The 72,089-nt window shown below is 36.6% G+C and overlaps 1 protein-coding gene and 1 pseudogene across 1 annotated transcript in view; both read left to right on the forward strand.

Moving 5' to 3' along the window:
- LOC117026123 (non-histone chromosomal protein HMG-14-like) overlaps positions 1-1,178 on the forward strand; it is a 2,498-nt gene extending 1,320 nt beyond the window's left edge. Inside the window, 1 exon segment of the mRNA XM_033112645.1 lies at positions 1,045-1,178. Coding sequence (XP_032968536.1) covers positions 1,045-1,178 — 134 coding nt within the window.
- Positions 1,179-26,107: 24,929 nt separating this feature from the next.
- Positions 26,108-28,150, forward strand: LOC117025561 (WD repeat-containing protein 1-like; annotated as a pseudogene).
- Positions 28,151-72,089: the final 43,939 nt, after the last annotated feature.

A 72,089-nucleotide genomic window follows, 5' to 3' on the forward strand; every position in this document is an offset into this window, starting at 1 on the left:
ATACATGAAAAGATGCTCCATTTCACTAGCTATTAGGGAAATGCTAGTCAAAACCACAATGAGATACCACCTTACACCTGTTAGAATGGCTATTATAAACAAGACATGTAGTAACAAGTGTTGGAAAGGCTGTGAAGAAAAAGAAACCCTCATATACTGCTGGTGGGACTGTAAATTTGTATAGCTACCATAGGAAACAGTATGAACATTCCTCAAAAAATCAAGAATAGAATTACTGTGTGACCCAGCAATCCCTCTTCTTGGTATGTACTCAAAAAATCTGAAAACATTTATCCGTAAAGATATATGCAGCCTTATGTTCATTGCAGCATTATTCGCAGTGCCCAAGACATGGAAACAACAGAAGTGTCCTTCCATAGATGATTGGGTAAAGAAGATGTGGTCCATATATACACTGGAATATTACTCAACCATAAGAAAAGATGAAATACTGCCATTTATGATATGGATGGCTCTTGGGATTATCATGCTAAGTGAAATAAGTCAGACAGAAAAAGCCAAGGACCATGACTTCACTCATATATGGCATATAAAAAAGAAAAGAACAAACAGGACAAACAAACAAACAAAAACTCATAGACACAGATAACAGTTTAGTGGTTATCAGAGGGTAAGGAAGGAGGCGGGATAGTAGAAGAGTGTAAAAGGTGTCAAATATATGGTGATAGAAGGAGAACTGACTCTGGGTGGTGAACACACAATGCAATATACAGATGATGTGTTATAGAAATGTACACCCTAAACCTATATCATTTTACTAACCAATGTTATTTAATACATTTAATATTTAATATTTAATAATTTAATAAAAATTAAAAGGGGGTGGATGGTTAGCTCAGTTGGTTAGAGTGAGATGCTCGTAATACCAGGGTTAACGGCTCGATCCCCACATGGGCCACTGTGAGCTGCACCTACCACAACTAGATGAAACAACTACTTGACTTGGAGCTGATGGGTCCTGGAAAAACACACTTAAAATAAATAGAAGTTAAAAAAAAACTGAGAGGAAATAAAGGGAAAAAGGGACAAATGGAAAACAGGCTAACCAAGTGGCTAACCAAGATACTAAAGATTTACCTGCAGAGAACAGAGCAGCTAAAAATGAGGACAGCCCATTTTCTGATGAAGCAGGAGAGAAAGACACCAGGTCTGATTAATATTATATACCATATCTTATCAGTAGTTCCCATCTCCGTTCTTGTACAACCTAGAAGAACATTTTCATCAACTATTTTCATCAACTATTTTGTAAGTTTTTTAATAGCTTTAGAAACATGTTAAGAAGGAGGAAATTACAACTCACTCCGTTTTTTTTCTTTTTCTTTTTTTTCTTCTTTTTTTAGTGTAAATGCTTTTTTTAAAGAGGTGAAATCATTTGCTGTTTGTTTATTTTTGGTACAACCAGAAAATAGTAGGATTTTGAACATGGACGGCTTTGATTGTCTTGGGTGTCAGCTTAACATTCCATAGATGGGGGTAGTTTTTTTATCCTATAATACAAAGCATACTAAACGGCAATTTGGAGTCAGTCATGCATTTACTATGTCTTGAAAATTTTTAATTACTTCTAGTCCCATGTTTTTGGTAGAATTATTTCCTGAACAAAACCACTTCTAGATCTTGGCTCTCCCTGTAAAAATGTTGTGCACTCTGTAACATCTTTGATCATGGTAATCCAGTTTTCTTACTAATTTTGTTAATGTGTTATGAAAGATTTAAAATTTGAGTAGGTAGTGCATATGACATTACATTGTGAATTAGTGGTACTTTGATGTAATAGCATATCAACATTTGAAAATTTTGGCACTTGATATTCTATTAAAGAAAATTAGCCTCCAAATTTTAAACTGCAAAATCACTGGAATAACTGTTTAGAAAAGAGTCACAGCTACATGAGTTTTTAGGTTTTTGGTACATACATTAAGAATTGTGTGCAAATTGAAATGCCTTTGTATATATCCTCTAAACAACCAATAATATCTTGATTATAAAAGAAAAAAACATTATCTTGTTAATTAAACATAGGATTGTGTTAACTCATTTGGTTAATTTTTCCTAAACATTCTGTAGTCTTTATATTTGAGTAACTATTAGGTAACAGAGCTTGGCAAATGTTTCTATTACTTGATTTGTGTGTGGTGCTATTTTTGGCAAAGAGAAATTATTAAAAATACATTGGTTAATAGGTATCGTATTCAGGAGCTTTTAATGTAGCTTTAGGCAGATCAGACCTGCTTGTGAATGTATCTCTAAACTCTGAAAATAATGACCACGTTCAGTTTTTGGTCTAACAAAAAATATCTGTGCCAGGCAACCCCAAGAAGTTTGCAAATTCCAACTCAGTAGGGGACTGACCTGTTCCTCAGAAAGATCATATTGCTGTCGAAGTCCTATTCCCCCACCAAACACATAACTGAGCTGCAGATAAAAGTTGAGGTGTCACTGTTGGAGGTTGAGGAAGTAAGAATTTATGGAAAAAGGAAAATGGTCTAATAATAATGCCTAATGAGGAAAAACAGTATGGTGATTAAATCAAATGTACTATAGATTTGCCATATATATAGATTTAACATTATTTAGCTGTTTTCTTGCCTTTGTGACCCTAGAAAGATATTCACATTGTTTGTGAATTTATTTATTTACTCACCTGAAATAAGTGTGCAATAGGCATACTCTTCAGTTAAAATAAATTATTTTGAAAACCTCAGGTAGTAATTCCAGTGTGTATAATATATGAAGAATTTAAATTCTTGGGACCTCTCTCTTTCAACTTACAATATGCCCACTAAAGGAATGATAGATTTGCTGGGCAGGGGAGGTGGGGGAGAGAAGACTTTAAGCAAAAATCACTGTCATCTTGGGATATACTTTTCCTGAATGAGTCCTCCCCTCCTATTCTCCCTCTCATATTTATTGGCTTGTTTGCTTGCTTATTCCTATTTTGGAGGCAATGTTAACAGAGGACTCCCTAGTGAACCTTAACTTCACTGAGGTGCTTGCTAAGATAACGTTTTAGAAGAGAATTCTTGAGGCAAACTTAGAATTAGTAAAGGTGGCTACTCTTTCCTTTCTGTATGTCTAGGGAAGAAGAGAACTAGGTATGTCATAATTATGAAAATTAGGCTCAAGTTTATGAGCAGCTTAAAATTCCAAATAGAGCCAGGATAATATAGAGATAAGGTTTCTGGACATGGAGTCAGAAGACATTGGTGTCAGATGTGGTTGTATCACTTACAGTACATGTGACCTTGTAGAATTCATTTCCCATCTTCAAGGCTCTCAATTTCTTTATACTTACAGTGGGATAATATCTCTTTTTTATACCTCACAGGATCATTATTGAAAACAAATAAAATTATATGTGTAGAAGAATACACACACACACACACACACACACACACACACACACACACCAATATACATTGAAAATCTAACATGGTGGTTTTCATAATGTCTCCATAGAAGTCCAGGAAGCTATGGAGGAGCCTCCAGAGCCAGCCCACGGGCAGATCTGCGCTTCCCCTACTCCAGGACAGCAACTCTACTTTTACCTATTTAATATGCTACTGACACTTAAAATTTCATTTCATTGATTTTAAAGGTTTTACTGCTTAGGACAGAGTTTGAAACATATATACAACAGATATGTGCACACTTTAGTTATAATGTCAATGTGTAATTTATTTAACACTATGTAAGAAACACTGAAAACATCAAAGACAATGGCAAGGATATATTGTGAACTGGGCCAGGTGACCATATTTTAATACCTTTCAAACTTTTTGGTCTGAAGTTTATACTCTTAAAATGTAGTGATGACTGCAAAGAGTTTACCTAGAAAATCCCCCAAAACACAAGAATACGCAAGAATACATTCCATTAGCCACTAGAGTAATGATGTCATCACATGTCATGTAGCCTCTGGAAAGTTCACTGAACACTCATGAGACAATAAAAGTGAAAAAAAAAACCAACAGTCTAAGTATTATATTATTATGAAAATAAGTATGACCTCCTGAGAGCCCTGACAGAGTCATAGGGAAACCCCTCCCTCCAGGGGACCCAAGATCACACTTTGAGAACCACTGACCTATTATTTTGAAGGAAACACTAAGGTACTGAATTATACATTAAGTCAGTCGTGTATTTTCTCCATCTGTGCTTCAGGCTGAAAGTAAATGGCAATGATGAATGAGATTTACTTCGAGATTTCATGAAATGTTTTTAGTAGTATCGTCACTCCTTAAACCTGTGTTTTAAGATCTTTAAAAAAGTTAAAGTGGGCTTCCTTTATTAAAACGTAGCAGCTACTCTTCTCTCCCATGAAGCAAAAATCAACCATCAGCTTCAGTTAAAATGAAATTTGGACCTCTCATTTAAGCCATTGACAAACTGTTTTGATTTGATTACTTTTTTTTTAGGTCTGTATATTCTGAAAAACGAGTCTCTGTCAGTCAATAAAGTGATATTGCAGAAAGGTAGAGGTACAGAGCATCATCACTTGAATGTACACGACTTTCCTTTGAGAGAGTGGCTCCATTTTAAGTCATCCTCGAGCAAAGAATTGTAGTACTCGATTTTGTTAAACAACTAATTATAATTATAATGCTTGCTTAACATTAAATAATACATTTTAATTGCTCATAATTGCCTCCATTGTCTTAATTTTTATGATTGTATGCCATTTATAAGTAAAGACAAAAGCTTGTCACTTTCCCAATGTACTTTCTCTGCTGTACTTGCAGGACATCTGTAGCCTGAATAGTTTTTAGTCCCTCCCAACAGGTCTCCTCTCAGCTGCTCTGTGTTTTTACATCTCTCAAGAGGGGTTAATTCTTTACAGCTGTATCCTGCCTTCTAAGAATCTCACATGTGCAAATTATTAATCTTTCTCTATTGCTACAGTAACTCCCCAGGCTATAAACACCCCCTACCTAAAACTGGCCCTTTTCCAAGAAAAACTTTGGTACTCTTTCCCTGAATATATCATTTGGTCTGCTATGGTTTACGTTGCTATTTAGAACAATTGTTAAGATACAGAAACTTCCAAACAATTATTTAGGAATAGAAATTTAATCTTCAGAGTTAAACCTCTATCCACTGTGATATAATTTGAGTCTAAATTTTACATTCCATTTATTTAAAAAATCATGCTGCTTCCACTTTTCGTGACAATACTTTTCAATATTTTAAAATTTTAGTACTATGCTAATTATATCAAATAGGACTTTTTAATAAAAAAATAGAGTGTAGACTTTCTGTAAGTATAAGTAAATTACATTTTTTCCAATGTAATATGTATGCATTTATAATTGCAATATATGTCATGCATGTTTTGGTGTGTAAACATATTAATGTTCCTTTGTTAGGGAGAAAAGAAACAGAATATTATGGTAAGATAATCTATATATTAATATACAAATATGTTGGCCAATCATAGCCCAGCTTCTCCATTTTAATATAAAATATACTTTATTCTAGATTTTTATATCCTTCAGGACTCATTGTAAGATGGCCACTGCTTGACCATTTCTCTCTGCCTCTATGATCTACATTTTGATTTCTCCTCCGTTCCCTAGCTACTAGTTGAAAACTCTTATGATCTCTAGCCTTCAAAATAAATCATTTATTTTAGAAGTTAGATATGTCATAATAAAGCATTAAGAAATTCCAGGTATTGCATTTCTCAGTGATTACATGCCTCTAGTGGTGTTTCGAGGCACAAGGCAGAGGGACCAGTGATTTTTACCAGCTGACAAGTGCAATAATCCCCCAGAACTGCAAGGCCTGGAGCATCTTATTGCTGTTATGAAACAGAATTTATAAATAAAAATAAGGAAAACAGCCAGAGTCATGCACTTCCTGGGCTGCACTGACATTGATATGACAGCCAATCAGAAATTTCCATTTATGCCAAGACTGCCACACCAATAATTTTAGCAATAAAGCCTACTCTAAGATGTATTAAAATGGTTTGCTTCTAATATGTATTTAAACACAAAGGAAATTTAAAGGTAGATTTATTATAATTCAGACATACAATCATTTTAATATATACAGAAAACCTCCCTGTAGACCAATTAAAAGGAGCTTCCAAACAATGTTGTACTCTTAATTCACATAATATTATAATTTAAGCAAGTTACATCTCAACATTTTTAGATAAGCTGTATAAGAGTAGTAAAAGAGGATTAGGACAATAGTGATATTTGAATTGTATTTTATATTATTTCAACTGCATTTTAACAGGCTTTCTGACTGAGAGGGAATAAGAATGCAGAAACGACAAACTTGTGTAGATTATTTTTTTCATTACATGGATTATTTCAGTTTAAAAATGTCAGTTGCTTGTCATGTTAACTAAGAATGCATTCACTATTGTACATATCTAAAGCTGGAGTTAAACTGAGAATTTTGCAAAGGACAGATACAAAGAAGTGATTTTTCCTTCTCTCTGTATATAAAAATAGAACTTTCAGAAATGTCATGGCTGACACATTTAGCTGCTGGACATTGAAAATCCTCTTTCTGACTCACAACCTGTGACTGGAACTCTGTCAGAGTAATCAAGAGATGTTATACCATAGAGCACAAACAGTAGGCTTTGCTATCTGGCCTTGTTTTTAAAGCGAAAGAGATTTAAATTTGGACCATAACATAAATGTTTCTTATACTCTTTTTTTTTAAAGTACAGAAAAATAATCAATTGTGCAAGGTATTTGTATAGCTAATTATCTAATTTAAGCAGTATTTTATGAGCATGTGGACTGCTGAAACAGTATAACACAGTAAGAGAAAATATGACTAAATAAATATCTATCATGCGCTGGATTATTTTTCTGAGATCGTGTTGCAATTAGTGATGACTGAAAAAGAATACAATGAACCTTTAAAAAACATAACCATACTGCAGAAATTGAAAGGCAATTCTTGGCCAATATTTGTCTCCTTTGACCTCATATGTACTTGGAATGACACTTTTTCCAAAAGAGATCAAGGAAATTATGGCACACATTAATATATTGTTACCCAGTACTCTATACAAATTCAGAAAAGCTGGGTATTCAGGTTTTTATTGTGTCTACAAGTGTTTCCACTTGGGTATACTTTTAAAAAGATTTTGTTATATTGTCAATTTTGTGAAAACAGAATATGACTGAATGGACATTAACATGAACATCCATAAAATGGATGAAATCAGTCTAGATAAATACTTAGTAAGGGTTCACAAAATTCTCCCCGATATTTTAAAATTGCCATAAGGTATGTCTTCTTGACTTTTCCTTATTTTCTAAAATAGCAATATTTAAACTTTTCAAGGTGAATAAAGAACCTTAAGATATTTATGTCCACTGATACAGCTGATTTAAAGAAAAAGTATACCAATTTTCCATAAGTAATTGTTTTAGGATCCAAGTTTTATATATTTATATTTGTTGGAAAGGGCATCTTCAGTAAAACCATAGAACCTAGTCATATTCATTCAAATAAAACAAAGGTTGGTTCATTTTTCCACTTCTATATCTCTTAAGCCTGGTTGAGATAGGCCAAGCTAGGAAGTGAATGTTTAGTGATGTGGAAAGAATTGTGTCTTAAGAATTAAATTCAAATTCTCCCTCTGACAATTACTAGGTGTGTGACCTTGAAAAAATTATTTAATTTGTATCAGCCTAAATTTTCTCATCCTTGTAGTGGGGAAGATACCTAGCAGCTCATAAGTTGTGAGGTTTAACATATCAGGTAATAACATGATGTTAGTATAGTCTCTGGCCTCAGAAAGACACTTTTTAGATTACTCTTTCCTTCCATGATTCCATTATTTCAAAACTTATTTTTTTGTGTGTGTTTCCTTGCCCAAATTGTAAGCATCTCAGTTTTCCTATGTCCACATTTCCCAAGGATCCTCCTATCTTTTGTCTATTAGTCCAAGTTCACCCAAATGAGCAATACCCCATTTTCCAATATTCCTTAAATGTATCTGTCCAGTAGAGCATAACTTCTCTCACCCATTCTTTCTGGTTTTAATCTCTTTTAAGGAGAAGCTTACCATTCTAGGAAATAACAGGTTAATGTATTCTTATAAACTTAATGAATCACAGAATCTTAGAACTTGAAAGGATCTACTAAATTAGAGATCAGAAAATCAAATACCAGCAAGACTAGAAAGGTACAGTAAATGAGTAAAATGAGATGGGTGAGAGCACATATACATGTATAAGACTGAAGAGTAGAACTGAAACCAACCAGCGGGATCTTGCATCTCTAGAGGGCAGTCACTACCCAGCTCAAGCTGAGTGTAGTCATGTGGAAATTTCAGCGCTATATTGGGACAGATTTTTGAGTATTTTAAGAAAAAAAAAATCCAGATTTTTATGTGAAACCTTTTAATTAAAAATTTTGTTGCTGTTGTCTAAATACACTAGTATAAATCAAATACTATATATACTGGCCAGATTCATAGAAGAGATTGCCATCTTAGAAAATCTGTTAGATCTCTGATACTAATAACTTCATATTTAGATGAAGATGTTCAAGTCCAGAGAGCAACATTATTTCCCCAAAGTTAGTTAATGGCTAAATAAAGAGTATGACCCAGGTCTCCAGACCCATGGATTAAGAACGCCACTTTTGGCCACTTTGCTTCCTCATTTCTGTAAACATACGAGTACATATGATGTTTAGGAAACATTATTTTCTTTAGCTCACAGGTGCAATATGTAACAATATTCTTTCCTTACACTAAAGAATCATCTAGTTCTCCAAGTTTCTAAATCTCTTGAGTGAAGTATGTGTATAGAGGATGTGGTCAAGAAACGATTGCCTTAATATTCAGAAACAGTTTGTATAGCTTCTCCAAATACGAGCTTACTTTCTCACCAACTTTTATCACACTCCAGAGTTATTTATAGTTTGGAATTATTTGCTTTGAATTTATCATTATGTTTCTAAATGATATTTTATTACTTTAGGACAATTTAATATTTCATAGCACTCAAATGCAAAATTTAACTCTTTGAGATTAACTTGAAATGCTTCAGATTAGCTTATGTTTATGTATAATTCACTTGGTCAAATTTAGATTTTTAGAAATCAAATATTAATAAGTATAGACATAATCCTTTGGGAAATAGCAGTATGTCATATTTGTGTTACAAAAATGAAAAAAAAACTCCTTTGTTGATTTGTGTGTAAAGGCTTCTATGTTTAGGATATCCCTAGACTCTAAAATCTAAATGCTGATAAACAGTTTGTGAACAAAGTTGAAGCAATTCTGTCACTTTTACCTTACAGTAAATTATAAGTCAAATTTAAAATTCTAGTGGGCAAACTTCCTATATTATTATGCATTGCTTGGTACCACTCCTTAAATCTGAATCCTCTTGAGGCTTCTCATTTGAATATTTGAATTGTAGTGTGGCATACCTACATTTTCAGCACAAAATTCAAACCTACCCTGACCACCTACTAATTGAACAGAACTGTCTGTTCCAATTGTGGGTAATGGGAATTAGGGTGTTTACAAATGCAATCCATTGATTAGGTCACATGGTATCATTTCAGGGCTGTGGAGAATCCCTACATCTTGTTTTGCCCTCCCTTGGAGTGCCTGGTTTTCTCTGTGACCCCAACATGCTTCAAGATTTTAAAATTTGGTTCTAACCAAGGTGGATGCATTTCCTGACCTTGCTGGTAGGAATAGAACAGAAGTCTCTCGAGTGCTGTAGAAATGAATTAATATGCATGTTATTCCATGAAAGGATTGTTATTTCATAGATATGTTTGTTAGGAGTATGGTGCCCATGATGGTTAATTACTAAGGCCATAACCGTTGTTAATACAGAAAGATATTTAGATATGATATTTTAGTTTTATAACTTAAATTACTTCACATAAATTTGTGAATATGTAAGTGTAAATATATAAAGGTTTTAGACCATTCTTAAATTGCCTTTCTCTGATTGATAAGGTAAATCAATCTGATTGATCTGGTATATCAAAAATAAGCTCACAAATCACAAAACTTCCTTAAGACTTTTGGAAATTTAAAAGTTAACATGGGATTAAGGTGATAATTAAAGGAATCAATCATAGCAATTTTACTTAATTTAATGCCACGGACATTTGTTGGATGATTATGAAGAACAGAACACCACACTGTAACAGGTACAAGAAATACCATGACAAATAAAGCATGACCTCTCTCTGAAATTTCCTCCCCTATTGACCTTATTTACCTAGGGTAAGAGCTTAGTTCCTGATGGCATGGGCCAAACCAGGCACTGATAGACATATGAGAGAGAGAACCCAGTCTCAGAATAACTAGTAGGTGGTTATCTAGGCAAAGCAACCAATGCCAGGGTGCAGCTGGGTTTGAATATAAGCTTAGATCTTTAGTTAAAGATCAGGACCAGGACTTAGACATTAACATGTGACATGTTTTTCAGGCAGGGAAACTGGAATAGAGCAACAAGAAAAAGATTGAGTTGCTATATCTGGGACATAAAGTAGAAATCTGAGCCAAAGATAAGTCAAACACGCACTCCCTTGACTTGAAAATTGTTTCCACTTGATCCCCAGCCCACATATGGGTTGAAAGTCTTTTGAGTCAAGATATTTGAACACCTCTCTCTAATCATTGAATGACTTCTAAATTACGCAGCACACATTGGACACCAGACTAAAAATTAGAATAAAAAACGCTGAATAGAGACATCAGCAGACACACACAAAGGGGAAACAGATTCCAACAGATTAATTCCAGAAAAGATACTAAAATAAACAAACAGATAAACAGTGAAAACCAAAAATTAAAAAACAAAAAAAGTTCCAAAACAACAGTCCTCAGGGGAAAAAAAAATCCAAAATTTGCTATAATATATAATCTAAAATACCTACTTTTTAATAAATGTAAATAAATAAATTTGCAGAGAAACAAGAAAGTGTAATGCATACTCAGGGGAAAAAAAAACAAATAAAGCAACAAAAATCAATCAATAGAACATCTTTGAGGGGCGTAGATCTTTAGCAGACAAAGATTTCAAAGCAGCTATTGTAAATATTTCAAATAATTAAAAAGAACCAGGTTTAAAGAACTGAATCACAGTATGATGATAATATTTCATGACATAGAAAATCTTAATAAAGGAATGGAAACTATTAAAAAGAAACAAATGCAAGCTCTAAGAGTTGAAAAGCACAGTAACAAAAGGGAAAAACCCACTCGATGAAATAAATGCAGATATGAGACAAGCAGGTATAAGGTGGCAAAAGAAAGAATTAGTGAACTTGAAGATAAATCAATAGAAAATAGACAGATCAATAAAAACAAGCCAATAAAGAAAATAAAAGAAAACAATTGAAGAAAAATAAAGAGCATCTCAGAGACCTTTGGGACAACATGAAGTGTGACAGTATATGTGTAAAGATAATCCCACAAAGAGAGGAAAGAGATAAAGGGGTAAGAAACACATAAGAATAATGACCAAAATCCTTCTCAAATTTGATGTTAAACAATATACAGATCCAAGAATTTCAATGCAGGGTAAAGACAAATTCATGCCCAGACCCATCAAAGTCAACTATTGAAACTCAACACTAAAGAGCTTGAAAACATATTATAGTGACATCAGAAAAATGGCAGTATGAGTGGTGCTTTTTGATCTCTCCCCTTGAAGTTACAAGTTGAACAGCTATAATTCAACAAAGGATTCCCTACACAACACACAAATACATCTGACAGATATGTTCATTGAAACATCTAAAGAAGGGTGAATTGGGGTGAACAGAGGAGGAGGAAAGGGAGAAGTGCAAGAAGGGGCTGTGGGATGCAGCCTGGAGCTTACTGTGGTCCTAGGAGAGGGGAGAATTGAGACTGTAGGTGCACTCTCTGTGGCCCTGAACAATCTTGCCTGACTGATCAGTATATAATACAATACGGCTGAACCCAGCAATATCTCTCAGAGCAGAGACCTCAGGGTAAAGACTGAATACAGAAGTATGACAACTGTGGTCCAACAGCCCTCACTGCCAGGCAGAAAACAAAGCAATGGAGACTGGCCGCCTCCCTCACCTTCCCAGAGCTCACCTCCCTGCCACTCTCTCAGTTTTAGCAATGAGCCCCAGAAAAAAATGGTAGCACTGTCAGATTAAAGAGCAAAATATCTACAGCCCTGAGAACTGGAGGGACAGTTCCTGAGAAGCAGACATACACTGTAGCGAATTCCAGTGACAAGAGGGAGGAGCAATAAGGGCAAAGCAGTGGTGGTCTGGCAGTCGCCATTACTTAGAGGAGAACAAAGCCACAAACACACCAGCCACCTCTTCCAGCCTACTGCACCTCCACTTTTTTTGGCTGATCCCAATGGGGGACTCCCAGAGCTTTTAAGGCATAGATCTCTGCATCTGGCTGCAGAGGCAGCACTGGGATTTCAGGGGCTCAGAATCTCATCACCCACCACATCCTCCCACAGTGGTGGTGCCCTGAGATCGAAGTGACCTTGTCACAGAGGAGAAGTCCACCTCCTGAAGAAATCTCCTACCGTAAGAAAGGCTGGAACAGGGTAAGAGAAAATAAAATGCTCTAGTGCTACGTACTGTAAAGCAAAAGAAAGACCACGTCATATCACCCTGCTGCAGAATTCACTCCTGTAAATGCCCAGGAAGAGAAATAATCCATTAATTGCCATGAATAACCAAGGTAACAAGGCAGCTCAGAAAGAAAATGAAAAATCTCCAGAAAATAAACTGAGTACATGGAAATATGTGACTTAAATGACAAAGAATTCAAGATTGCCATTCTAAAAAAACTCAAGGAGATGCAAGAACACTCAGGTAGGTAGGCAGTTTAAAGGACTCAGAAATAAAATCAATAAACAAAATGAATTATTTTACCAAAGAGATTGAAAATTTAAAAAAGAACCAAATAAAAATTCTCGAGCTAACGAACTCAGTAAAACAGATGAAGGATGAAATAGTGACTTTAGAAAATAAAGCTGACCAGATGGAGGATAAAGTTAGTGATATCAAGGATAGAAATCTGGAAATAACACAAATGGAAGGAGAGAGAGGCTTGAGAATTAAAAGAAGTGAAGAACTCTACGAGAACTATCTGACTCTATCAGAAAGAGCAATATAAAAATAATGGGTATGCCAGAAGGAGAAGAGTGGGAGAAAGGCACAGAGTGTCTATTAAACAAATAGTCGATGAGAACTTCCTAAATCTATGGAAAGAACTGGATCATTGAATCCAAGCAGGAAACACAACATCTAATTACCTCAATCCTAATAGGCCTTCTCCAAGGCACATTATATTGAAAATGTCAAAAATTAATGACAAAGAATTTTCAAGGCAGCCAGGGAAAAGAGCATGGTGATCTACCAAGGAAAGCCCACTATATTATTATCAAAATTTTCAGCAGAAACACTGCAAGCCAGGAGTGAGTGGAATCAAATAATCAAACTACTGAAACAGAGAAATTACCAGCCAAGAATAAAACATCCTGCAAAATTATCCTTTAATTATAAAGGAGAAATAAAGACCTTTCCAGATATACAAAAACTGAGGGAATTTTCCACTACAAAGCCTACATTACAGCAAATACTAAAGAAGGTTATTCTACCCGAAACAAAACAGACAAAAGGATACAAAACTATGAGTAAGATTGCTAACAGACAGACAGAAGAAGGAAATGGTATCCCACTACAGAGATTAGGGCACTATACACTTAAACATCAGATAAAGGTAAAGAAGATAAAAACATAAAAAAATAAAAAAGACAAGAAGATAATTTGCTACTGAACTCAGAAATGAACTCACAGCATAAATAGAGATAATTTGTGACAATAAAAACATAAAAGGGGAGGGAGTACAGGTCTGGATTTGAAAAGGGGAATGGAGATAAGATTCATTCTGAAGAAAAAGGACTACTATATATATGAAACTTTCTTTTACAAAAACTTAATGGTAACCACTCAAAAAAACAAACAAACAAATAAAAAAAAAATCCAGAACCGAGACATATAACATAAAAGAGAAGAAATAAAGGGGAAAAAATCATAAAATACTACCAAACTAAAATAACAGACAGAAACACAAAGGCAAAGAAACAATGGAGGCACCAAGCTTCCAGAATATAAACATATATAGAAAATCCTCAATAATCACCCTAAATATAAATGGACTGAACTCACCAATAAAAAGACACAGAGTAGCAGATTGGATAAAATACAAAACCCACCATATGCTGCCTCTAAGAGACACATCTCAGCTGCAAGGACAAATATAGACTCAAAGTGAAAGGATGGAAAATGATATTCCAAGTAAATGGCATTCAGAGAAAAGTGGGTATAGTCATACTTATAACTGATAAAACAGACTTCAGGATAAAAAAGGTAACAAGAGACAAAGATGGACATTTCCCAATGATAAAGAAGAAAACACAGCAAGAAGACATAACACTTAACAATATATATGCTCCCAATCAGAGAACACCAAAATATATAAAGCAACTACTAACAGAACTAAAGGGAAAAACTGACAAAAACACAATTATATTAGGGAACCTAAATATGCCATTGACAGCTATGGATAGATCATCCAAACAGAAAATCAATTAAAAAAAAAATCAGCCTTAAATGACGCATTAGATCAAATGGAAATAATGGACATTTACACAGCCTTTCATCCGAGAACACCAGACTATACATTCTTTTCTAGTGCACGTGGAACACTCTCAAGGATAGACCATACGTTGGGATAGTCAACTAGCCACAGCACATTTAAGAAGATTGAAATCATATCAAGCATATTCTCTGACCATAAAGTTTTGAAATTGGAGATCAACTGTAAAAAGAAAGCAGAAAAAAACACAAATACGTGGAGATTAAACAACATCCTACTAAAGAATGACTGGGTCAAAGAAGAAATAAAAGGAAAGATCAAAAGATAGATAGAAACAAATTAGAATGAAAATACATTGTATCAAAATCATTGGGAGTAGTGATGAATGGGAGATGATTTTTGCAAACAACACCTCCAATAAGGGGCTAATATCCAAAATATATAAAGAACCCATACAACTCAACAACAAAAAACACAAACAATTCAATTAAAAAACGGGCAGAGGACCTGAACATGCTCTTCTCCCAAAAAGACAAACAAATGGCCAACAGATATATGAAAAAATGTTCCATTTCACTAGTTATTAAGGAAATGTAAATCAAAATCACAATGAGATAGCACCTCACACCTGGTAGAAAGGCTATTATCAATAAGACAAGTAATAACAAGTGTTGGAGAGGCTGGGGAGACAAAGGAACCCTCATACAACTGCTGGTGGGAATGTACATTTTTACAGCCACTATGGAAAATAGTATGGACATCCTCAAAAAATTAAGAATAGAATGCCCATGCAACCTCGCTTCTAGGTATCTACCCCAAAAATCTGAAAACATGTATTTGTAAAGATATATATTCACTGCAGCATTGTTCACGGTGCCCAAGATATGGAAATAACCAAAGTGTTCTTCTATAGATGATTGGATAAAGAAGATGTGATACATATATACAATGGAATATTACTCAGCCATAACAAAAGATGAAACACTGCCATTTGCGACAACATGGATGGATCTTTGTGGGGAGCGGGCTGTGAGCTGACAAGGGCCTTGCAGCTGCAAGGGCATTCTCATGGGAAGCCTTGCCTCAGCAATCTTCCCAGAAAGTACTAGAGAACACTAATGCAGTCACAGACATACAAACTGGCCAATACACAAAACAAATGTTCAAATAATACCTGCTTGTTCTGCTAATACTTGTTTGTATCGATACCTATTCTAAGACTGTACAAAAACTGTGTGTGAAATAAAGACTGCGCCACTGCTCCACCATCTGTGGATGGTGGACCTCCAGATCCCAGCTTTCCTGTCTCTGTGTCTTTTCTTAATCTCCTCACCCTTCCCCCTCAGGCGGAGCCCTCCTACTCGTGCTGGCCGTGGCAGATCTTGAGATTATCACGTTAAGCAAAATATCAGACAGAAAAAATCGAGAACTATATGACTTCACTCATATGTGGAATATAAAAATGAAAGCAACAAATGAACAAGAAAAACAAAGAAAAGCTCATAGACACAGATAATAGTTTAGTGGTTACCAGAAGGTAAAAGGGGAAGGTAGAAGAGGGAAAAGGAGGTCAAGTATTTGGTGATAGAAGGAGAAACGACTGTGGGTGGTGAACACACAATAGAATATACAGATGATGTATTACACGAATGTACACTTGAAACCTATATAATTTTACTAACCAATGTCACCCCAATAATTTTAATAAAAAGTAAAAAAAAAAACAAAACGCAAAAAGGAAAGTATATTAGAGAACAATAATAAAATTAATGGCTGATTCCTCACCAGAACTACTTGAGGAAAAAATGGTAGCATACTGACATATTCAAAATGTTAAAAAAAAAAAAAAAAAAGATAGAATTTGTTGCCTGTAGACTTACCTTAGAATATTGAAAAAATTTCTTTTGGCAAAAGGAAATTATACAAGACAGTAACTTGAATCCATAGGAAGAAATTGGATGCTGAAAATATATGGGTAAATATAAAAATATATATATAAGTATTTTTTTTTCTCTCTGTGTTTTAGTTTCTCTGAAAGATGTGATTATACAAAGCAATAGTTATAACACCCTACTGTTGGGTTTGGAGCATATGTAGGTGAAATATATATGACAATAATAGAACAAAAGAGGTGGAAGGAATACTTGAACAAATTGCTATATTTTATTGGAATTAAACCAGTTTTAAAATACATAAGATTTAAAAAATACAAAGGACATAAATTTTTGTAAATAAAAAGATTGAGAAAGATATACCATGTGGATAATAATCATAACAAAGGAGTAGCTATAATAATATCAGACAAAATACAATTTAAGAAAAGGAATATTATGAGAAAGCAGAATATTTCATAATAATAAAAGGATCAATATCCGTAATATATAATAATTATAAGTGTGAACACATCTAACAACAGAGACCCAAAATATATTAAGCAAAATCTGACAGATTTAAAAGAGAAATAAAACTATTCAAAAATTATGATTGGAAAACAAATTATGGTTGGAGATTTCAACTTGGTGTTAAATTCTCCAACTGCTCTCAATGAATGATAAAACTATATAGAAAATCAACAAGAATATAAAAGACTTGAATACTTTTATCTCCATAACTAACTGACAATTTTAGAACACTTCATCCAACATAGCCGAATGCATATTTTTTTTCAAATGCACACAGAACTGTTTCCAGGATAGACCACATACTAGGCCACAAAACAAATCTCAGTGTACTTTAAAAGATAATTCCATTCAAAGAATGTTTTCTGACAATAATGGAATTAAAAAAGAAATCAGAAAGAAAAGAATTTTAGACAAATTCTAAATATTTAGAAATTAAGCAACACATTTCTAAATAATCCATGGGTCAAAGAAAAAAAAATCAAAGGAAATTTAGAAAATATTTTGACATTAAGAATGGAAAGAGTATATCACAGTGTGGAATGTAGCTAAAGCAGTACATGGAGGAAAATATATAGTTTTAAATGTCTAAATTGTTAAACAAGAGAGCTCTCAAATCAATAGCCTAAGCTTCCACATTAAGAAATAGGAAAATGAGAATAAATTGCACACAAGACACTAAATTGGATGAAAAGAAAATAATAAAGATCAGAACGGAAATCAACAAAATAAAAGAAAAATAAGAGAAAATTAGGAAATCAAAAGTTGACTGTTTGAAATGGTCAACAAAATTGATAAACATTTAGGTAGAATGACTAAGGAAAAAAAAAACACCCAAATTAGCTCAATCAAGAAAGAACTAAGAGATATAAGAAGTGAAATAAAATAGTAAACTTTTTTATTGTGATTGATTTAATACGGAGAGGTAAACACAGAAGACACATTATGAAGAGTTAAGATTCTATTTTAAGAAACTACATGGATGGCATATTCATCAACTGAGAAAGAGAATATGGGAAGGAGTTAGGAACAATTGAAACATGTTTAATTTAAGGTGTGTGGGGACATCCAAGTGTATAGGTCATGCAAATAGATTCTTCAGTCAAATGCAAAAGAGAGGTCAGGGCTGTAGATTATGTGGTCAGTTCTTCACCAGGGCCTATAGGGTAAAGTCAGACCTAGTCTGTCATTCCAAGTCTGCTCTTAACTGTACATACAACGACAGATACCAGGCTCCGCATCATGTCAACACATTATATTCCACATTCTTGCATCTTTAATCTTTCCTCAGACTAGAACTGCTTTTCCCTTTAAACCCCTAACACAAGTCCTTCATGTTTGAGTTCTACCTTAATTTCTACACATTCATGAATTTTTTCCAGGTGGCTTCATTTAGAATTAAATTCTCCCTCTATCATAGTACTTTGTTTCTTTTTCATATTATTTTTATCAGTTTTACTGAGTTATAATTCATACACGACAAAATTCACTTACTGTAGGTGTACAAATCACTGTTAAGTGTATATATTTTATATCAATACCACACTATCTTGATCACGGTAGCCTTATATTAAAATTTGAAGTTACATAATTATTTTGACTTTTCTAGGTCTTTTGAATTCCTTACAAATAGTTGTATAGAGTCGTGCAACCATCACCACAATCAAGTGTCTGAATATTTTCATTACCCCAAAAAACTTCTTTCATATCCACCTAAAATCAATCCTCAGGCAGCCACCAATTGCTTTCTATCTCTATGTATTTAAATGTTTTAGAAATATTATATAAATAAAATAAATATAATATGTGGCCTTTCGTGTCTGGCTTCTTTCACTTAGTGTAATGCTTTTGCGGCTCATCCATGTTATAGCATGTATCAGTCATTTGTTCATTTTTATTGCCGACAAATATTTCATTGTATAAATATACTATACTGTGTTTATGGATATGCTAGATTTTGTTTATCTATTCACCAGTTGATTGTCATGTGAAGTGTTTCCAGTTTGGGGGTACTATGAATAATGCTATTATAAACAATCATATACCCATATAAATATTTGTGTGGATATATATTTTTTTTTCTTAGATAGATATCTAAGAATGGAATTGCTAGATTGTACAGTAAGTTTATGTTTAAATTTATTAAACTGCTTTCCATTTTACATTACCACCAACAGGGTGGCAATGCAAGGGTTGCCATTTTGCCACACATTCACCAATGCTTGATATTGTCAGGATTTTTTATTATAATCATTCTAGCATGTTTGTAGTATATCACATTGTGGATTTAATTTACATTTCCTTAATGACTGATAATTTTGGGCATCTTATCATAGGCAAAAGAAAAGGAGACTGAAATTTAATTCCAAGGATTAGAGGAGTCTAGAAATAGAATTGGCGGACCTGAAATAGCACATCATTGCAGGTGCTCACTATACACTAGAGAGACACTTGCCAGGAATGCATTATATTACTGGTTTCTGTCCAGAATTAATACAAAGGTCTATATCTGACACTGCCTGATTAAATTTTTCATGAGTACAACTATTTTATAGAGTATTATTGGAAAGAGATGCTGGAGATCTAGCTCTGGTCCTGGTTTTGCCGCTGAAAAACAGTAGTGAGAGTGACCCTTTTAAATATGAATTAGATTATATCATTTCTCTGCTCAAAGCCCTCCAATGGCTTCCCATTTCATTGAGAGAAAAATCCAAATCCTTTCAATGCCTTCAAGGCTCTATGTCTTCTGGTCTCCTCTATCTCTCTGATCATATCTTCCACTTCTCCCCACTCTATCTCCTACTTGTCTCAGAATGAATAATCCACACTGACTTCTGAGCTGTTCCTCAGATATTTCAGGCATACTTTGATCGCAGGGCTTTGTTACACCTGAGTTTTGTTTAAAATTTTTAGTTGTGTGATACCCAATTTTTACCTAGAATTTTAGATGTATGGCCTTTCTTGAAGTATTGAAACAGCTGACAATGATGGATCCACATTTCTAGATGGCAACATCAGCCAAACCTGCCTAGCAACTTCTTCCTTTAAATGGGCATGAGCTTTCCAGTTCACCACAGTTCCAACCAGATTAAATCACTCATTTATTACTGCCTTTGACTCATGAGCATTTGATGTTGGTGCATTAACAGTGCTTCTTAAATTTCAGTGTGCATAAAATCATCAGAAAAACTTGTTAGATTCAAACCCACTTGGCAACTTCAGATATTCTGATTAAGGAGGTAGGGGACCAAAATTTGCATTTCTAACAAGCTCCCAGGTCATGATGATGCTGTGGCCTGAGGACCAAACTTAAAGTGGCATGATACTACAATATTTTCCTCTATAGTAGATTTTTCTTCCCAGAAACATTTAGTTTTAAAATTAATAATCAGGAATTGGTGTTTTAAAATATATACTCATATTGTTAAATTCTGATTATTATGGTACTTTCTTGTACATACATAAATGGTAACAATTAAGCTGCTCAGTCCCCTTATATTTTCAGGCCATGATTTTTTTCTTCTTTATCCCCCGCAAGATGCTTCAGCTGTCTTCTGATTTTACCCTAAGTTACAGTGCTATGCATTGGTCCTCCAGAATAAACTAAACAATCATCAGCATTTCAATAGCAATTTCTATCCAAGTTATTTTGAAAGTGCCATCTGGTACCAAATAATAATAACTTAATAGTAACAGAGAAACCAAGACTTGTGGTTGGGAGGTGATAATCATCATTAAATAGTATTTGTGGAGCACATGAGGCCCATCTATTAGACAAAGCTGGGACTAATGTTAAGTCTCACTACAAACGTGAAGCAGAGCTAGTGACACAACTGAACTTGACCGAAATCATATAGCTATTGGACATCTGATTGCTCTCGCAACAATCCGGTCCTGTTTCCTATTGAAAACTGTCAATCATTTCATTAACAAAATAATGTCTAAGAGTGGATAAAGGTAAAATTATTTCTAATTCTGCACAAATGGAATAGTTTCTTCAATTACAGGTTTTGTACCATTTACAGTGGGCTTGAGCCTCAGCAGGGAAGCCATTGTGGTTACTGCACGTCTCAGAAATCCTCACAGGCAGCTGTGGACATAGAGCAGAGATGGAGGGAAGGTGAGTGTCTTCAGGAGCCATGGACTGCAATGGCAGTAGCTGTTTCCAGGAGTGAGCATGAAAGATCTAAGGTCTACTTCATATCCTAGTGTGCTGCATAGTGTGATCTCTGAGATCTCACCCACAGGTTTCAGGAGACAGAGAACTCACATGGCATTCAGAAACAGTGGCTGCTAACCTGGCCTGCAATCCTAGGAACTCACTAGAGCTCTGTAGTGGGACTGGATACGGCTTAAAATTTAAGACGACTTCTTCTGAGAGGATTTCTCTCCCATCAAATGATGGCAGAGGCATAACTCTATCAAACTCTATGGGGAAAATTCAACATATTGATTCTTGGGGGCTGATATACATTAGGAACTATTATGAACACAGACTAATCACTGACTCTGACTCCACTTATGGTAGTTATGTGAGAGAATCCAGACTTTTGATCCCAGAGGAACTTGAAGCATATATTCTTGGAGTCAAGGGAGTTAGCAGTCTGTTGTCTTGGTGTTCCTTCTCTGGATTGGAGTCTGATGTCTTGTTTTCTGGAATCAGCCAGTCCAAGAATCCATAAATAATCATGTGAGTACCTACTGTGTGCCAGACACTGTTCTAGGCACAGGAGATCCAGTAGTAAAAAAAAAAAAAAAAATCATGCTCCTGCTCTCAAAGAACATACATTCCAATGGGAGAGATGGGGAAGATAGACAATAAACACGCAAATGAATAATTAAGCTAAATTAATTTATTAATTACATGTCTCCAAACAGATAAAATAGGATAAAGTGGTAGGGAGTTACAGAGACGGGGGTGCTTTATTTGGGGTAGTCGGAGAGGGCCTCTTGAAGGAGGACAGGTGCTTCAAGTAGAGAAATAGCATACCAACAGGCACTGAGAGAAAAACACATTTGAACTTCTCAAGAGAGCAAAAAAAGATGGAAAGTGTAGGGAGATCAAATGTGAGAAGGAGGTGGGACCAAGATCATTTAGAATTTCACAGACAGTGTCATACATTTCCATTGTATTGTCTACATAATGAGAAGCCATTGGAGTGGTTTAATCAAGGGAGCAACATAATTTAATTTAGATTTTAGAAAGTGCTGTATAGGGGATGAATTGTAGGGGATAAGGGTGGGTTGGGGGACCCATTAGAACTGTTCCTGTATTTCAGGCTGGTCATGATTTTGGCTTAGAATTTAGTTTTGGGAGCAGAGTCAGAAAGAAGTGGTAGGTGCAATAGAACATATTAATGGATAGGATGATAGGAAAAGAGAGCAATCAAAATTGGCTTCTAGGTTTTTGACCTGAGCAACTGGTGGAGAGTGTTACTTCTCTACTCTCCATTTCTTAAGCTATGGAAGGATTGGAAAAAACTTAATAATTTATTTAGATGGAGGCATAGTATCAAGAGTTCTGTTTTGGTCACATTCTGTTGAGATGCCTAGGGCATGTCCAAGTGGAAATACTGTGAAGGCAGTTAATATATAAAGCCAGAACTCAGGCTGAAGTTGAAGTACAAATTTGAGAGTCATCAACATACAAATGGTAGTTTAAGAGATACATCTGTAATGGCCACTGGATGAAGGAGTCCTGATAAAATGGCTCTTTCAGCCTCAAGGCACCTAAAGCTATGGTTAATGCAGACGGGGCTCAAGATTCAGGAGTTAAGATGAGGGAGGGATGTTAGGAAACAGATTCTCATTAACTCCCGGAAACTTGCAGAATCATTCGTAGGTAGCAGGTCTTTGGACTGCTGGTAGGTGTCTAAATAGGCTGACGTCATGGGCTTCCTTTGATAAGGCAAAGGATGTTGCATGTTTGGATATTCAGAAAGAGCTCAACTTTCTTGTTTATTTCTATTGAAAATGAATGGAGTGGGTGCATAGAAATGATAGATTAACCCTGAAAGAGGTAAATCTCCACTAGTATTTAATTTCTAAACTTCCATGGGCTTTGAGATAAAGATGGTGCAATCATATAATTCTAGGGCTTGATACAATGATAAATACTGGGCACAGGAGACAGAGAGACCTAGGTTCAAATTCCTATTCTCCCATTTACTATCCTAGGAGGTAATTTAGCCAGTTTTCTCATCTGTAAAATGGAGATACTTAATTTGCTTTTGGAAAGATTAAAGATAAGGTATACAGTCAGTACTATCTGGCACCTAGAAGTCTCCCCAAACAGATTTTAATGGTAGCGATTATTTTTAAAAATGAGATGTGGACATTAGAGCTAGAGATCAATTTATGGGAATGGCAGGTCTTATTATAGAGAGACTGTTTAATTAATAAGTAACATCATAATATATGATTCTTTTTCTCTTTTGTTATTTTGAGTTGATATTATGAAATCCATCAACTGCTACTCAGCTAGAGGATTCCAAAGCAGCACTATTCGGCAGCCTGAACCAGAGACCCGGAGAAATGAATATAGCCACTCAATGAATAAAGAGAAGCCAGGAGATATATAGGGTAGAGTTAATCATGTGTTCTTGCTTCAGTGGCTTAACTTCTATGATCTAGTTTCCTTATCATTAAAACGGTGAAAATTGTGGCTATATCTTCATAAAATTTCTAAAGCACCTAGCACAGTAAAAATATTACAAGTTCTTCCTTTTTTCCTCCTTTCCATTTCAAAAATTTGAATCCACAGACAACAGCTGTTAATGATAAAATACTAGAAAATCCTTAAGCCGTTCACATGGGTCTCCCTTCATGAATTGTACCAAGTTTTTGCTACCATTTGGTCCTGTGAAAAGACCCAGAGACGGTTCTGAGGGCTTCTTCCTTTTCTCAGAGTCTGGCCTGCTTGGCTGAGCCTTTCCTACTTTACTCCTGCAGCTTAGGACCAAATGAATAATTAAACTCTTAAGCTGAGTAACTGATTTTCAGCAAGTGAATTTCTCCTATGAACTGTAAGAGAATTTAGTTGAAGTGGGTACTGCATGCAAATCTATTATTTTATGGAGCCTAGAGGTTTCTACAAACCCTATAAATATCCCTTTTTGAGTGAACAGTATATTCCAGTAGGTAGAGGGTTACCTTAATAGCCTAAGTAGTGTGACTTCCAGATTGGTCTCAGGGGCCCACTCAGCCTCAAAGCTCCTAAGCTCCGGAGGGGTTCCTTGGGCAATAGCTATACCTCTAGATATACAATGAACATTGACTGCTAGGTAGGCTGTTACATAAAGGTAAAGGGAGATGACAGTTGCTACATGGCCTGATTTTTTTTTTTTTGAAGACTGCTAGAAAGACCTGTGCTTGCAAGTATCATTTCAAATGCATTGTGTGAAATGTTTCTATTAAAATTCATTCCTTTTGTTTTTAAATCTTTGCTGTTTAAAAAAAATCCTGTTAAAAATTAATATTCCCCAGTACCTAACACATTAAATTGTCATTAGTCATTAACATTTAAAGGAGGCTGATGTAGGAGACAAGAAGGTAAAAAGTAAATTTATTTTACTAAGCAGACTATCTAGACTGTGGTGCTGGGAAAATCCTAGTTGTAATGTTGTTATGAGAGAGTGAGCATAAAGGACACTGAAAATACAGATTTTCAGATTTTCCTCCTTTATGGTTTGGTCTTTGGACAGCTTTGGTACAGAATAGTAATAGCATCCTGACCGCGCAGTGGGCAGATAAAAGAAAGAAGTGGCTTAGTTTATGTCAGAGGACCTCATATCCTATAGGAGAAAAGGCAAATATTCAATAAAGTTGACATGTGATTACTGTCCTGTCTGCCTATAGTTGAGAGGTAAATAATGAGAGCTTTATGGCCTTCAAAAGGGGCCATAGAGAAGACTCATGGGTAAGGGTAGCTGTTCCATTTGGGAGACACATGATCAGAGGTAAGGAAAACATTAATTAAGTAGCTATTATTCATAAGTTGTTATTGATGACTATAAATAGGGAAAGTTATAGAAATGTGTGTATGTGTATGTATGTGATAATTTTATATGCCTGGTAACACTACTGAAAAACATACGTCAAAATATTGGTTTATAACGTGGAACAGGAGTACTAAGATTTCTTTTACATCTCCAGTTTTTACCATGTTCAAGTTTATGTTTCAAGAAAAAATTGTCTTCTACAAATGTCTCATACTCCTAAAATGGGGTATGCTTGCTTTTGGAAAAGTTCTTTAAATTTTAGATTCCATTTTCCAGAGTTTTCTGGATGCTTTCTTGTTCTTCAAGCTTATCTTCCATTATTTCCCAAAGTGCATACTCTGTGTTAATAGGTCATTCTCACTGGCCTGATTTCAATACATTTATTCCTTACTGCACAAATTTTTCATGCTTTCTCCATGTCTAAGAGGCATTTCCCCTTTATCTTAACATATCAAATCCTGCTCATCATTCAAGGCACAACCCAACTTCTACTTTCTCCATAAATTCTTTCCTACTCCTCTAAAACTATATTTGAAATCTTAGGCAGGGATTGCAAACTTTTCTTAAAGGGCCATATAATAAATATTTTAGACTTGTGGGCCACACAGGCTCTGGTGCAACTATTCAACTCTGCTGTTGTAACACACAGGCAGCCATAGATAATACATTAAAGAATGATCATGGCTTGTTTCCAATAAAACTTTATTCATGAACACTGACATTTAAGGTAGGAGCTATGCTGGCTTGGTGGGCATGTGACCTGTGAGGTTACTCAGAGTCCTGCTCTTGGAAGGGCCTCATGCTTAGTTTAACACTCTGCTGTCATCATCTTGATATTCATAATAATTTTTGAAGAAAAGTCCCCACGTTTTTATTTTTCAGTGGGTCCTTATGTAGCTGATCCTGGGTATTGGATCAGTATAAGTATTCTATTAAATGTCAAGACTTACTGTAAAGCTATAGGAATTAAAACAGTGTGATTTTAGTGCAGGGTTAGATAAATAATTGGATTTCAGAATTCAAAGAGCAGAGTAGAATTCAGAAATGACTCATGCTGATATGGACCCATGACAATGCTGGCACTGAAGAACAGTGGAGAAAGACTAACATGGAGCTGGATGGGGAGGGGTGCAAGCATAGGCTGGTGAGTGCCATGCTGCCCTTGGAAGCGACCTGAGTGATCTCAGCATGGGGAGGGGCAAAGTTGGAGTTGCAGGCAGGGCGAAGGCATTCTCAAAAGGCCCTGCCAGGATCGTGGATCAGAAATTCTCACGGTCCCCTGCACTCCTTCACCATGGCGGCCACCTCTCCCAGTAGAGGCAACAGAGAAGCTCTTTGTCAGCCTCCCCCAGACGGAGAGGGGCATCTCCAAAATCATCAGCGGCAACCCCAAGAGCAACAATTTTCTTTACACCAATGGAAAGTGCATGATTCTAAGAAATATCAATAACCCCATCCTTGCTGACATCTATATAGAGCATGTCCATCAAATGGTGGTGGCCAGGGACAAGCTAAACCGTTTCTACATCGCCTTTGGAGATGTGTCTGGGAAGATGAGGATCTGCAATACCACACAGATGGAGCACCTCTTGAAGTAGGAATATCAGCTTTTCGCTGGGAAGAGCAAGGATATTGCTTGGACCGAAGAATGTAAGAGGATCGCAGTGGTTGGGGAAGGAAGGGAGAAGTTCGCAGCTATCTTTTGTGGAACAGTTGTTCTTCCATGCGCGAAATCACGGGACACAACAAAACCATCAACAGCTTGGACATCCAGCAGAACAGGCCATACCAGCTGGTCACGGGCAGCGATGATAACTGTGCCACGTTCTTTGAGGGGCCACCTTTCAAGTTCAAGTTTACAATTGGCTACCACAGCTGCTTTGTCAACTGTGCATGCTATTCTCTCCCAATGGGAACAGACTTGCTATGGCCAGTGATGACCACTAGATATACTACATCTATGCTGGCGAGAAGGGAGAGAAAGTGTGCACACTGGGAGGAAAAAAGGCTCGTGACAGAGGTATTTACGCTATTAGTTAGAGTCCTGATAGCATTCATTTGCTTTCTGCTTCCGGAGACAAAAACTTCTAAAATTTGGGACCTCAATGTCAACTCTGTCGTCAACACTTTACCATGGGCTCCACCTTTCTGGACCAGCAGCTGGGCTGTTTGAGGCAGAAGGACCACCTCCTCAGCATCTCACTGAGTACATCAATTACCTGGACAAAAACAACCCAGCAAACCTCTGCGGATCATCACAGCAACTTGACCCAGTGCCTGAGGGTGCATAAAAACTACGACAAGTCCTTTATCTACTTTGGGAGCCACAACGGACACATTAATTGCTGGGATTTCGAGATGGGAAAGAACAACCCCTTCGCTGGGAAGGGCCACACGAACCAGTTGTCCAGGATGACTGTGGGTGAGTCTGCGTGGGCAGCTATTGAGCTGCAGCATGGACAACACGGCGTGGTACACCAACCTCATGGTGCGGTACACCAATCTCATGGTGCGGGACTATAGCAGACAGGGCGTCGAGAAACTGGACGTCCAACCAAAGTGCATAGCTGTCGGCCGTCTAGAATACGTGGTGGTTGTTTGCATCCAGCAGATAGGCGTGCTGACGGGTCAGAAGAAGTGCTGCGGTCTTGACGACCCCTACTACAGGCCCAAAGTGGTAGCAGCACACTCCGGTGGGGACATGGTAGCTGTCAGGAGAACGGGCAGGAAAGTCTGCTTATACTCCATCCTGTGCATCCTGCTGAAGGACGAGGGCAAGCTGCTGAAGGCCAAGGCCCTGTGACTGGCTTGGTGTATTCCCATGACAGCACCTTCCTCGCGCTATGCAAAGCCAGCAAGGTGGTCACGATCTTCAGTGTTGCTAAAGGCTACTTGGAGAACAACGTTTTTTGTGGACACCATGCAAAGATCATCGGCCTGGCCTAGTCACCAGAAAACGAGCTTTTGGACCCTGAGTGGACCCCGAGACCAGAATCAAGATCCAAAGATGCACACTCCACCACGACAGCAGCCTGGCCTGGTTGGATGAGCACACGCTGGTCACGACCTCCCATGATGCCTCTGTCAAAGAGTGGACAATTGCTTACTGAGGACCCCGTCTTTGGACGGAGCAAATCAGGACTAGAGTTTAACCACAGCAGAACAGTCATTTCTCTAAATATTTCTGTAACACTCCTGTGCCCCCTCCCTACTCAGGAGGGAGGGTCCCTAATTCCTGATGACCCTCGTCTCTGCAGGGGTTAATATCTGTACATGTCCTTCTGAAAGCTTTAGACAGTGACAGTTTGCATATAAAAATAACGTGAGCACTTAAAAAAGAGATGGAGCTGGAATAATTGGGTATCTATTTGGAAAAAAATGAAACTATATTCTAACTTATACTCAGAAATTAGTTAGCATGCAATATAGACCTAAATGTGAAAGGTAAAACAAAAACGGTTTTCAGAGACCACATGGTATCTTTTTCACTCCAAGGTAGGTAAAGTTTTCATATGTAAGACACAAAAAATAGCAACCACAAAGGAAAAGATTTATTAATTCAACCACAATAAAATTTAAAACTTCTCTTCTATAACCAAAAAGAAAGGAGAGGGGAGAGGGAAGGAAAGAGAAAGAAAAAAAAAATCAACTCAAAACAAGAGCTGATGAGAATATGGAACAACAAAAACTCGTATACTGCTGGGGATGTAAATTGGTACAAACATTTTAGAAAAAGGTGATGTTATCAATGAACTTGATGATATTCATTCCTATGATCCAGCTGTTCTGCTTCTGGTATCTTACCTAAAGTAATGAAAGCTTATTTGTACCAGGTTATATGTATCAGAATATTCTTAGCAGCAGTATTTATGAGTATAAAAGAGCAAAAGTTGAAATAACACAAATGTTCACTGGTGAAAGAATAAACAAATTGTGATATAGTAATATGATGAGATACCATTTAGCAATGAAAAGTAAATGAACTATAGCTACCCATAACACCATGGAGAATACTGAAAATAATGCTGAGCAAGAGAAGCCGGACATCAAAGAATGTATACTGATTAATTCCAATTATACAAAGTTCAAAAACAAACAAAATTTGTAGGTCTCACGGAACCGGTTAGGGGCTCAGCTTCACTGCAGCCTAATTGCCCACCTTTACACAGGCATAGTCTCCTCCATTGCTCACTGCCCTAAAGTTTTGTGTCTTTTACTGCAGGCAAGGAATTTTTCTGTCCTGTAGTAACTCTGTGGGTTGGCTGCTGGGCTCCACAACTTTGAATACCTCTGTCATACTTAGGATCTGCCACTTTTCTGTCTTTTTCTCCCACGCATCTCATCCTATTGAGCTCTGATTATTTCATCTCTTTCAGTAAAACAATGCATACCATAGCAAGAGATGATTGCTACATGTATCATTTAGAGATAGTTGATCTCTATGTAGTCTCTATTTAGTTATCAAACATTTATTGAACACCAAATATTATGTTGTTGAACCAAAGAGAAAAAAATCCTTAAAAATTCCTGTACTTATTGATTTTACATTCTACTGATGGAGAAATAATAGATCAGTTAATGAATGTTATGAAGAAAATTATAGTAGGGTAAAAGATATAATGAGTTCTCTGGTAAAGGTGAATTTGCAATTTAAATAGAGTAGTTCTCATTGAAATAGTCACTTTTGAGCAAAGACTCATAGTGTCACCAGTAACCCGTTTCTGGTGTACACCACAGGAAAGAATTCAAGGGCACACCAAATAAGCCAAGTAAGCAGCAGATTTACTAAAAGGATAGTACACTCCTTTTTTTTTTTAAATTAGGAAAATAAATAAAAAAGGAAAGTAGACCCTCAAGATGGTCAATGTGGGCTGGAGAAGAGCAGCTACCCCAAAAAACAATGAGACTTGGGAATATATTTCTAAAAATGGAAATGTGAAATACTTAAGACTTAGCGGTGGTGTTACAGGCATTCCTAGGAGGGTCCTCACTGACCACTCCTTCCCATCAGGAGAAGGGATTTTTGTCCTTATTTGGCTCAGTCATGGCAACACAGGGTGGAGATTTTCCCTAACCACAATGCTAATAACATTGTAATTCATTATAATTAGCTAAAGTTCATTTTGAAGGGCAAGATAGCATCCTGGATCTGCTCTCGGCCACCGAAATCTAGTTCTGGCTGGTCTGGTAGCTGCACCTTTTCTTAAGGATGACCTCATCTCCTCCCTCCTTTGTCTCCCCTTACCTTTTCCTTCCATTCCTCCTCCTCTCTATCCCCGGCCTTCTCTACGTTTCTGCCTCCGGTAACAGAAGGAGATGACTGGAGTGGGTATCTGGGCAAAGAGGATTCTCGATAGAGGACAGTAATGCAAAGTACCTGAGTTGGGTCCATGTTGTGTACATCTGAGGAGCTACGAGGAGACCAAAACACCAGGAATATAGGATTAAAGGGAAAGGTAGTAGAGGTAAGAGCAGAAGGGAGTAGTGAGGAGATAGATACAACATAGACAAGTTGGGGCCATTTCCCTTCTAAAGATAAATGATTACAACCCATTGACTACATCCAAATATTACCTGAACTCCTCTCAGTGGGAAGTCAAACCCATAGTAATTGTTTAGGTTTTCTATTTCAGCCTAACAAAGCACTCCAAAACAGTGGCTTAAAAGAATAGCAGTCATTTATTGTGCCCATGAATCTGAAATTTTGGCAGGGTTCAGCAAGGATAGCTGGGACAGCTATCCATCATATAAGGATAGAGATCTGCTTCTAAGATAGTTTGTTTACATAGTTGTCAAGTTGATTCTGCAAGTACACCTCTCCAGAGACACCTTGGGCTTCTTCACAGCATGGTGGCTGGGTTTCAAAAGCAAATATCCCAAGCGAATTGAGAAGTGGAAGCTGCCAGTGTCATTTACACTGTGCTTTATGGCTGAAATAGTTACAGAGCCCAAGGGAGGGAATGTAGACTGCATTTATCAATGAATGGCATGTCAAAGAATTTTGGGACCAAACTTCCACAGGAAAGAAGGAAATATAAAATCTAGGAGATGGAGTAATGAATATGATAGCCTGGATGATGACACAAGATTTAATAGAGAGATATCAGAGGAAGTCACTGGAACTGCCATGATCTATAGCTTGTCTTAAAGAACAAAGAGGATGGATACATGTACAGTTTTCTTGGTGTAGGACACATTCCCTTTTTTAATGATCATGTAAAGAAATGCATAAGATTTTTCTGATAATTGGAAAAGGTTCTGGCCCTTTTGATACATCCAAGAAGAAAATTTCAGGTTTTAGGGTTTTGGTTGAACTGATTGAACATAACCCAATTTTGGGGTAAAGCAAATACAAACACCTTCAGTTTTAAAGGAACTTTTCTTTATATATGCCTGGTAGTAACAGCTGTAAAATTGCACTATAACAGTAAGGCAGATTGCCCACTCAAAATGACCAGAAGCTGCAAAATAAGTAAATAAATAAGCTTCTGTTTAAAAATACCTTAAAATGCTTCCGATTTACAAAATTGCTCAAATTTGCTTAGTCTACGTATGAAGAAAAACTCAGACAATTAAGCTTTGATAGTTATGTTTCTGATATTGGAGTGGCTTATAAAAATTGTATGATGTCTTCAGGAATAGAACTGATTGTGAGTGATTCTGAAGTCTGTTTGATCTTTACTGCATATTACCAGAAGAAAGGAAAGAAAAGGGAGGGAATTATCTTTCCCTGAGTGCTAGGCACTGGACTGAGTACTTTTGATCTCTGATCTCACTTATCCCTCATGCAACACTCTGTAGCAGGTGTCATCAACCCTATTTTTATAGCTAAAGAAATTGAGGCTCAGAGATACTGAGTAACTTGCCCAAAGTGACACAGAGTAGTTTTCACAGAAATTGAACCCATGGCTGTTTGACTACAAAGTCTTACTCTTTCCGGTATATTAAACTGCTTCTGGAATCAGAAGGCTCTTCACAACCAGAACTAGAGAACTTCGTGATGTTCAAAAGAAGAATTAAAGGAAGAATTATGAAGTCTTAAAAAAATGTTACCCTCTAAAAATTAAATATATTTTTACTTTGTATACCTTTTAGGGTCATGAACACTTTATATTTCTACAAAAAAAAGTATATAAGAATGAGTTCATATTAACATCTGTGCATTGTCTTTGAGAAGCACAAAATCACATTTAGAGTGGGCATGCTTTAGAAGCAATAACTTGATCCTCAGCTATGTTGGAATCTCCACTGCAAAAATAGGACAATGGGGGAGAAAACGAAGCTAGAAGAGGAAGTTGCAAAGATCATGGGTGTGGTGAAATTATCCAATTTTAGTGCTGGCCTTTGAAAGAAGAAGCCAACAGTTCAGTATGGTTTCCAAAAGACCCCTGTGAACTTGAGATGATGCAGGCTGGTGTCATCCATTATCCAGCTGGAAAGAAATTGAGGCAATGGCCATGCTCAGCCAAATTAAGAGAAGCATTACGTTTTGGTGTCGAAGGGAACCAAACCATTGGATAGGATCAAGGGACAGAGTCCAACCTTTCCTACTCTGACAAAGATAGGAAGGAAACCGAAGACTCAAATACATGAGCTGAAGTTTAGGGCTGATCTCTAATTCTGGAGGAAAATTGGAGTGTTGAACTGGAAACTTTAGGCAGAAGCCTACGCATACAAACTGGGAACATGGCAGCCCCAGGTAAAGGCTGTATGTATATAATAATAGGATAGACACGTGAGTGCTCAGAGCCCAGTGCAGACACATCAGCTATTATAAAATTAGTTCTAAAATCTAGTGGCTGGTGAATCTGCATTCACGGAATACTCTGCCTCCCCTGCTTTGGATTCATTTAAGAGTTTAAGACTTAAGATCCTGTAGTACAGATGAAAGTATAGCAACTAAATGGGCAGAACAGTAAATATTAACTGTCATTCAATCATTCCTTCATTTTTTTCATTCATTAAATGATATTTATTCCAGGCCTTCGTGTGTACATATACAGTGAATTTCATTACTACATAACACTTTAAAATTTAGGCTACCAAATACTACAAAAAATGCTTATGTAAACCATGCATGATTATTTCATATAATATGTTATTTCTCATCAATCACTAAGCATAAAATCAGAGAGTGCTTATTATGCAATAATCCTTTTACCCATGAAGAAATACTATCCATTCTGATAGTTTTCTCTATTAATAATTCCTTATCTCTCCTATATTTTCAGTGTTTCCATTAAAATGATCTTTTTTCCCCCTAAGCATGAAAAGATATACACGTGTCTATGAAACAAATGATCCTTATCTAATATTGAAATAAAGCCCACTATGTACTGCACACAGTTCTAAATGTCTTATATATAATAACTCACAACAACATATGAGGTAGATGATGTTATAGCTATATTTTAGGGATAAGGACACCGAGGCCCAGGAAGGATAAATGAATTGTTCAAGATCACACAGATAGTGAGAGGTTGAACAGGGATTCACACCCAAGCAATCTGGCTTTGAAGTCCGTGCTTTTTCCACTCTGTCATGCTCCTGTCTTGGAGTCCTCTTTACCTTTCATTCTACTTCTCTTCCTTTCTCAGTCACTTTTCATGAAGGAATGTCTACTGTGTCAGATTTCACTTCCTATCTGTGTTAGATGCAATGTATGAACCTATCCAGATTTGTATGACCCCGGCTGCATCCTGGGTCCCCAACTACTTGCTTGGTTCTCAGTGGACTTCCACATCGACAGCTGTCTCCTTACCCACTCTGCATTGTGGAAGACAAGGGCAGTGCCCTTGCATGGCCTGTGTCACACTTTCCCAGGAAAGAGTCATAGCTGTTCCAGTGCCAAGGTCTGGGCTGACTGGATCCACAAAGGTTTGGGCTCCTTCCACCACTTAGGACTCAGATGCAGAGCTGTGTGGTAGTGACTTCCCTGAAGGGCTGTGTGGCACAACTTGAGAATAAAGGGGAATTTACACCCCTTAAGGTAAATTTTGACCAACAAGAGACAGGAATTGGAGCGTGCGGCAGGAAGAGATCTAGCAGATATATCCATCTTTCTTTTTCCCTTTGTTGGATTGTTCCACAGTGTGTGTGGTTCCATATGGCCTACCCAAACTCTTAGCAGCTGGCTGGATCTTCTCATAAGTCTGTACATGGCTCATAATGCACCTCTTTGTATTTGCTTTCCCTCCTGCCTGCTTCTGTTCTTTTCTCCTCATCATTGCTGAGTTGGGATTACATCTCCCATGAAGCATTTGTTTCAGGCTCTGTTTTCTATGGATCACCAAGACACTAGTTTTCTTCCATTGCATTAGGCTTATATCCGTACTTTCCAGTCGAACTATTGTCACTGAGATTGTCAGTGATCTCCTCATTGTTAGATTGAATGAGCATTTTTCAGTCCTTATTTTATTTGAACTCTCTTGTGTTGAACCATTTTGACCATTTCTTCCCAATACTTCATGATAGTTTCTCTGGTTCTCTTTCCACCTAGTTAATGATGCCTTTTACATCATTCATGTGCTCTGTTTCCTTATTCTACACCTAAAATACTGGAATTAGCAGGATTCTTCATATGGCTTTTTTTTTCCTCCTCATAAGTTATTTCATCTACTCTCATGGTTTCAAGTATCCATAGATTAGTAGGGTCTAAATCCATTTGTTTGGCACAGATCTTTCTCCTGAACTTCAGACCCTGGATTTCTATCCCTACCTGAATATCCTATAAACACATGCCACTTGTTATATGTAAATCTAAACTTACACCCTCAAGTCCAGGTCTGTGTTGGATATCTTTCATTTATATTTCAAGATCCACTATGCAGTCCTAAGCACACTGTTTTGTTCTCTGAAAAGTGGACCTGCGTCGACTACCATAATTGCTTCCTTGTTCTCCAGCTTCTGGTTGAGTCCAGCCATTGGGCAAGCACAGTGTGACATGAGATGGAGGAAGGGGACTGAAATCTGACGAAGTATTCCTTCAGCATCCTCCCTGAGAGTCAACATCAGCTGGCTGCATCCCTTGATATAGGATCACAGCTCTTGTCAGGTAGCCCTCTTTGCACAGCTCTCTTGAACACTTTTTATCAATATGCTATAGATGTTTCACATTATACTACAATTATTACCTCTCTTTCTCTCTCCAGAAACTCCTTGTGAGTAGGGATCTCATTTCATTCATTTCCCTGCCCTTAATGGCTATTAGAGTTCTTTACAAATGACAGCATATCTATAGTGTATGGATTAAACATGTGCTCAAAGCTATGACAAATAGAAAAGGGAGACAGAATAACAAGATTTTGTCCTACCCTCAAAGAATTGAAGATTTATTTGGGCAGCTAAGACTACCAGGTGGAAACAATTCATTATTAAGAATTAATAGAAAGACAATTTGTTCAACACTTCAAGAAACTACACTTCAAGAAACTGACTTCTCAGAATGTAGAGATTTCGTGCTATCAGGGGTCAGGAGGATTTTATAAACTAAGAAAAAATGTACTAGATATTGGAGACTTAGCCTTCAAACCAGCTTGCAAATAAGTCTTATACAACCAAAACTGAAAACAAAAATCTCCAAAAAAGAAACAGTAATAGCAGCAAACAAACAAACAAAAAAACCTCACAACAAATCAAAATGTTATCAACCTTTCCTCTTTCCAGAGCCTGCATTGTTACTTAAAAATAAGTGAAATTGACATTCTTTGGTATTCATTCTAACCAAGGAGATCGCTGGCTATTTCCAAGGTTGACTTAAATGTCACTCAGAGTTCTCTCTGCAGGTATTGAACTAGCCTGACCTACAGCTTTGGTTTTAAAAGATTATGGAAATTGGGGGTGTGAGGTTGTGTGTGTGTGTGTGGTGGGGGTGGGGGGCATGTGGACAGAAGAAAGCTGCAAACTCTATTCCAGAACTATCAAGATTGGAAGTAGAAATCCCACCAACGCAGATAGTTTTTGTTTTAGTGTGTTGTAAGCTGTATGGCTAATTAAAAGCTCTGCAATATAACTTCAGCACATATTGTTTTCTGCAAGATACCAAAGAATTGTTCCTGTTGATATAGTTGGTGAGCACTAGTTTTAGAATACAATAACTCCTCAAAACTTTCACTGATATATTCATCAGGATAAGTGAGTATGTCACACACACTATTTTAATTTTACAATTTTGTGTCTCTAAACTCACCAGGGTCTTCTACTTAGATCAGCTGTGTGTGCCAGCTCACCAGTGAGGTGAAGTATGTAAACATGATGAATATAATTGAAGTAATACTGATTTTATTAATTTTTGGTGCAGCTGAGAAGGCAATGTGAACAAACATCAAAGAAAGGTAATAGACGACTTTTTTTTTTCTCCATATAGCACTTGTATTAATATCTCTGAACCGTCAGCCATGTTCTTGCCTGCCTTAAACTTCTTCCAACTTTTCCAGCCATAGACTCTTGAAACCTGCATCTGTTTCCTTGGCATGCCTTCTACATGCCTATGTATAAACCTTCTGACCACAGAACATTAGAACATATGCACCACCTTTAGACTGAAGGATCACAAATATAATTTCTGAAAGGCCCAAGTACCTCATTAAGATCTTATATCATAATGACTGGTTGACAAGTCCATTTGTACAAATGCTGGTTTTTTGGACTTTATGATCATTAGGAGTAAAGACATAGGATCTGAGATGGGGTAATTATTAGCACTGGGGCGTAGTAAATCAATATAGAGGTGTGAACATACTTTTCAGATGATTTTAACTTTGGATAATTTAATGAATAGAGTCAATGTATAATTAGATGGTTCAGACAGAAGTTAACCCAATTTTTAGATATAGACAGAAATGTGTGGTACAGAGCATTTTATGGTAAGAGGTACCCATCATTTATTGAACAAAGACACTGAATATACCTGTAATGTCAAATATAAGCCTGGGTGCTGGAGAGGCAATAATGAAAAATTTCAATGATGATTTTGGGAATATAGTGTGGGGAAGACAAAATCAGCACTGGAAATACCCAGAATTTGCAGAGTTATAGCACTTGGGTATTTTTGAAGAATCTCAAATGAATACATGTGTTCTTGGTGGACGGGACGAGTCTCGGTTATCTTAAGACACAGGGTAAGGGGCAGCAAGTTGATGCAGTGATTTTTGAGAAAAGGAAGAAAAGAGGAGCAGGTACAGTGGAAACGGTTGATATGGCTTCAGTTCAAGTAGGAATGATTGTGAATTCCACTATAGGGCCCAATGTAAAGCCTTTTTGGATCCATCAAGTTTACGAGGCAGTCTTGAGTTGGTGGAAGAGATTAAAGTAAGAAGTCAAACTTGTTCCATTGCAAATGAAAATATGAAGGGCAGTTCTTATTCATTTGAGGGACAAACCATTTGTTCTATGCCTATTATTTACATTTCTAAATTTTTAAAAAATTTTCTAAATTTTTGGTTTTGCTTTTATTTTTTTCCTATAGTTATACTTGCTAGTACTTTATCTCAAACCCGTCATGATTAGTGACAATTTGGTCAATTATGATAGTGCACATTGCTAACTTTTATCACAGAAGTTGTCATTGACAGTGATTTAGAAAAGACTCTAGTAGCATGGATCATAATGGAAACCGAGACCTGGAGTTATTATAAATTTTTTACTTTGTAACTGCAGAGACTTCCTGCAGGTAAACTCACTATTTGTTCTTTTACCCATGTTGACTTAAAATTTGTCTCATAATGATTCACACTATGAAGGCCTGGGTATCCATGATTTCTCCCTGGGTGTTATGTTCCAGGTTACTTTTTAGAATATTCCTTCTACCTCTTTTACTTCAGCCTACTGAGCATATAAGAGTATATGAGTTGTTTAGGTGTCTCGTTACAGCTGTTTTCTACACATTTATTTCCATCTTGACGGTATTGTGTTTTGATAAGTGGTACTTCAATCCTGGTAGACTGGCTACATACCAGAACTATACTGTTGGTGATTCAGTCTTGGCATTTAGTGTGAAGAATGTGACACTTCTTCAAACACATTGCAGATTCAATAGCACCAAAGTTTGGATAACAAAATGCCAACTGTAGAGTATCATTTTGGCACTTATATGGGGTGTCTGAGCGTGTGTGAGAGACAGAGAGAACTATAGAGGGCAGAGTCCAGAATGTCTTTTATAAGACAGAACAGAAATAACTTAAAAAAAATATACTCAGAATATATTTGATGACTAATGACACATTTTCTGATAAAATTGCAGATCCATATTTCACTTTCAGGAATAGACACACTATTTCCTTTTAGCTATAGACAAAGGATCTTTCAGGTAAGACAGTATTTTACCTTACAATCACACAACGTCAAGCCAGAGTCATTGTTCTAAAGGAACTGAACTTTCTGCCACTTCAACAACCCTAAAGTGCTGACTGTTAAGTCGTTTTTCTTTTCCTTTGATGTGACTGTGACAAGAAACAAATTCATGGTAGAGGAATTATCTGTGATGGTGGGCCATTAGATAGCTGACCTTGGAAAAATTAATACACTAAGTGAGTGGTAGTAGTCAGTTTATGTGCCAAAGTTGCAATCAGGAACATAAACTTTTTTCTGTTGCAGATTTGTAATATTTCAGATACAGAGATTGTTTTAAAGATTATTTGTTAGATTTGTCGTTGATGTCAATATCATTGTTTATTTATTTATACTGAAATACATGGCTTCAGTACTTTTCAAGAATGATTTAAAATGTTTAATTTAGATAACCAAAAGTATGTGTGTTCATGTGTGTACATGGATTTGTGTGTGTGTCTTTAATGTGCAACATGATTTCAATAAGGCTTAAAGTGGAGAGAATCCTTTCTAGGAACAAATATGTTGGTACTTCAATATTTATATCTGCTTGGTTTTGGAATGCTTGGTGTAATTTTTATAAGATAGTATGTTTACTTGTCTAATGCTATTTTTATGAAAGAAAGTGAGTTTATAGTTTCTAACCATTTATCTTCTACTTCACATTTATGTCTAAACTCCTTTTGGCCATATTCTCCAATCTCCCCACTCCGACAGTGTATAAGAATGCTGCTCACTTCTTTCTTTAGCCTCTATATACTTATCTTTGCTCTACTTATGATTTAAATGCCACACTCTCCTTTCTCAGTAGACTTTGTCTCTTTTCCTTAAAATATCAGTGCGGCTGATATTGAAACACCTGAATGAGCTTATGAATTAAGTCAAACAGTGGGTTAATTCCATCAAATATCCATCTAGCTTGATTATTATTTACACTTAATTGATTGGTTGACTAAGTTTACCTGATTGATAATTGGTCATAGATCTTGTATTATAAATATATGTGTAACTTATATCACATATGTATCTTATATCTTAAATATATTTGCGTTTGTTGGCTCACTCATTCATACATTCAATCTGTCATTCAATCCACACTCACTAATGTATCAAGAACACAAAGCTCATATGACATGACCTTGTTATTGAAGAACTTAAACTCCATTGGCATGTTTGTTTGACTAATAAGCTCTTATTGGATAATAATAGTAGTAATAATAACTAATATTTCCTGACCATTATTTATGTGCTGGGTATTATGCTAAATGTTTTATATGCATTATCTCATTTGATATTTATGGCATGCTCGTAAGAGATGAATTACTTGGCTTTATTTTAAGATCAGGGATCTGAAGTCCAGAGAAATTGAGTAATCCATGCTAAGTCACATAGTTAATGAGTGACAGAGCTAGGAATGGAATTCAGGCAGCCTAAATCCTGAAGGTTCACCTTAGTCACTATATCCACATACTTGGGAGGACAGGGCAGGGTGGCATGTATATAATTCTCTGCCACAGCACCTGACAGTTTAGAGCCTTCACATGCATATTGATTCTCACAAAGGAGAAATCCATCCATAGGATACTGAGTGCCAGGGATAGATAAGGCAATTTGAGATTAAATATTTCCTAAACAACATTTCTAATATGTGAATAACTAGTCATATACTTTTTTCTTCTAATTTTACATACTCATACTTTTAATTTAACTATATTTTAGAGATGTAATATTTATATTTACTATAAACTCAGATGTTTAATCCTGACATATACAGAGATCAGACAGTAATAAAAATTTAATTTTTAGGAATGTGACATGATTTTTAGAAATATTTCATAACTATATCTGCAATGCTAGACATTCCTTTTCCACAGTTTTTCTTTTTCTTTAGAAATTTTTATCTTTGAATTCTTACATTTGTTTTGTAACATTCAAATGGCATGTGACATTTTTGCTTACTAACAATATGTATGTGAATATGTAAATATATACATATAGCACAAAATATTATTAAAAAATAATGAGCCATATTTTAGATTTGCTCTTCTCTGTATGGTCTTAAATGAGAATTTTTTTTTTCATTTAAAAAAAACAAAAAGTTTGAGTCCAGATTGTTCATAGAGATCTGAAGGAGAAATTTTGCCTTTGGTAATTCCCTGTTTTTTTTAAGACAGTGCACATACATACTCTAAGTTGCTGTTATACTTAGAATGCACATTATTTGAAAGGTTGGGAATTTTCAGATCTTTTGGTATACAGGTAAGGTAGAGCATCTGTGAATGAGATCTCTTAAATTTGCGAAGTTCCAAAATGATCTTATGATTATATATTTTACAACTTTATCATAGAAAAAAGAAGGTAGGTTTGCTTAACGTTTCTATAGAATTTTTTCCTTCTGTTTTATGAGAGTCTTAATTAGACTGTTAAATGGATTTTAATATCATTATTTATATTACAGAAAATCATTCCAACTATGTTATATAATATTTGGAAAAAAATCAGTCTAGGTTTTTGTTAAAATTTGAATCAAATTCATACTGTGCAATCAGTCAATAAATATTTTAGTGAATATATAATTTTGTACAGCAAGTCAAAAAAATGGAAAAGAGTTTAAGAAGTATTGCCCAGCTTCTCAGAAAGCTGGGCATCAATGTAGTTGTGGATACAAGATATATAAATCTAGAATGAATAGCTCTAAACTGCCAGGTGCTGTGGCAGAGAATTATATACATGCCACCCTGCCCTGTCCTCCCAAGTACATGGATATAGTGACTAAGAATGAACCTTCAGGATTTAGGCTGCCTGAATTCCATTCCTAGCTATGCCACTCATTAATGATGTCTCTGAAATTTTTCTGCTACTAATCCAATCTCCTAATGCCTCAGTTTTTTCACCTATGATGTGGGGATGATAATTTTACCTTATTCCGAGATGCCATAAAGATTAAATAAAATAATATATAAAACCATTTGTGGCTTAAGTAAGTGCATCATTCCCCCACTAGATAGGGTGGAATACTATCTTATGTGTTATCCTCTTAGTAGCCTTGATGCCTAACACAGTGTCAGGCAAAGGCCAGGACACTACATAAGTGTTCAATGAATAAATGCATGCTCCTGGATGAGGTTGTGCAGATTATAATTGCTTTAGGAATTAAGAAAGACAGACAGACAGACAGAAAGAAAGAAGGAAAGAAAGAAAGAAAGAAAGAAAGAAAGAAAGGAAGGAAGGAAGGAAGGAAGGAAGGAAGGAAGGAAGGAAGGAAGGAAGGAAGGAAGGAAGAAAGAAAGAAAGAAAGAAAGAAAGAAAGAAAGAAAGAAAGAAAGAAAGAAAGAAAGAAAGAAAGAAAGAAAGAAAGAAAGAAAGAAAGAAAGAAAGAAAGAAAGACAGGGAAGGGAAGGGAAGGAAAGAAAAGAAGAGGGAGGGAAGGAAGAAGGGAGGGAGGAATGAAAGAAGGAAGGAAGGAAGGAAGGAAGGAAGGAAGGAAGGAAGGAAGGAAGGAAGGAAGGAAGGAAGGAAAGACAATAAGCCTAAAGAATCCCGTGAAAGATTTCGACCTAATTGTGGTCGAATTAGGTTTAAGTTGGCACTTCAAGGAAATTCCAGGAGGAAAGTGTCATAAACAAAGATACATAAATGAGAGGGAAATCAGAGCACGGAACATTCTAAGAAATCATAACTTGCATCCATATACAACAAAATATTTACTAATAAAATAACAAATTTTAGAATTAGCTCTAATTTAAAAAAAAGTTATATGTGTCAAGAGAAATTTCTAAAGATTAAAGCTTCAAGTTTCCTGTTGGCTTGTACTTACAGATAAGAAACTTAAAACATTGTGAATACCATTCCTGTCTTTAAAAGAGAAATGAGAAAAGTTATTCAAGCTAGCATTCTTTATTTTTCTATCTGAAATATTCTTTGCTATGTATAATGATTGTTGTTCAGAAGTGAAAAATTGATTGGAAAATATTTTACATTTTCCTTCCTTTACTTCAGAATAACTTCTTGCATAATTTTAGTTCTAACTTAAATTTCTATGCCAGTTGACTAAGGTCATAATGGATACTGTTAGACTTTTATATCTGTGAACTGAAATAAAAGGACTACAGTCTCTATTTTACCATATAGATTCCATTTTTTCCCTTCTACTTGTAAATCCACAATTACATAATTAGAGTATAATTCATGTAGTAGCTGTCAGCACAGTGATTTTGAGGCAGGTAAATAGTTGTGGCCATTTAAAATATGTTGGGGACACATGAATTGATTAATGGTCAACGTAAAATCAATAATGATCTTGAAACAGAACCAAAGAGTGCCCTGCTTAGACTCTGATTCATGCTAAAAATTAAGAAGACTTGATTTTTAGCATTAGGTGACTTTATGGTCACTTGTCTTCTGAACCTACTCTGTGTGAGTTTGACACAAGCACTTTGCATGTCAAAAGTTGACTGACACTTTCTCTATATACATTTTAGTGTCAAGGATAAACCCATCAATGAACAGAAAGCTTTTCTCAAATAATAGTGCATTTGTTTGCTGGTTCTGCTGCTGCTTTGAGAGTATTAAATCATCAAAAGGATATCAAAAATGTAACTTTATTCATGGGAATAAATAAAACACAACTGTGATCTATTATTTTATGTGTCAAGCAATATTATGTTCATACTGACTGTTGAATAAATTATTAGATTGAGCACTAAGTGCCAAATTTGGTGTGATCTATTAACATGCTGATTGTTGATGGATATTCATTAGACTTACATGCATATAAAATTTTATACAAAGTGTGAAATCATTGTTATAAAAAATCTAGTGTTTCATAAATTTCCTTTTAATTCTTCATACAATCCATTGTGAGATATTCAGGAATGCTTTTTTTGAGGAATATAGAAACTCAGATGCAGAAAGATCACATCAATTTGTTCTATCATTATAATACCATGTCCTTTAATGCATGTCGTAGTTTTCAAAGCATTTTTATTATATTATTTATGGAGGAGAAGAAAGATCACTGGACAAAAAATTAAGAATGAAGGAATTTAACTAGATCATATCTCAGGTTTTTCTTGTTGCCGAATATTAAAAAAAAAAAAAATCACTCCTAATATGACTGTGCAACAGGCAAGACAGATATATTCTCCTACTCTGAAAACAAGAAAGCTGATGTTTAGAGAGGTTGTCACATAGTTAGGAAATGTTGGAGCCAGGCCTAGAACACCAGAAATCGACTCTGAGTATTTTGCTGTTATAGAGGACCTCTGGTAAAATTTGTATACATAAGTCTGATTTGGCCAATCTATTAAATTATTCCCCTGAATACTTTAATACTTACACCTGAAATATTGTTAATAGTTCTCAACAAAATAATGGAAAACCTGTATGTTTACAAAATTTATTAGATGTCTCTATAATTAACAAGGGTGATTATATATGGGGGAGATTTTGGACTTTGTTTTGGAAAACCAATCATGTTAAAGCAATAGCTAAAACAATATGATAAAGCAGTGAGAGCTAAACTTGAAAAGTACCTTTGCCTGAAGCAGTGTTAACCTCTTTGGCTTTGTCCCACGAAACAAGGTGAGAGTAAGCACATATCTTAGTGTTGATAAGTACTTGGCTGGACTAAATGTATCTAGGAGTGATGACGTTTCTGCTTCCCTGTGTGTATATGCTTAATACCTGATACCTGTGAAGGAAGAGAGAGATCTTGATTTTTGTTTGTCTTCCCTGAGGTTTGTTAGTTTGATCCTTTCTTTAATTTAAAAAATGTTCTACTTATAACCTTCTAACTTCTTACAACCCTTATAAAAGTAATCAACACTAGAATGTAAGCTTTATGAGGGCAGGGACTTTTGTCTCTTTTGATTGCTGATGTATTCCCAATGCCTAAACAATGTCTGGCACATAATATGCCCTCAAGAACTAGTTGTTAAATAAATGTGAAAAGACTATCTCTAAATCAATTCTTAAGGCAAAAATAAAACAAGAGAAAAGAAACTCCTATTGCCTTTTACAACCTAGAGTACTGCATGAACATTTGTGAGTAGAAGTAACATATCTGAGAGACTTCTCTGTTTTTACTGGGAGAGGTTTAGTTCCCTAAAAACATGGATGTGCAATAAGTGCAATATGCAACTTCTGTTGTTGGAAATTAGAGTACTTAAAATAAAAGAGAAATAGCATTTACTTTCAATAACCATAATGTTGTTCCCCAGAAAGTTTGTGCATCTTCCTTCGTTATTTTCCCATTCTTACACAGTTGGCAGATAGGGCATAGAAATTACATTTTTTTCTACTTTTTCCAACTTCTCAGCTTTACTGATTATTCTTTTGTCTCTCTTCTCTCACTCTAACTCCCACTCGTGCTTCCTTTTTTCTGATTGTGTGCTTTCCCCTCCATACAATCAAAATGAATTTGACGTGAATGATGAAAAATATAACTAAGGGGATGAGGGAGGGTCAGGTACCCGGGGACCTGAACCTAGGTCACCATCTTTACACTGCAGTCTGTGTTTCTGGATTTACACAGGTGAAATGTTGACCTAGAAGTACAGTGAATGGAACAAACTACTACAGCTTTAAGCTGTGGAGGTTTAAAAAAAAAAAAAAAAAAAAAAAAAAAAAAGAGCGGAAACAAAGGCAAGCAGATGGCTAAAGATGAAGGTCACATCAGATTGAGAAGTTTGTCAAAATGTGATGACATAGGTAATCTGTAAACTGTTATTGCGCCTAGCTGGAGGTGCTGAAAAACATTTTGAAATTACAAAAAACACTGGAGTCACCAGCACAGAGGCAGGAATGATAGCCTGGAGTGGTTCTGGTCTATGGATGAATGCCAGATGTGGAAAGCGACATATCTGGAATTAATGATATTAAACATGCTTTTCTTTTATGCTCAATAATAACTCTATTATGATTGATACAAACCGCAGACACTTTATCTAGTACAAATGGAATCGTCTGTCATTGACTATATTAAATCATCAATTTCTGCATGATGAGGATCGTTTAGGGTAACTAATCATCTGTCTCGTTCTGAAGTCTTTAAGGCTGATCAGATAACGTTTTGAATACTGCCTGAGCAACCATGACAATCTAACCCTTCCATGTAAGGATTGAGAGGGGCCCATTATGCCTTCAAAGCCTGTGGAAATATCACAGCTCTTTCTCTACATAATACCCTGCTGTAAATAAATCACTCTCCACCACAAACTTTATTGATCACAAGCACTTCCATGCTTGTGTCTAGTGAAGTCTCTACAGAATAAAATGCTGCTTTATATTTTGTCTTGTCAAAATATTAAACGGCTCTGTCAAGCGGAGTCAGGCTAGCAGTGATGGTGTAATTCTGCTGTAGCCCTTCTCATTCCCTCCTTCTATCTCAGCTGCCAAGCTTACAAAGCAGGATTTTTTTTTTTTATAAACTTTCCAATTATAGTCTCGTAAGATTATGAAGCCCTAAGATAAAGTGTCCTAATTTAGAGTGGTGGAGTACTGAACCACTAGGAAAGCAACTGTTAGATAAAACAGCATTTCTCACAAGAAAAAAGATAACCTGGCTTATTTATATAAACAACTTTAATGGGCAATGGAGGTTAGGCTAAAAATATCTCTTTAATTTTGCTTTGCAAAATGGAGGGTGGGGTGGAATCTAAATTAATTTGCACTAAGATGCTTATCATCCATACTTACAAAATCATGTGTTATGATCTAAACCAGCCTGGGGGGGGTGGGGATAATAGCAAAGGGGAGCTAATAGCACAAGTCCATCATTAGCACAACACATGTTTTCCAAAAGACTCGGATAGGTTATCCAGCCACTAAGTGGTACCACATACTGTAATATGTTTGTGGCAACACCCAGAAACAACAAGTAGATTAAAAGTGTAATTTACTGCCTGCTAATGCTGAATTTCCTGGGCAGCATATGGTTTTAATGCAATCTAAAAGTAGTTTCATCCTTTGTCCCTTATATTTTGCTTTCAATAAGGAATAGAAAGAGACTGAAATCACTTAGAGAAGAGTTTAAGATTTAGTGTACTGGGCCATTAGTGCTGCTTGGAGGACACTGGGTTTGATCTTTATTCCCTTTTGGAAGATCATTAACTCTTTTAGACATTTAGTAAATAACCTCTGCAAGGCTTGGAAGAGTTTCTACACCACCATAAGAGAGCATTTTACTCCTGTCTTGCCTGCTTCCCAGCCAGATATTTATTGAAGCTTCTGTTTGGTCATTTTTAAAAAGAAGTTAAGCTGTAAGATGGATTGATAATCCTAGACAGCAAATTTATTTTGGAGTCATAAAAATTGGATGCCACAAAAACTGAAATTGTAAGCCTAGCTGTGGACCTATATGTACATCTCCATTTCTGCCTAGAAGAGATTCTAATGAAGAGAGAATAGATTTTAGCTTAGGGACAAGGTTAAATCCACTGGCATATTTCAAAGAAACAAGTAAACAGCTTTTTACTTTTTGGATGGTAATAAATTTTAAACATCAACTGCCTTAACTTAATTCAAGTTCTAATTCGTCTTCCCAGTTCCCTCACAAGTATTTTTTCAAGTACTATAATGGGCAGTATACCTCAAAGATAGTGGAATCCATCAGTTTTTTTCTTTCTTTCTTTTTTTAAACAGTGGGGAAGTCATTAAATCTTACTGAATTGTATAGTCTCCTTCTAAGTGACTATGGCCATGTATTTCCTTGGGAGTAAAATAAAATGTGCAAATGCATTGTTGCAAATATTTTGCTTAAATTGGAGCCAATGTACCCTTATTCAGCAAACATTTATTAAATCTTTCCATATACTAGATACTCCTTGCCTCACTAGAAACAGCCCCTGACCTTGAGAGGTTCAGGGTTTATTGAGGGAGATACAATTGTAAACAAGCAACAGTGCAGAATGAGAAAGCTGTGATGTGGGTAATACCTACAGTATTAGCCTTTGTTTTGTACCATAAGATGCGTGATAGTTATTGTTCACATAGCAGTTTAATTGACATCTATAGTTTTTACTTGCTAATTTTCTTATAACAGCTTCTTGATTTTTTTTTTTTTTCCTTCACTGATCTCAAACCAGGCGGAACTGATCTTACTTCCGCCTCTACCTACCCAGGGGATATAATGCAGCCCTGATCACACAGCCTTGTGGTGTCAATTATTCATTCAGGGATAAATAATAGTCACACAGTCAGGAAGGGGCAGAGCCAGTTGTATATCCAGGCATGGGGGCTTCCAATTGCACATTCCTAACCACTATGCTTTACTCTCAATCTCCTCAATGTGGAAGATACACTGTTTGCATGAAATATTAAAGATGAAAAGAACCAAGCCAGTCCACTGTGATTCATTACAGGGATTCATACTGAAACATTAGTTTTCTGCTATTTTCCTAAGATAGTATGCCTTGGGCTTTTCAAGGACACCATTATTAAGAAAGAACCCACCAGAGAATAAAGCCAAACGCAGAAGATGGAAGCACTGAGAGGTGGAGAAATGGAGAAAGAGTGAAACATTGGAGAGACTGAATAAATTGATGATATCACTTGATCCCATTCTTCAAGTGTGTTTCCCTGGATTTCAGTTGTGAGAGCCAACAAAACGTGGCTACTCTTGCTGACGCTAGTTTCTGTTAGGTTTGTCTACTAATTAATAATGTGCTTAAAGAGACGAATGCATACCTTTTTTTAAAACTCAATTGGGAGAAAGTAAAGCACTTTATCTAAAGGATCTCAGAGGACCCTTAAGTTTGACGGGTGGCAGAAACTGATTGGGAGAAGGAGGCTTTAGGGGGAATTCATCATTGATGATCTTTAAAATAGGACTTTAATTTTGTGCTAACCTTGGTATGGTCAAAGACCTTTCTTTAGATCTAATTAACAACTGTAAACTGTAATTTCTATTAGAAAATTTAAAAAATGGATGATCTAAATATTTGTTTTCCTTATATTTAGTAAACCAGTTTCTCCTACTTTCTGGGTTTCCCCTGGTTTGCATGGCAGACACGTAGAGAAGTTGTATAAATCCCTCTCTAGCATATGAAGGTATCATTTAATATCCTGGGAGTTAGCCCTTTTCAACCACCAGAAAAGCAGTTATCATACCATACCTGAAAGTGTTAACGCCGGTTCCTCAAGTACCTAGCATACTCCTGGGGAGTGGCTTACACTGTGGGAGAATCTAGGTCAATGTGCATGACTGAAAATAGCTTAACAGTGAATCCAATATGAATTGAAAAAATAATGAGATGAGATCCTAGCCATGAGATACCCTGACTAGACTGATATTGGGTCTAAAAATCAAGCATCCTGGGTCTTGGAATTGGTATAGTGGTCAGCACAATTTTCTTTCCTGGCCTTGTTGAACTGTTTTAAAGGAGCACTGGATGCTTAGATCCAAGTTCGCCAAAAAGGCTGCCAAAAAGACAAAGAATCCTGCTCCATGTAGAGGACAGACTGCAATTTGGAAGGGAAATGAAAACTTCTAGTTAACTGACATTACATCTCTAGGCAATTTTAGGTTTTTGTTCAGGATTCCATTACTATCCCCTGAAGATATTGCATTTCCTCAAGTTAATAATTTGACTGTGAAAAGAAAAATTCAAACCTCTCACTGTTTTCAAATTTTGCAAACAGAGAGATTATATAGGGAAGTGAACAAAGCATCCTTTTTTATTTTGGAAAAAGTAGCTTTAGATTGCTTTGTTTGTCAAAATTTTAAATAGAAAATACTGATTGCTATCACATTTCTGGTTTTTATTATAGGGAAATAGTTTACTGATAACCTAAATAAATTCATAAAGATCATTTTCTTAAACAGAAAACAATAGTTTATATTAACAGAATGTTTAAAATAATGTTTTTTTTCCCCCAATGAAAGATATGATTAAGTAGTTGGCAATAATGTCAACAGTAAATGCAGTTCTCTCATTATGTCAGCTAGGTAGTATCTCTGAAAATGAAAAGTGGCTCATTTTTGTCATAACCTTAAACTACTTAATTCTTTTCCAGTGAAAGTTGACAAATAACTGTTAAGTGAGTGATCAATTTGCCATATACCACTGCAAGATATTGTGCGATGTTTAACACTCTTGCTACTGTCATGGATCTTTCAAGCTAATTGCATCATTGGGGATGGTTGGAGAGGGAGTGGAGCAAGGAAGCAGAAACATATGCAATTAATATAATGTAAGGCAAACTAAAGTAAGAGCTAAATAGAGGCACAAGTGCAGGGGAGACACGGGAAAGGGTAATTGATTTGACTGAGTGGCTCAAGTATGGCTTCATGAAAATAATCCTGGCTTTGAATGTACAAGTGTTTGAGATGTGGAGTAAGCATTTCAAGTTGAAAGGACAGCATAATCAAAGGCACGGAAGCATGAAAGTACATATCATAATTGGGAATACTGAATTAATCTGGTGTGTTTGGAGTTTAGGAGTTGAAGAAGATTGAACTGGGTAGTGATAAATGTAAGTTGAGTTCAGGTTGTTGAGTGTCTTAAGTAGTCTGAGTGTTTCTGTTGGCAATGGGGAGGCAGGGACAGGGAGTGACTTAGTCTGGAACTTTAGAAAATTAATACTAACAATATAATGATAGCAGCTAACATTTATTGAGTGCTTAGCATGTGCCAAGCACTGTTCTAAATGTGCAATGTTTATTAATACATTTAACCTTCAACATAGTTCCATATGTAGTTTTCATTATTATCCTCCCTTGCAATGATGGACAGGGGGTTAAACAATTTGATGATGTCCATATAGCTAGGAAGGGACAGAGCCACATTTTTGTCCAGGCATGATGACTGCAGAATCCATGCTTCTGACCGCTATGCTGTCTCTTGACCCATCCAATATAGAGGATGCAGTGACTAAGTGAAACATTGAAGGAAGGAAGACCATTCAGTGGATCCAGGAGAAGGATGATGAAGGTCTAAATGGGAAGTTAGCAGTGGAAATAAAAATGGAAGAATCAATTTGAGAAATACCACCAAGGAAGAAGTAATCAATTAAGGCAATCAATTAGACATCAGAAATGAAAGAATAAGAGGAAATGATAATGACTTCAAGGTTTCAAAATGGAGGACGGTGATGAACGCCAATAACAAAGCTAGGGATTACAGGGGGTGCAGGTTGGGAGGGAGTTGATAATATGCTTGGTTGCTAATATGCTAAACATATGGTGCCTGTGGTTCATTTCTCTGGATATGTTAGGTAGGCATTTGGAAATGGAAGTCTCACACCTGGGAGAGGTATCGAGGCTGGAAAAAGATCATAGAAGTTTGCAGTCATTCAACTGAAATGTATAGAGTACCATCATCTAGCTAATTCTGTATTACGGACACAGTCGTGAATAACTAAACACAATTTTTACCTTCATGGAGCTTACCATGGAAGACATCATTACACAAATCGAAATACAATTTCAATGGTTATTAATTCCATGCAAAAAAAAGAATGGTAGAATTAGACATTGTAATACTGATCTGACTTTATTTGTGAAATTTTGAAAAGCTTTCTGTTAAGATGTTTAATTTAAGGAGAAACCTGAAGAATAAGAAGGAGTTACCTGAGTTAAGGATGCTGGCTGTAAGTTTGGGAAGAGAGAACAGCATGTATGGAAATGCTAAGTTTAGAGAGAGCTGTGAGTATTCATGGCATTCAGAGAAAATGAAGCCTAGAGAATAAGAGAGATACAAACTCTGAGATAAAATTGTGAAAGGAATCAGAAACCAGATCATACAAGGCATTTATGCCATGTTAAGGATTTTAGAATTTATTTTAAGACAGTGGAAAATTATAGATGAATTTAAGAAGAAAAGTAGCATGGTAAGATTCACATTTTATTGTGGTTTCTAGGAGGTAAGGCATTTGATCAGGGTCAAAATAGGACATAGTTTAGTTATGACGTTATATCAGCAATACCAGTGAGAGATGATAGGGATTCAATTGGCAGGGTGGTAGTGGAGAAGAGAAGTGGAGGTCGAGTTGAAAGATTTGATGATGACTTATAGATGAAAAGTGAGAGAGAAATAGACTTGAGAGATGACTTCCAGATTTCTTTTAATAACGATTGAATAGACTGTTTTGCAATCCCAACTAAGTAAATGGAGATGGGAACATTTAAGAACAGTTAGAACTCAGTTTTGAAAATATAAGTTTAAGGTGCCTGTAATAATTCTAACTGGAGATAATATGTATGTAGCTTATCACGTCTCTGGAGCTCAGAATACAGGGTGTGGGCAGTTATAGAGATATATGTTTGGAAATATATAGTATGCTGAAGGTGTTTAAAACCATGCCAATTGGTTAGATTGCTATGACAAGATGGAAGAGTGAGAAGAAAAGGGATATTTGAACAAAGACTTGAGAAACATCAACATTTAAAGATAGGATAGAGGGAAAGGTGATACTGGTCAAAGTGTACTTAGAATTATGTAGAAGAGTATGAGGTAAACCAAAAGATTCTGGTGTCATGGAAGATAAGCAATGTAGACCGATAGTTTTCATATTTCTAATAAGTCAAGAAATATGACTGCAGAACAATGTCCGTTAGATATAACATCAAGGATATCAGAGGCGACCTTAATGAAAACAGTTTTGATGTGATGGGGCCCAAAGTCAGATTGAACTGAGTTGAAGAGTAAATAGGAGATGAAGCAGTAGAGGAGACATGCAAATAGACAATGCTCTTCTGAAGCTTAATTGTAAAGGAGAGAAAATAATTAAAGCAAGATTTGGAATGAGATGTAGGGAAAACAGAAGGCTTATTATTGTATTTTGTTTTAAATACGAGAGCTATTAAAGATTGGAATGTGTAGGGAAAGAACTTAGTAGGAAAGGAGCGATTAAATAGGAAAAGAGATGAAAATAGATGGAACAAATGTCCTGAAAAGGCTGAAGCTCATGAGGTCTGAAGTAAAAGTGGAGGAATTGGCCTTTGTTTTTGTAGGAAGGATACACGTCTCTGTTGTAAAGAAATAATACAGTGAGCATAGGGCCAATGTAGGTGCGCAAAGAGATTCAGTGGGGGAAGATGAAGGCATTTCTGACTTACGGCTTCTTTTTTCCTCAGATTTATGAAGCAAGGTCATGTATTTACACGATAAGATAGAAATGTAACCTTTGAGAGTAAATGAGGTGGTCTGAGTCTAGAATGGATTGTGAAAGAAAAAAGTGTTCTGAGATGGATACTTAGAGAATTTACACATTTGAGTATCTAGAGGAAAAAGAAAAGCATGTACAGAATAAGAATGTATCGGTTCAGAAGCAGGAGAGCAAAGAGCCTAGGTTGTAACTTTAAAGGGAAAAGTTTCCAGAAGTCTCCAAAGGGTGAGCTGATGTCAGATGACTTGACAATAGCTATTGAGAAGATAGTATTTTTTTTTTTAAATTGTGTCATATAACAAGAACTGTACTCAGTGCTTCACATGCATTAGTTCACGGCAAAGGCTGTGAAGAATGTAATATTATGTGTAGACATAAGTGACTTGTCTAAGCTCAAACAGAAAAGAGTTCTAGAGAGAGGTTTTTAATGTAGGAATGACAGGACCTGAAGCCCATGAACTTACCACTGCCTCAAAAGGCTATATAACATATATTGGGCCCTTGATATTAGCAGGCATTTTTCTAAGCATTTGATTTATGAAAGTATTTACATTGCTATGGAAATAGGAAAAAATAATCAATTCAGATAAATAAAGAGACCACACAGTTTTGACAATTATCTAAGGTAGAAGAATATGCTATACTCTGAAATCATAGTAAGGTACTTTACTTAAACCATAAGTAATATTATTTATTAAATACACACTCATTTTTAAAATACGAAATTAAAAGATGGGATGAGAGTAAAATAGGGTTAGGCTAACATAGTCTCTCACCTATAGGAGTTTACAAGCTATAATTGGCTCTACACAACTAAAGAACAATGGAACAATCATTAAAAATAAATACACGAATAAAATATTGATACAATATAAATGCAAAGATAGTGCTCAGCTAATGGGACATTTAAGGATAATTCAGACAGGATTCTTCAGACAGGATTAAGATTAGAATACCTCTGCCCTGAAGGTGGGCCCTAGATGGAATTTTTGGACCAACATGATATTTTTGCCATATCTCCCTTCAGCCCCTTAGGGAAAAATGTTTATTATCCTCCAGGAGTTTCAGATTCTAAACAATGCCAGATTAAGAAGAGAACATATGATGTTCCTGATGCCTTATATGGAAGGCCAGGGTGGGTATTTCAAAGGAGAGGATGGAATGCAGGTAGTATTTAGAGCTGAAGTTAAGAACAGTCTTACTCGCTGGTTCCAGGTTCAAATATAGGACCTTTATACATTAATAGCACATGAAAGTAAAATGTGAGAAATAGTTATCATTATATCTAGTTATATCTATATATCAATATCTATGTATCTATCTATGTATGCATATATGTATCTACCTGTCTATTTATCGTCTCCTACTTACTATTTTTCTATCTATCTGAAACCTACATAGAAAAAAGAATCCCTTTAAAGACATATTGGCGCTTCCTTAAACAACTACAGGCAATATATTGCACTTTCTATATTAGAAAGAGATCTCCATGTTCAAGTAGATTGTGTTCAAGTGGATGGATGATGTTCACAAAACTTAATTGATTTGATTAAAGCAGATAATCCACATAAGGAGTCTGGGACAATCACTGCCAAGTCGCCATCCATATGACAATTTCTCTTTCATGAGGAAAGAAAAAAAACACACTTAATGATGTTTACAAAGGTATTCTTATTTGTTAATCATTGCGAAACAAAAATTTTCAAGTCAGCAGTTCTTTAGGAAGTGAGGTGATTCAGCATATTTTTATTAGTAACTGCTTTTTATAATTAAATATTTTAAATACCTGTCTGTCTCTCTTATAAGAGCTAAGAGAAAGTAGGAATGTTTTCTGTATTTGTGGGATATACGTAGGTTTTCATGCAGGGCAAATCTCTCTTTTCTTCTCATTTCTTCAACAAGAATTTTCTTGGTCATTTCTAGGCTTTTTTAAAGGAAAAAAATAAAATAGTTTCTAGAAATCTATGCATTATATAAAAACCCACAGTGGAATGTTTTGTGAGCTTCTCTGAGGGTGGATTTGACTGCCATAAGAAGCATTCACAGGAGAGGCATTCTGGTTCAAAATGCAGACAGCTAGCTAACTGAAAGTGAGTAAAGCTCCAGGTATAAAGTCTGCCCCCACCACATGGAAATTTCTCTTCCTGTGACCCTTTGTGCTGCTAAGACCTTCTTGATTTTAAGGCTGTGGTTTCTGATGGGTGGGAATGGCTGGAAAAGGAATCCTGGGTGATTTTCCTGTCCTTTCAAAATCTCCTTTAGAGTCTGGACATGTCAGGCCACTGCTAAATCCGTCTGGCATAACATTCCTGACAGGCCAAATTACTATCTTGGAGTTTGCCTTTACTGGGGCTTCTGTTTGAACTCCCTAGAAGCTGACATCCCTGTAGAGTATGAAATCCACCACACTGGCTGTCAACAAGCTGGCAGCTTACTGACTGCGTGTATTACCTGCTGGGCTGTTCTTCCATAGTAAAGACCCCTGTCTGATGATTTATCCCAGAAAAGACTCTTGCTAATTAACTAGGAATGAGCATCGTGTACCCAAGTGAGAGTAGGATTCTAGTTCACCTAGTTGTTCATCTCCTATTCTTCAGTGTCCTTAGGACAAAGACCTAATGGGCTACCTTCTAGCAACACTTAATTTTAGTCATCTGTCAGCGAAACTAAAGGTCCAGAAGCAAAATAGATCATTTAGGTCTACTGTGTGAAGTGGCAACACTGCAGTGAGCAGCAGATCGATAACTATTTATAAATAGATTTATCTGATTCATTTATCAGTTAGAGTGTGTGTCAGCGCGTCTGTTTATTTATATATGCATATCTAACTAATTTGGGATCAAATGTCCAAATAAAAATAATAAGCTCAAATGCTTTCAATGAGAAGTCACTTATAATTTACAAATATATAGCCAACTGGAAGATAGATAAATGATACATACATACATGCATACATACATGCATACATACATACATACATACATACACACATACATACAAAAAGATGGACTTTGAATTGAAACGTGACCAAATTAGGGCTGTGGGGGAGGTCACGAAAAATACTACTGTAAACAAGGTTTTGCTGTTATCTGTTTCCCCAACCACTACCTCATTTTCTTCCTTCTTTCTCTGTCTTCCCTTGCTTCTCCCTTTCCTTGCTCTCCTTAGTATAATACTTGCTCAGTCCCTAAGAGTCTGATGAGTGACAGGACAGGCATCAGGGAGCAGATTAGCAGCTATATTTTAGAGACACAGTCGAGCTGCTTCCCTTCATCACTTGTTTCTCACTTCTAACGTCAACCCTTCCCCCACCGCCTGAAAGGCATTCGTAGATTAAGTGAAAGAGAAAAATATGTCAATGTTTTTTCTTTCAAGAAGAAATCTATTTGTCTTATAGCTTGATAAAATGCTCTAGTAGGTTATGTTTACTTAAGTTACTTTTTCTTTTTTTTTTTCCTTTAGATTGCTACCTCTGTGCTTCTGAAGCACTCCACGTAGACCCCACACACTCTGTCTGCAATCACTCCCCACAAATTTGTAGCATAAAGCATGACTGCAATTTGTGGATTGCTTTTCCCTTCTACTGATCCTAACTAGCTCATAGTAGGTGCCTTTGTGTGCCAGAATTACTTTTTAAGGAGAGCCAAGGATGGAAGCCATGTCTCGCTCTTATGTCCTATAGCTAAAGTAGAAAAGAACCAATTTTAAAACATGCAGTCCCATTGTCACCTTAATACTCTTGTATTAGACCATGTAACCTGACTTTAGGTATTCAGTAGTTTGTTTCTTTCTGATGCCTCCAGCTGTAGGAGTTTCCTGTTAAAATCTATATGTTAAGTAGCTTTGAACAAATACTAAGCCTGTCATAACCTTGGTATTTTAATCTGTAAAATAGTAATGATGGTACTGGCATGGGATTAGGTGCCATCTTTAGGTTTATATGCCAGTGTGTAGCTGACCTATGAACTCTCCACCAAAAAGAAAACGGTTTATCGCTATTTTTAATAGTCCCAAGCATTGAGACGCTAAGGTTTTCTTATTTTTAGGGGCATAAGTACACCTCTCGCTAACACTCTGTTAGCACTCTTTATTTGTTAGAGCTTGTAATAGTAAAAACAGGGAACTGGGGGCAGAAAAAGGGAGACTATGGAATACATGTTATCATTTATCAAAACATGAGTACGAGTGCCTAATTTTTGACAAAAGGAAGTTCCATTTTGAATGATTCTAGAAACTCTAAGCTTTGTGCATTTTGTAGGATCAATAAAATAGTTGCAAATTATTGTCGTACTCATAGTCAGTTTGAACTTTCTCAGTGAAAAATGTTGTGGTGAGACATTTATTCATTACGGCTTATCCCAAGAAGACTTTAGGATGTTTATTGTGATTTTATTTTTTGAAAAGAAAAGAATATCATTATTTTATAAGAGTTTAATCTGTGACAGTGTGAGGGGAAAAAAGCTAGTGTGTAATTACATTGTCAGCTTCCAACAATGCTCAAATTAATCTTCCTATTTGGTTTTGTATTAATCATATTTTTAGTAAAGATCACCTGGCCGTGTGCAGAAAATTCAGTACTTTGGCCTGATACCTTCTCTAAAAATGAACTCTTCTTACAATAAGCTCTTCTTACAACCACATGCTTGGTTGTTCTCACATGAAAAATTGCTTTGCAGCATGCACTGAAAATATTTTTCAAAAAATACCTCAAAAAAAAAATGTGCTTTGTGGTTGATTGTTTGGTTTTACTGAAAAGTGAAGAGAAAAGGAATAGCTAACATGAATATCAACTCCAAAAGTCTCCTCCTTGAAGAGAATGAATATTGCAAGACTAGAAGATGTAAAATTTCATCAAATGTCAGTCATTGTACACCAATGGCCTTATCATAGCCCTTTGGAGTGTTATAAGACTTTTCTTATTTTTTATTGGAACTACGCTGGGAATTACATTAGGAATTATGTCAGTCCTACAGCAATTTTCAAGAAGCCACAAGTCCATGATCCTGAAACTTTGACTCCGAGAAGTTGCTTGGAGCAGCAGTGTTATTAACAAGCCACCTTTTCCGCACCCCATCTGCACTGGAAGCTATCCCCTGCTCATCACCTCCATCTGTCTCTCTGCATGATGGGGCGTGCACACCAGCATGCTCCGGCCTTGAGGTTCAGTTTGCTGCTGAGTTACTCGTCAAACATCCTATGCTGCATGCACTTCTTCCTTTCAGTATTTGCCGGCTGCAAGCAGCCAGTCCATGAGTCTGACAGCAGTGTACTTATCTTCTTTTATAAAAAAGGCTCTTTAGGCAGGAATTTTAATGACCTAGAAATGAAGATAGTTTATGTATGTGCCCAGAGAGAACCATCTGGTGCTGTGGGTGTCTCCCTTGAGATTTATGACAACCTCTTATGGGGGTGGGGTCCCTTGATTTGATGCCATTGGGGCTTTGTTCTCTGCACAGTGTCCTCTGAAGACTATCAGCCCTGGATTCTTCTTCCAGCTTTTAAAAGGCCTCTGAGGAGTCATAAATTCAGCATTTCTGGATTAAAGCAAAGGATATGTATGCGCCTACTCTTCTGTACCCCTCTGGTCTTGGTAAAAGATATTACTTTCACTCTTACTACTAGTTCTCAAGTGGTGTGCAAATGAATTACCACAAACTTTTTTTTTTTTTTTAACTGGCACTATAACTGTTGTTACTTTGCTTCAAAATGATGGGTTGTCTGAGTTACTGTTGAGAAACTTCATTTTCATGTTTTCTAAAATTATTATTATTAATAATCATTACTGTAATTATTTCAGTCTTATTTTCCTGTTCTAGGTAGAAGTAGAATGATTGGGGAGACTTCTTCTCAGATCCCTGTGCAGCGCTTAGACAAAATATATGGAAATTTCAATGACTGTCCACAGAACAGGACAACAGATCCTAGAAGTGGTTTTCTGATTGACCCAACATAGGAAAAACTAACGGACAATAGAAAGGAAAGCCATATAACATAGTGAGTGAGAACAAGTCCTGATATTGTGGTAGAATAACTCATGATCCAGCTTTGCCAACTACCAGTTGCATGGCTTTGAGTAAGTTAAATGATTTAAGCCTCGATTTTGTCATCTATAAAATAGGGTAAATAACAGCCTCTGAGTCTTAGATAACTTTGGGGTGTGGTAGTGATTAAAGTAGGTAGTGTATATACAGGACTGTACATATAGGAACACGACATATAGAAATATTTAAATGTTAGGTTATACTACAGTTATCACTGGGGATAGAATGTTCTGGTTGAATCAAAGAATTAGACTGAATTGTTGTTTTCAATTTTACTGTACCAATAGTTTCTGCTTAATCACACCTCACAATTTTTAACTCACAGGTGGAGAAAATTAAAAAAATCAAAATTGCCATCTTGGGATTATATTTAGGAGGTCTACAATAAGATTCAGCCAAGAATTTAGGACTTTGGGTCCTCCACATATGTCTCTACCCATAAAATTGTATTCCCTTTCCCTCGTATAGAACTATATACCCAAAGGGCACTAATAAAAATAATGACAAAAATCAACCCATTGCTGCACACAAGAGTGAACTTAAAGGTCTATCTCATATTATTGTTAGTGTTCTTCACAGCACCCAATTTCTTGGGGAAAATGTAAGTCATATTATTCATATGCTTTTATTCCTTCTTGTTTAACATCTGTCTTGGTCTTGGACTCTGCTACTACTGTCACCGTGATGTGGCAAATCAGTTTTTGAAATTAAATTTGAACAAAGATATTAACTAGCTAATTTACAGAACCAGAGACAGTTAGCTTCAGATTCAGGCACCAAATTGTATCTACTCATCACAAAATCTGACAAAGTTCAATAAAATCGGTTCCTATATTGGAATATTGCAATCTTTAAAACATAAAATGACACACAAATGAGCACAAGTAAAGTGGACTGTATCAATGCCAAGATCCTGATTCTGATATTAAACTACAGTTTTACAAAATGTTACCATTGCGGAAAACTGTAAAAAAGGTAGCAAACTGTATTTTTTCTTACAACCGTATCTGAATCTGCAATTGTCTCAATAAACATTTTAATTAAAAATATGAAGGGTATATATTGTCCTAATGACTCATATTTATAAGGATGTGTTTCTGGAACACCTTCAACAGCTCATTACTTTGTATAGCAAATAAATGAGATGTTTTATTGGTGATGTTTTCTATACTGAAATGCTTTAGTTGGTCCATGGCCTTTAAATTTGATAGGAAAATGGCATGAAGTGGCTGAACAACCTGTTCTTTCTTTCCTAAGAACCTAGGAAATTGGGACAATCCTTGCTTTTGGATTTGAAATGAATTGGCCAGAGGATAAATAGAATCAACAAAATAAATTTACGTATAAAGCAATACCAAAATGTCTTCAAAGAAAAAGCATCTTCCATTCATCTACATTTAAAATAGAATGTCATATCGTGATAAAATCTAAACTTTTACAACAGCTTACATCTTTCAGTTCAGATATATATATAACCATTAACAGCATTATCCTATACACCTGTTGGGAGCTGAAAAATAGTTATTTTCTGTTTGTCCTTTCTAAAACTTTAACATTCCAAGTCTTAGGATATAATACCTTTGTTTATTTCTTATGTTAGATTTTCCTCATATTCTTGCTAACATCATAGGGTGCAGATTCATATTTCTCATGGTCACAATAACTTTAATCCACTCATATGATCATAAAGAATTGTTATCAACACCTAAAGATCCAGGAGAGATCCAAGATGGTGGAAGAGATAAACACTGTGCCTATGTTCTTCCATGAACACATTAAAATTACAACTAAATTATAAAACAATCAACCTGGAGAACCATCTGAAGTCTAGCCAAACAAAAGACCTATAGCTAAAAATATAAATAAGAAGCCACTATGAAACTGGTAGGAGGGGCAAGACGCAGAACAGGCCCCAGAGCTGCAAATGGTGGTTGAGAATCAGAAGGGATATCTCAGCCACCTTGGTTCCCCTCAGAGGAGCAAGAAACTCCAGGCCCCCACACCAGGCTCCCCAGCCCGGAGTACTGGTGCCAAGAAGAGGACCCGGAAAACATCTGGCTGTGAAAAACAGTGGGGATTCAGACCACTCAGATGGACTGGAAGGCTTCAGGAAACCCAGTTATCCTCTTAAACAGCCCACACACAGACTCACTCCCTCGCAGGCACTCACCTTGGGCTCCAGCGAAGGAATAGTGACTCAGGGGACCTCAGAGATGTCCTGGGGTGCAGACTGAGTTGTGTGGCTTCAGGCGGAAGATTTCCTGGTGAGGAGACTATCTCCTGTGCAGCTGGTTGGCAGGCGCCATCTTTCCTGTGCTGAGCCTGCCCCTTCTGGCCAAATCTGAATCTGATTGGCTTGGAGAGCTACGTTGCTCTGCCCTGCTGACTCACTGGGAGTCTGCTCTACCCAACTCGGGAACAGCTGGAGGCACTTTCAACCAGAGCAGCCAGCCCCTCCTGAATCACACTCTTTCTTGGGTAACTATCGGTCTGACAGGCCCCAGGCAGGAAGCAACTAGCCTCATTGTGCTCTCAGACTTCTGCTAAGTCACTCCAGACTCAGCACTGGCCCCAAAACGGAATTTACATTAATTTCATGACCACAATTCTTCCCTCTTTAGTGACTCCCTGAGACCCTGCCTCACCCAACTCGCATACTATGTGACGCTTTATCAGTGGTTGAAACTTAAGGAAGCTGGGAGGTGGCAGTAGGCTTCAAGGTGTCCTGGCATTTTGTGGAGAAACCCTAGGCGCAGTACTGATGACAGATGTCTTCAGTTCACAGTGTGGTCTTTTCCACGTGCCTCCAGTGTTAGCACAGGAAGTGAAAAACTGTGGGTCACTTTGTTGCTCTTACCAGGGAGTCTCTGGCAGGTCACAAGCAGTGGGTGACTTGGGTCTGCATCAGAATGCCTCACAAGAGGCCCCAGAACCAACATACATGGAGGTTGGCTTCAGATCACAGTTGAGCACCACCCAATTAGCCCCACAAGAGGAACATCCAATGGGCAGTCTCAACAGGCACCAGAGCCCATTGAGGTGAATCCCATTAAGTGGAGCCTGTGAGCTGTGGATGTGGCCAAACCCAATCAGCCTGATGATCAATCCTACCCACTGATGTGCCAATAGCAACCAAGGCTCAACTATAACAGGACGGCATACACAAACCACACAAGGGACAATCCTGGAGCACCTGGCTCAAGTGACCAGGGAGACTGTGGCACGGGGACCCACAGGACACCTACTACATGAGGCCACCCAGATAAGACTAGGAGACATACTAGATCTACCTAATACTAGAAAAACACATGGGCCACCAAAATGAGGAAACAAAGATATACATCCCAAATGAAAGAACAGAAGAAAACTCCAGAAAAAGAACTAAACGAAGTGGTGGCAAGCAATCTACCACAGACAGAATTCAAAACAATGGTTATAATGATGCTCAAGGAACTTACTGAGAACTTCAACAAAGAGATAGCAAGCATAAAAAAGGACATAGAAACCATAAAAAAGAACCAGTTAGAAGTGAAGAATATAATAACTGAAATGAAGAAAGCACTAGACGGAATCATCAGTAGACTAGATGAAGCAGAGGATTGAATCAGCAATTTGGAAGACAAGGTAGCAGAAAACACCCAATTGGAACAAGAGAAAGAAAAAAGAATCCAAAAAAGAAAAATGAGAGCTTAACAGACCTCTTGGACAACATCAAACATAACAACATTCACATCATAGAAGTACCAGAAGGAGAAGAGAGAAAGCAAGAGATTGAGAAACTATTTAAAGAGATAATGACTAAACATTTTCCTAACCTGGTGATGGAAGTAGACATCCAAGACCAGAAAGCTCAGAGAGTTCCAAACAAGATGAACCCACACAGACGCACACCTAGACACATTATAATTAAAATGGCAGTTTAAAGACAAAGAGAGAATCCTAAAAGCAAGAGAAGGGCAACTGGTAACTTATAAGGAAGCTCCCATAAGACTGTTGGCTGCTTTCTCAACAGAAACTTTGCAGGCCAGAAGGGGCTGGCACACAATGTTCAATTTGATGAAAAGCAAAGACTACATCCAAGATTCTTCTACCCAGCAAGGCTTTCATTTAACACTGAAGGATAGATAAAGAGCTTCCCAGGCAAGAAAAAGCTAAAGGAGTTCATCACCACCAAACCAGTGTTACAAGGAATGTCAGAGGGATTTTTTTAAGATTGAAAAAAATCAAAATTATGAATAATAAAATGGCAATAGCTACATATCTATCAACAATTGCTCTCAATGTAAATGGATTAAATGCTTAATCAAAAGATATAGGAGAGCTGAATGGATAAGAAAAAAAACAACCCTTACATATGCTGCCTAAAAGAGACTCACTTCAGATTGAAAGATAAACATCAGACAGAATGTAAAGTGATGGAAAAAGATAGTTCATGAAAATGGAAATGAAAAAATAAAGTTGGAGTAAGAATACCTACACGAGATAAAACAGATTTCAAAACAAAGGCTATAAGAAGGGACAATGAAGGACCCAGTGATCCCACTTCAGGGTATTTATTTAAAGAAACCCAAAATGCTACTTTGAGAGGGCATGTGCATCCCTAATATTCATTACAGCATTGTTTACGATGGTCATGATGTGGAGACAGTCTGGGTGTCTGTTGATGGATAAATGGATAAAGAGGAGGTGGTACATATATACAATGGAATATTGCTTGGCCATGAAAGGGAATAGGTTCTTGCCATCTGCGGCAGCATGGATGGACCTGGAGGGTATTGTGCTGAGTGGAGTATATTAGACAGAGAAAGACAGACGCAATGTGATTTCACTTATATGTAGAGTCTAAGAACAAAATTAATAAACAAAACGGAAACAAACTCATAGATACAGAAAACATTTTGATGGTTGCCAGATTTGGGGAGGGTTGGGGATGTCGGTAAAAAAAAGGTACCACCTACTCTTTATCAGTTCATTCATCAACAGACACTCAGGCTTCCTCCACATTGTGACCATTGTAAACAATGCTGTAATGAACATAATGTGTTTAAGAAGTACAAATTTGTTGTTACACAGTAGTCATAGGGATGTAGGGTATAGCACAAGGAATATAGTCAATAATATTGTAATAACTATGTAATGTGTCAGATGAGTACGAGATCTGTTGGGGTGATAGATGGGAAGTTGGAGAGAAGGGTGGAAAAGATAAAAGGATTAAAAAGTGCAAATTGGTAGTTATAAAATAGTCTTGGGGATGTAAAATAAATCATGGGGAATATAGTCAACAATATGGCAATAACTATGTATAGTGCCAGATGGGTACCAGACTAGTCAGAGAGATCACTTCTTAAATTATATAAATGTCTAACCACTATGCTGTACACTTGAAAGTAATATAAAATAATATTAAATGTCAACTGCAATTGATAAATTAAAAAGGGGGGGAAAGAAGAAGGGGAATAACATGTCCAAATTTCCAAATAAGTCATGGAGTTGTAACGTACAGCATGGGGAATATAGTCAATAATATTGTGATGGTGTGGTACGACGTCAGATGGTTGCTGGACTTGCCATGGTGATCGCTTCTTTAGATATATAAATGTTGAATAACTATGGTGTATCCCTGAAACGAATATAATATTTTATGTTAGCTATATTTTCAATAAATATCTTTAAAAAATATGTAAAGATCCAAAGTGACTCTAGATCACTAACGGTGGTACACTTAATTGTTAGCATGGCAGAAGTCAGTGATGATACATCTTTGTCTTTTAGACCTCAAACAAACTGCTGATTTTAGCCATGGGAGACACTGTGGAAAGGGAAGATACCATGACTTTCCAACTGTGTTTCTGTAACTCAGATATTTACAGATCAGATAACTAATCCTCTTGGCTTTTCTTTGCTTTAACGAAAACAAATCAGTGCATACTGTACAAGACCAGGTCCTATCATGGTGGAGTGTCACGTATATTTGCTTTGACCTGTGTTAAAGAGAAAGGAGAGGAAATTGTTTTATTTTGGTTACTAGCAATGATTTGCAGATATACTCTCCATTATCTCATGTCCTAAATTATGCTTCAGAGGTCAGTACAAATGGCAAATTTTACATTTTCAGTATTTCCAAGCACCAACCTTTAAATATCTGAAAATTGCATTCTGAAACTCTGAAACAGCTAAACCTGTTAACTTAGGCTGTTAAATAATGAGTTATAGAGAAAGACATGAGACATACATTTTTTTCCCTGATGGTAAGTCAGTGCCTTGTGGAGATGATTGCACAGCCCTTTACTGAATAGTATTCATAGAGTCTTCACCTACTCCCTCCACAATCTTCATGTTGGTTCTTTCATCATCCACTCTCAGAATTAGTTGGAAATCTCCCAAAGTGTGGCTTATAAAACTCTTCTTGAGAGGGACCTGCCCAATCAACTCTTGTGGCCTTCAAGGACTTTTTGTGGAAACTAATTATAGGAGAGTCACCAAATTCTTAGTAGGTAAGTAGGAAACACTGTGGAACTCTGTGTTATACTAACAGCTTATTTACAGAATGTGCTCCTTTTTCTTTTTTCTTTTTTTTTTTTTTTTTTTGGCTATTTTTTTAACAGTTTTGTCGTACACTTTTAAGGCACATGAGTATGCATTTACTGCTCATTATGCGCCATAGTTCCAGGGCAAAGCTGGGTACAAAGAGTCTCTGAAGGACAAACCCGACCATTCATCTGTACACATGTACCATGCTGGCTACTGTGGGTTGTAGAAAGAGGCTCTGTAGATTCTCCAATCGGAAGAAATAATGAGCTTAAAGAAACAGCTCCTCTGAAAACAGTTGGCAGTTAGATAATGATGGATGTGCTACAAATTCCAGAGATATCAACCAAGAAAAATGAACGATGCATATAAAGAAAGGAAGGCCAAAATCTACCACCTTTCTTTTAAGGGTAAACACTTAAGATGCTTTTCAGCATGATGATGGCAACATTGCCTGGGGTATATTATGCTACATAATAAATGACACCACATTACCAAAGTAGTGACTCTCTGAAGGAGATGAATAAGAAAGAAATTAGACTTGATAGGAAGAGCTATAAAGTGGAAGTTGAAATTTTGGCCTGAAGCTGAGATTTTCATTTGCGCTCTTTTGCTGAAATCACTTCATGTATAGCAACTTGGTCCTGTTTTGTACGGTGAGCATGGTCTGGTTAAGTTACGACCCTGTTTACAGACATCGATACCACTGATTAAAAAGTAAAAGTTCTGTCGAACAGTAGTTTGATCTTCATGACAGGAAACAGCCTGTTTGATGTTTTTATTGAATCAATTGATTTTTTTTTTCACTGAATTGATTGGTTGTTTTACTGTCATGTGGACACTTCCTAAATCAACATGTGCCTCTTTAGACCTGTTTTTGAAAATCTTTGTATTCATAGACGGGTCTAGAATTTCTGGTTATGAAACACAAATGACATCAGAATAAATGACATCAATGCTGAGAAAAAGTTTTTATTCCTTTTGTTAAAATTGGACTTGAATTTCAGAATTCAAGCAACTCAGTGTTACAGACTGTTAAAGGTCTTATTTTTTTTTTCTGATCTTGTTCAAGTATGTACTTTAGATGTTGACTGAGTTGTCAGATAATTGTCTATCAATAAAGGGAAGTGGAGTTGTCATAGGTTTTTAAGGATAAAAGAAAAAGGAAACAGACGCCCACTCCACTCTCCTTACTCAGCCTCACGTCTTTAATAGCCAAGCTCATACATTAGCCAGGTTTTCCTGCCTTATGAAAGGGAGTTAGCAAATCTACTATTCATTCTAGGTCAAGATTTTTTAAATGGTTGCAATATGAGTCCTGCAAAACTTCATTTTTTCTCTAATAAAGTTAGATTTACCAATAGACTGTTGCTTGATTAGTGAAGTTTAAACAACAAGATAAAGGCTGCTGTATTCTGTCTATGGAAGTGATGCCCTGGCCATTTACTCTGTATATGGTGGGAGGAGAATTCACTTGCAGATGTTGTTATCCGTCCTGGTTTTAATGCAACATATTAAATACCACACCTCAAGGAGGCGAGATTGATGCTGCTTGTATAATCAGTAAGTGTGCCTCCCACAAGGGCAGCAGTAGGATGAATTTTACAAGGTAGACTGTGATAAACCTAGTAGGGTCAGTTTATAACAGCTCTGGTCCATCAACTTTCAATGCACATTAGTTTAATACTCAAATTCACTTAATAATGAGATTCTGACTGCTCAATGCATCCTTTCCCTCTGACACTATCCAAAGTGTGCCTCTAGATTTTCTCCTGTTCATTCATTCATTCACCACACTCTTTGGGACTCCAGATTTACTTCAAGACATCTTATTTAATTGAATGATTAAAGATCAAGTTTTCTAACACAAGTTTTCTTATTTCACATCTTACCCTAACTTAAATATTTCTGTACTTGTATGCTTCTTCTCAAAAACCAGTATATATTCTAGTGATCTTTTCTTTCCTTTCTAACATTCAAGGACAATTTTACCAGCCAGAGATTTCATATCCCTCCTACATAACTATGTTTTATAATATTCCCTGATTCTTCTGAATGAACATTGATTTCTAGTGGTTCACTGTCCACAGATATTTTCATGTGCTCCCTAACAAAAGAAAAAGAGGTCTCCACACATAGTAGTCTTTGGAGTTACTACTCTTTTACTCCCAAGTTTCTCCAAAAAGCAATTTACCATTCCAGCCACCATTCCCTCACCACCCCTCACTGACGGTCTGACTTCTGTCTTCATCAATTTATAGGAAATCCTTTTCTCAGGTTCACCAGTGTCTTCCTAATTGCCAAATTCAAGTATGCTATCAGTCCTAATTCTTGAAATCACTGTAGCATTAAACACTTACTTGAGTTCTTTGACTCTTGCCCACTTATTTGTGCCTCAGAGAACTTATTCTCATGGCTTCAATTTTGAACAGCAGGCATGGATGGAAAGAGCTTTGATATCAGAAAGATAGCAATTCTAATTCCATATGATTCTTCCATTTATCAACTATCTGCTCTTGGATACATTGCTTAGCTTCTTGTAACCTCAGTTTCTGCATCTCAGAAGTAGGGATAATAATACCTTTCTCATGGAATAAACAGGACTAAGTGAGAATGAGCAGCACATAGTAGAAGCTCAGTAAATGTTAGTTTCTTAGACTTTCCTTAATAATGTCCTGCTCAATTGTGGTCATATTTCTTTTCTTCGTTGGTCATTTCTACTGGAATTGCCACTATCACCCCAACTGTGCCTATGAAAGCACACACCATGGTTCCTCCTCCCCTGAACCCCACTCCTAACTTCCTGTTCCAAAATTCTTTTTTCTTTCAGAGGCATCATGGTTTCCACAAAAGCCAAAGACAGCTGCCTCACAAGAGATGATAAACACATTTCTTCTGATGGATCTTCTCATTGCCAAATTCAAGTATGCGACCAGTCCTAATTCTTGAAATCACTGTAGCATTAAACACGTACTTGAGTTCTTTGACTCTTGCCCACTTATCTGTGCCACTTATTTGGGCTGGAATCTTTCCTGATTCTACCCTAGCTCTATTTTACTTTTTTTCCTTTTCTTGCTTGATGAGTTGGCTTGTTCCAGGCTTCTATCCTAGACGTTCTTCTGGGTCCCACAGAGACTCTGGGTCCTGGTTCCACTCATTCTTGGCGCACTTCTTAGCTCTAAGTGGCTTTGCTGCTTACCCTAGGGCTTGATAACCAAGTTCATGGTTCTCCCGGCCTCTATAGTTGCCTGCTGAATACCTCTCTGTTGCCCTCACCTGACACAAATCATAATTATCAAAGCCACTTTACTGGAACTCGCTTCCAAGTTTCCTTCAAGGTGTGACATGCAATGTCATCATTTTTCAGTCTCTCAAGCTGGAGTGCTTGAATTAGCTCTTCCCCTTTATTTCCCTGCTCTTTTCCTAGGACAGCCCCCAAATTCATTCAAAACTCAGTTATTCAGTTACCTTAGTATGGTTTATACATACACCTTTTATTATTTATACCAATAGAATAACAATGTCACTAACAACAACAACAGAACATCTGTTGAAAGCCTGTTATGTGCTAGGCATACTGGCAAGACTGTCTAAGCCTCGTCTGTTATAAAAGAGAAAACTGAGGCTTCGAGAGGTTATATACCTTGTTCAAGGTTGTTGCACGTGTTGGGGTTAGGTTTTTGGGGCCCAGATTTGTCAGCTCCCAAACTCACACTCTTATTCAGTGTTCTATGTTGTTGAAACTGATCACGTTTCCTTGATGAAAACATTTACGTGTTTTTCATCCGTAGTTCTCAAATTGCATATCTTTCTCGTCACAGATTTTATGAAATTACACCAAACAAGTGATTTCATGGAATTAGAAAACAAAAAACAAAAAACAAAACCATAAATCAGTGTTACTCTAGTAAAGACTTGCTCAGTATTGGGCAGATATAGGACAATTCCAAAGCTGAGAGACGGCGGGAGAGGAGAAGAGTGTGATATTAGGAAAACAAGCAAGTGGGTGAAAATTTGATCTCTGATGTTATCAACTTCTTTAATAAGTGGAAACATTCTCTGGCTGGGAAGAAATAAAAGGAGGTGCCCTTGGAAAGAGTCGAATGGAAACAGAGCTAATGATGTCAGACTATGGGAAGCCAATGGAGAGGAGCAGTGGTGTGGCTTAAGAGGACAGCTTCCTGCTTGAAATACTTTCCGTTAGCATGAAGCCCTTGAACATGTGCACTGTAATGTCCAAACGGTTTGGATGGAAATTCTAGCAGTCTTTGTACATAGTCTCAGAAGAGACTGGACGTGGGATCTGAAATCTAAATTTCCTTCGTAGCTCTATCACTAAATAGTTATTTGATCTTGGATAAATCTCACAACCTTCTTTGTCCTAAGTTTTGTCATTTTTAAAATCCCTGGGAGTTCGCCTGGAAGAGCTCGAAGGCTCTTACAGTGCTTTCGTATTCTGGGATTCCAAATGCTTGAAACGTGTTTAGGATTACAGCTTGGGTTCACGGCCCACGGCCAGGCTGCACATCTTCTAACATTACATATGGATGTCACGGGTTGCTCTGGTCACTCAGATTGCGCAGGAAATTTAAAATCTTGATAAGGGAGTCCCCAAATGGGGGATAAGCGCCTGACATCAGAGGTTACACACCTTTTGTAAAGAACCAGAGTGTGTTAGCATTCTGCCCTGCCACCAAGGTCCCTTTCTAATTCCTGAGTCAAGCCCTCCTCTGCCCCTGGGTGCATCTGTTTCATCGCAGCTGCTGCATATAACTTGGGTTCGCATGTGCATGGAAGGGTCTGTGCAACTGAACATGTGAAAGCTCAATTACAACTGAACAAGGGAATAATTTGGCCAGTAGTTTTGTATCTCAAGACCTCGAGAATGATCACCCTTGGCTAGACTAGTAGACCCAAATTGCCCTTTTTATTGCTTCACTAAAACACACCACTTTGCCCAGTTCATTTATTGACTTTTTCATCTCAAGCACGAATTCTTACCTAGGTAGAAGTTAAAGGTCCACATACACTAATTGTAAAAGAAAAAGTGCCAATTCAACAGAATTCCAAAACCACAGGAAATGCCTGTGAACTTAATCTCTTGTGTAAATTAAGTCTGAAAATGATTTTTTTTTAAAAGAGGTTTTGAGTCTTTCTTTAAAAAAAACTCTACCTCTATGGTATGAGAATGTATTTATTTATGGACAATGAAAACGAACTTTGCATCAGTTGCAGAAAACAGTGGGAAACTTTGAGGTTGGTTTTTTGGAGACCAACAGAGAGATAGCTACTAGGATTGATTTAAATCACACCCCAAAAATATCACCCAGCTTCCAGAGATATACATCATTTGTATAAATAATCTGTTTCCTCCCCCACTGCTTTGCTTTGCAGCAAGCAAGCAAGAGTTAAAACACAAGAGCATTTTTCAGAGGAAAGCTCATGACTAGCAATCAGTGCTAATAAGATTCTTTTCCTCTTGCAAGATTCACAGGAAGCCCTCGATCCATGCCGAGCACATTCAAAGGCAAGGGACTAAGAGCTCCCCTCACAGGTTCATTATCATTCTCAGGTTATCCTAAGCCAAGTGAATCAGGAAAGCAAATGAATTAGTGAGAATTAAGGAGCCTCTGTGGTCTGAACCCACTCCAAATCTCAGCAAAGATGAAAGGTAGACGCTGATGTCTTACGTCCCTAGGTTCTCAGGCTCGGAGCCCCAGCGCCTAGATGTTCCTCAAGAGAGCCTTGCAGAAATGTGCAGGCAGTTAACGTTGCCTAACGTCTTCTGACCGTGGGTTCAGCCATGTGGGAAAAGTTTTACGAGGCTGCAAAAGCAAACCCCCTTTCACTCACAATTAATTACAGAAGACTTGCTATAGCACCTAGCTGTCAATGAGTCCAGTGTGGGTACTTTTCTTCTTCTTTTGGTCACTTACTAATAATCAAAGATACCAGGGTAATGCTTTTTGTATGATAATATCAAACGGAATTTTTGAAGAACAAATCTATACACTATTTGAACTGCTAAGTGTTAAGCTTCCCTGGAAGTGATGTCTTGAGCTGAGGAGTGGGATTTAATGGGAACTAAAGTCCTTAGAATTACAGAAGTTTTTGTTGTTGTTTTTACTGTTGTTTTAAATGCTACTGGCAAATGGGAATGGGCAGAACGGCGAGGGGTCATGTTTTGTACTTGTGATAGAGATACAGTGATCCTTGGAGCATGTGTGGGGTTTAAACAAAACATGTAGTAAGTGTTTAGGAGTAGCAGTTTGTTTTCATTAAATACTTGCAACTGCTAATTGTATTTGATCACTGTAAAGAATATAGTTTAATTAAAGAAACACTGTGTTTAGGAAAATATTTGATTTCCAAAGGAGAACAATTTATCTTTACATTAGTAGGTAAAGAAAAAAGTAATTGTGACTGTATGTTTTTCAGTACGTTTTTGGTTTTTATGGAGAGGTTTTATTCCATTCATGGGGAAAAATTTTATTTTTGTTCCTCAAATTACAGTAAAGTACTAATTTCATATCATGCTACTTGAATGCATGCTTCAATTTATTTAACATAAGCAATTATTTTAAAAATGAAACAACATTTGGCAACTGACATTAAACAACACAGTCTAACATCAATCTGAATCATGTCTTCTTTCTCTTTGGAGATAATTTCAGTGTTAACTCTTTCAGTGAATCTTGAAATGTGCTTGTAACATTAATGTTTTTCCTAATCAACATATGGTTTTCATTTTAATTTTGCAAGGTAATATTTTGGCAGTGGCCTGCAGGAAATTAATGGAAAATGAAGGCAGATAAGTATTCTTGTAACTAAAGCCTAGTATTCATGTTGCTTGTATATCATTTTGTATAATCATTCTTTTAAGTAATTATACTAGAGAATTTTGATTTTTAAAACTGTATCCTCCTAATATTAGTTTAGTTTGAATGAACACCCAGGAGTTCTGCAAGTTTAACGGGCAAAGGTGTATCTTAATATAGCTATTAGAATCTTAAGAAAAAGGACAATTCAAATGTTGTGTTTACAG

The sequence above is a fragment of the Rhinolophus ferrumequinum genome, chromosome 8 (assembly GCF_004115265.2).
Source record: "Rhinolophus ferrumequinum isolate MPI-CBG mRhiFer1 chromosome 8, mRhiFer1_v1.p, whole genome shotgun sequence".
NCBI lineage: Eukaryota > Metazoa > Chordata > Mammalia > Chiroptera > Rhinolophidae > Rhinolophus > Rhinolophus ferrumequinum.